At 38.5% G+C, this 72089-nt stretch overlaps 2 protein-coding genes across 4 annotated transcripts; both read right to left on the bottom strand.

Moving 5' to 3' along the window:
* Nucleotides 1–18381: 18381 nt before the first annotated feature.
* Nucleotides 18382–29381, bottom strand: LOC104586542 (cytochrome P450 CYP72A616-like). Of its 3 annotated transcripts, XM_088899854.1 has the most exons (6): nucleotides 28975–29036; nucleotides 27329–27400; nucleotides 21223–21440; nucleotides 20573–20817; nucleotides 19105–19477; nucleotides 18382–18966 (listed from the first exon to the last, which is right to left on the bottom strand). In XM_088899854.1, exons 3-6 carry the CDS (start codon nucleotides 21433–21435, stop codon nucleotides 18544–18546), a joined length of 1254 nt encoding a protein of 417 aa, XP_088755980.1. In that variant the 5' UTR covers nucleotides 21436–21440; nucleotides 27329–27400; nucleotides 28975–29036; the 3' UTR covers nucleotides 18382–18543. The 3 variants fall into 3 exon arrangements, with proteins under 3 accessions (XP_088755980.1, XP_010242111.1, XP_088755981.1); XM_010243809.2 differs by lacking the exon at nucleotides 27329–27400 and having other exon boundaries at nucleotides 28975–29381; XM_088899855.1 differs by lacking the exon at nucleotides 28975–29036 and having other exon boundaries at nucleotides 27329–28495.
* A 7500-nt stretch (nucleotides 29382–36881) lies between these two features.
* Nucleotides 36882–55254, bottom strand: RABA1D (RAB GTPase homolog A1D). The gene is made up of 2 exons (XM_010243810.2): nucleotides 54773–55254; nucleotides 36882–37683 (listed from the first exon to the last, which is right to left on the bottom strand). Exons 1-2 carry the CDS (start codon nucleotides 54991–54993, stop codon nucleotides 37245–37247), a joined length of 660 nt encoding a protein of 219 aa, XP_010242112.1. The 5' UTR covers nucleotides 54994–55254; the 3' UTR covers nucleotides 36882–37244.
* Nucleotides 55255–72089: the final 16835 nt, after the last annotated feature.

Raw genomic sequence — 72089 nt, 5'->3', positions numbered from 1 at the left:
CACACGACAGCTCATCAGGGTGGGTCCACACTTATCTTACCACATCAGCTCTGCTCACCAATTCGCCGCCAATTACACCATTCCTTATCCCTTATCCCTTATCCTTATCTTATCTTATCTTATCTTCTTAAGTAAGAGTTGTGTTACCATTAGGAGTAGGTAATTAGGAGTTTGAGTTTGAGTTGGATTACCCTAGCCTAGCCGAATCCAACAAGGAATTTTCTTCTGTAATCTCTCATTTAAGGAGCTACGAGTTGAAGTAAAGACATTCAGTTTTTCAGTTAAGAAAAGAGTGAGGAGACATTCAGTTTTTCAGTTAAGAAAAGAGTGAGGAGAGTTCGGGTGGTCTCTTGGACAAATCACCCATTCGATTTTCCACGATAGGTTCTGCACACAAGGGAAGGCGCAAGGGAAAGCAGGGCTTTCTCCCCGTGGACCGACCCGTGACGAGATCCTACGCCCGAGCCCATAACATTTTGGTATCAGAGCCAAACATCATGGGCGATATGGAGCAGCTATCATCCAAGGTCCACGAACTGGAACATAGTCTAGCAGAAACCAGCATGGAGGTTCGTGAAGTCAAAGAAGATGTCCGAGAGCTGCGTCGCCTGCTGGAAGCATTCCTCTCCAACAAAGAAAGGAGTTCTGAGGGAATCGCCAACATAAACAATTGCCGTCCGGACTAGGCAAAGGCATCCAGCGAACAACAGATTGCTGCCCCGACAGCCACAGTTATTCCTAACTATAGCCGTTTGGAGTTTCCCTCATACAGCGGCAGCGGCGACCCACTGGGATGGCTGTACTGCTGTGAGCAATTCTTCCATAATCACCGCACGGAAGAGAAGGACAAGGTCAGCCTGGCCGTGTTCCACCTGACCAAAGAAGCGCAGCTCTGGTTCTACCGAGTGGAGCAGGATGAACCAGGTCTTAGTTGGGATCAGTTCAAGTCGTACTGCCTCCTTCGGTTTGGACTCCCATTAACAAGCAACCCCTTGGGGGAACTCATTAACCTCAAGCAGACCGGGACCGTAGTAGAGTATCAGCGGCAGTTCCAGACCCTTCTCGCCAGGGCCTCTTCAGTACGCCCAGACCAGCAGGTGGATATGTTCACAGCTGGTCTAGCCGAACCCCTGAGAGTTGATGTAGAGATGCAGAGCCTGCCTAACCTAGTCACAACAATGAATTTAGCTCGAGCCTTCAAGCGCAAACTACAGATTAGCCGAGGGTCGTCCAGCATGGGATGCCTAGCAGTGGCTTGGGCAAACCTGAAGCCTACTGGAGGAGGGCCTTTGCTGGCAGCCAACAAGGAACCACTCAGAATGGCTCCATATCTAGCAACCAGCCCAGAACGGAAGCCAGAGACAAGCACCAATTCCATATCAGCATCCAGTGTGGGGAGCAGCATCGGTACACCCCCTATTAAGCACTTGTCTAGGGCTGAGATGGAAGAATGCAGGGTGAGGGGGCAATGTTTTAATTGCGATGAACTCTACTCAACAGGGCACAAGTGCAAGAGACTTTTCTGCTTCCTGGGGAAACAAGAGGAAGATGAGGATGAACCCCCTCCATGGGAACCCGATCCAGGAGGGCAAAGCCATTCCACCTATCCAGGATTCCTTTGACGGTGTTTTCGACACCCAATTCGAGCTTGAGGACAAGCTTGTAGTCCAGGAGGGGTGTGATGTTATGGACACACCGCCCGGCAGTGCCGCACAACAGCCCGGCAGCGCACTGCACGCACCGCCTGGCAGCGCGCAGCACGCACCGCCTGGCAGCGCGCAGCACGCACCGCTTGGAAGCACGCAGCACACACCGCACGGCAGCAGCACTAGGCAGCAACACGCACCGCACGGCAGTAGCACGCACCTCACGACAGCAGCACTGCGAGACGTGCGCACCGCCCGGCAACAGCTATAGGGCGGGGCCCACACAACAGCTCATCAGGGTGGGTCCACACTTATCTTACCACATCAGCTCTGCTCACCAACTCGCTGCCAGCTACACCATTCCTTATCCCTTATCCCTTATTCCTTATCCCTTATCCCTTATCCCTTATCCCTTATCCCTTATCCTTATCTTATCTTATCTTCTTAAGTAAGAGTTGTGTTACCATTAGGAGTAGGTAATTAGGAGTTTGAGTTTGAGTTGGATTACCCTAGCCTAGCCGAATCCAAGAAAGAATTTCCTTCTATAATCTCCTATTTAAGGAGTTACGAGTTGAAGTAAAGACATTCAGTTTTCCAGTCAAGAAAAGAGTGAGGAGAGTTCGGGTGGTCTCTTGGACAAATCACCCATTCGATTTTCCACAATAGGTTCTACACGCAAGGGAAGGTGCAAGGGAAAGCAGGGCTTTCTCCCTGTGGACCGACCTGTGACGAGATCCTACGCTCGGGCCCATAACACTGATCGGTTCCGTTTTCCTCCAAAACCGATTTTTCCCTCAAAACCGTTGATTTTGGTCAGCAAACCACTGAACTGGCTGGTTAACCGTTCGAACGGTTTTGACCGTTTTCTAATTTTTTAATTTTTTTTAAATTTTTTTATTGTTTTTGTGAGAACAGGCCGACCATTCGGGTCAAACGATCGGACCGTTCGAACTAGTAACCGGACCCCTGACCGGTTCGGTCACCGATTCGTTTTTAAAAACCATGATTTGTAGCACTATAAATTCATTATATACATAGAGATTAGCACTTTAAACAAATGAATTACATCACATCAACAGCCAATTTCTTAATTCTTTGCAGGTTTACATAATGCATGTTAATGGATTGAATTGAATGTTTGAATGATAGGGCTGTTTACCCTCCCTTTTGAAGGAGATTCAGTTGCCTCTTGGCTTAGATTAATTGAATGTTAGATATATGCTACTTAAACCATCAACTTAATGCCAATCTTCACCACCTTCTGGTCAAAATGTGAAATGAAATGGGGTATCAAGTAACTGTAGAAAATCTTGAAATATATAGATTGTGTTTGCAAATAAAGCTAATGTTGCTAGTGAAATTTTCATATAAAATTATTATTTTGATTTAAGTTAAGACGCATGGTGCATTTGGTTGGTGATTGGCTTCTTTTTCTGCCTGGTTTTGGAACATGAAACCACAATTTGGAATTATTTGACATGGGTTTATGGATTTAGAACCACAAATCTCATTGTGGTTGCAATACTTTTTACCTTTTGTTCTGTAAATGTGCCTGACTGCAATATTTGGATTCTATGGAGAGACAGAAACAATAGAGTCTTCAAAGGTCAATCCAAATCAGAATAGGAAGTAATGAGCAGGCTCACAGGTGATATTTGCAAGCTTAGGCATCAAGATGATGTAGTTATTAGACCACTCAAGCAGGTTAACATGGCTCTTCTGACCAAATGGATTTGGATATTTGCTACTGAAAGAGCTGAACTTTGGCGGTTTCTGATTAAAAACAAATATGGTGAACTAGCTTTTGTGTGGGAATCTGGAAACCCTACTGAACCTTACAACACAGGTCTTGGAAGGAAACCATGCAAAACAGAGATTCCTTTTTCAGCCTATTCTCCTTCAAACCAGGTTCTGGTGAATTTGTGTTTTAATTTCTGGTGTACCCACCAAAACCTTACAACACTGCAGGGGTTGCAGATGCTTCTGGTGTACCCACCTAAACTTTTTCATTTTTTTAGGTATATTTGGTTTCAATTTCTTCTCCATCTTCTCTTCTAAGAGATATATGGTGGTTGCAGACTTGCAGTTGTTTAACTGTTGCATTCGATCCGAAAGCAGCAAAGCTTGGCATAGGGCTATGAGATGCACATTGTTAGGATACTAAATTAGTCTCACCTAAGAAATCATCCCATTAATTAACCCTGTCAATGGTTAGCTTAACAAGTGCATACGTCTCTCTCTCTCTCTGTAATTCTTTCAAACACTAGATGGCTTGCATAAGTTGTTAGGGAGGCATTTCTTGCAGGAATAAACAATTCTCCTGAAAATTGGGGGATGGATATGTGGGGCCTGATTTTTACCACCAACTACTCTGATTTGCCACGTGGCTATCCTGAATTTGCCCATAATGACGATTAGTAGGTGGCACTCTTGTTAAATTAACTTTATATATTAAACTAGTTAAAAAAGTGAAAAAGATGAGAGTTGGTTTAGTGTGTAATTCCCCTGCGTTGCTTGCTTACTAGATTTTTTTTTTTTTAACGAGGCAAAAGGTATTGTGATATGACACACCAGCCAGGTATATGTGAAACTTACATCTAGGAAAGCTAAAAGTTTGGAAATTGGGCCAGTATTATGAGTATATATGGGCATTAATACAGTGTGTCCAAGACGATGGCAATTGAAGGAAATGTTTACACGAGGACCTTGAGTCTGTGCAACGGTTGAAAGTGTCACCAACCGGCAGTTATCAACATATGGGTGTAGTTTTACACCGTTGTTCATCCAAACGCATATAAAAAATACGCCGATGTTTTATACTATTCTTTCAAACGCACAGCAGTGTAAAAGCTGCATCTATCCGATTCATTTTTTACGCTTACATGTCTGATTGGTCTTCTTTTACATTGATGGAGTTTTGTCTTTACACCTTAAATAAATACAGCCTAAGGCTACATTTTTTCCCATATAAATATAAATTTACACTGTTGACTAATGAGGCCCCGGTTCACTGAACGATGCAAAATGGAACCGGTGATATGTTAGGATGATTTACTCTGTTGTCGTTTGATAGTCACTGAACAATGCAAAGGAGGCTTTAATGACTGTTGCAACGGCTGAGAGGAAGTGTGATCGAGCACATTGGAATTTAGCTTGAGACGATGGTGATGAGAAATGAAAAAACAAAAATAAAGAAGTGATGAAACACCATTACCAGTTGATGCTGCTCAATCTAAGGTGGTGCACGAATTGAGGAGAGCAACTAGATAGTTCTCACCAATAGGGTGGGTCGAGCTACAAAAATTCTGGTCCGAACAGAATAGCAGTATGGGTGTCAAAAGTTGGAATCCTTTACCTTGAGCATGGAGTACCTCTTTATAGCCGAAGGTCCATGTCCTGGTCGGATTGGACTTCCGGGGTTGTCGGGATGAGGTTGAACGCCGAGGTATTTGGGATAGAGTCCTATTCCCCAACGGAATTGTCTTCCTTACTCCTCCTTATCCGTAGTCATACTCATCCACATGACGTGTAGTTGATGTGGCTGAGAGGATAAGATGGGGGCCATAGTAATAGCATAGCCCGACCAAGGTCGCGGAGGCCATGTATGCCGCGGAGCTAGCCAAGCTAAGTCGATGTGGCTGGACTGACCGGGCGGCCACATGTCTCTCAGGACCAGCTCAGCCATGACCCGAACACCACTCCCCCAATTCTGAAGTCGATGCATGAAGTGTTTGGCCAAGGTGTAGCGCGGCAGGATGCTTTGTTCCTCGATTGAGGAACTCCAAGTTGAAGTCTGGTCCACTTGATGTTCCTCAGTGTTCACCAAAATGTGAGGTCCACGTAATGTGGGTTGTGGCCGGAGAGTTCTTCAATCGTCAACTATAGAACTCCAAGAATTCTAACTTCGGAATCCAAACACCACTCCCCCAGTTCTGGAGCCAAGGAAGGGGAGTGCTCGGCCGAAGTGTTGTGCGGTCGTGTAGCTCAGTAGGGCATCGAGGTGTCGAGTTGAGCTTCGAGGTCTATGTCTTCCTAGTGGAGCCGAGGAAGGGCTCTTCATTCATCGACTGAAATGCTACATGGTCGCTTAGCTCGGCCGGGTGTCGAGGAAGGGCTTTCTGATTCCTGGTGGAGGTCGAGCTTTGGTGTTGAGGCCACTGTGATGCTCGGCCATGGTGTGCCGAGCTTCGGAGTCGAGGGCTTAGCTCGGCCAGATGCCAAGGAAGGGCTTTCTAATTCTTAGTGGAGGCTGAGCCTCGGTGTTGAGGCCACTGTGATGCTCGGCCATGGTGTGTCAAGCTCCGGAGTTGGGGGCTTAGCTCAGTCGGATGCCGAGGAAGGGCTTTCTGATGCCAGTGGGAGGCCGAGCTTTGGGCGGCAGGGGAGCGGTCAGCCGCGCTAGAGAAGGAGGTGGCCGAGCTGAAGGCCCAGTTGGCTGAGCAGGCAGACGTAGTGCATGGCCTAAGGCAGGAGGCTGCCGAGGAGGCAGTAGATCAGTACAAGGCCTTGGTAGAGCTCCGACAAGAGATGGACCAGTATGCCTCGGCTTCCTTTGAAGCTAGATTTAATGTCTTCCGCAAGAGGGCTCTACGTCATTGCCTAGAGCTGAGCAAGATTGCGTAGACTTGGGAGGCGTATGACTTAGAAACTCCACCTGCTTCAAACAATCTCATTGATGGGGAGGTCGATGGGGACGATGATGGTGAAGATGGTGAGGACAGTTGACAAGGCTACTGATCCCCCTTTCCCCCCGTCGAGGATTGAATGGCCGCGGGGTTCTTTGTTTTTCCTATTCTTGTAATAGCTCGGTATGCCAAGCTTTAACCTACTATACCGATGGCTTAATGAAACTTTTTTGTTTTGAACTTGTGTGCATACATACATCATTCATTTTTTTTTTGGTTCCTCAACCTTACCTTGGCCAAGGTCTAGCGTTGACTGAGATCTTCATTCTTCGACTAGTGGGACCGAAGTATATTCCGAGCTCTCATCTTTGGGATGTTCAGTTTCTAGTCTCGAGAGCTTTTGGGGCACTTCGAGGGCTAGCCATTCCACGGCTAGCTCTAACTGACAGCCGGTTGGGTGAGTGGAGTTTGATGACCGCCCTTAGGCCTTGATGGGCAGGGGCGTTCTTCTCCACCTTAGGCTCGGCCGTCGACAACCGAGTCGAACTACTTGGTCGGCAATGCGTTGTCGAGCTATGCGTCATGGGCTCGGGCTGTTCAAAGATCAGCTGAGTCAGTGAACTGCACTGAGTTATGCATGTGTAGTGCGGCTGTGTAGTGCAGCGGTGTAGCGTGGCTGTATAGCGTGGTTGTGGCTATGTAGCATAGCGGTGTAGCACGGCTGTATAGCGTGGCTATGTAGTGCGGTTGTGTAGCGTGGCGGCATAGCGTGGCTATGTAGTGTGGCTGTATAGCGCGGCGGTGTAGCATGACGGTGTAGCGTGGCTGTGTAGCGCAGCTGTGTAGTGCAGCTGTGTAGCACGGCTTACACAGTGCGTGTGTGTGTGGTGTGCCCTACTGCGGTTGTCGGGCTCACGAGAGCGGGCCATGGAGGCAGACCTTCTTGCTATGTCTTGCTTCTCACGCTCAGACCGTGCTCCCCTCCTTTCCGGCTGATGGGTTTTGGGGTCCTCAGGATGAGGATCATCCTTCATACAAGTTGGGGAGTGAGGGTGGACGGCCCGATTGGGCGGTGCCACGGATCCTAATGTCTGCATCATCTTGAAGATCTTATCGACCTTCTCTTGCATTGCTTGGAACTGCACAGGATCAACCTTGGCTAGAGGCTGTGGAATTTCTTGATGCGAAGGGTTGCAATGCCAAGATTCCCAAGATGAGGATCGACCTGTTGATCGTTCAAGCTAGTTCTTGGGCATCTTGATCGCTTTCTTGATTGCGCGGTGAGGAAGAAAAGATTTTCAGGAAAGGCTTTTTGTGTGTTTCCCACAGATGGCACCAATCTAATGTTGCTCAATCCGAGGTGATGCACGAACTAAGGAGAGCAACCAGATAGTCCTCGCCAACAGGGCAATGCCGAGCTAGATGGATGAGGCCGCGCTTCAAGACCTGTGATCAAGAAAGGAGAAGTCAGAGGCCTGAGGAGTTGTCCTCAAGTAGGTACTCCGACGCTCAAGTTAGTAGGAGATGATGGATGGCTGGGCCGATCTATAAGGATTTTGGTCCGAGTAGAATAGCAGTATGGGTGTTAGAAGTTAGAATCCTTTACCTTGAGAATGGAGTACCTCATCTGTGTGACGTGTAGCTGACGTGGATGAGAGGATAAGATGGGGGGGCCACAATAATAACGTAGCCCGGCCTAGGTCGTGGAAGCCATGTATGCCACGGAGCTGGTCGAGCTAATCCGACATGGCCGGGCTGACTGGGCGGCCACGTGTCTCTCAAGACCAGCTCAGCCATGACCCGAATACCAGATAAAATAATGGTGAGATAAAACTGATGAGATAATACCAGTAATTAGATCAGAAAAAAAAAGGCACAGATCTGAGACCGCGGTAGGCATCCCACCCTCAGATCTAGTACCAAAATCTTGTAAATCAGGCTGCTTTATGGTAGAAGACTCATCATACCTACGTTGTCGAGAGGGAAGACTTGCTATTTGACCGTTGCAACGGCTGGCTGAGAGGAGGTGCAAGCAGGGAGTTTTACATCGATAAAGTATGTAAAACTTACCCAAAAACCAAGTGTTAGCAAAATGGGATCGGAGTACAAAGTTTATCCCGGTTCTCTATTTAACAAATATGGCCTAAAGTTTGTCAATATAAAAACAATGGATTCCAATCTTGGAATTCATATTTGTATCCATCATGCAAGTTCTAAAATCCAAACTCAATCTAATTATATTGTTTTTTCTGTTGTAATAATTATTATTGTTTTCGAAAACAAAGCCAACCATGTTATTGTATACTAAGGGATAATCATAGGGTGTGCCCGTGCCGGTTTTTATAAGGTATCAACAGTATTAAGGCCTGCCCAATCTCGGCCTGGCCCAGCCTGCACCCTAGGCCTGATATTATATGCCCGGGCTTGGTCTCAGGCCCATATGAATTAAAACTTGCATTGCGTGTGGGTTTGATGCGGGTTTGGGCTGAGCTGGCTTTGATAGAAATACGGCTGCCCAAGCCCAGAAATTGGTGCGCCAGGCAAGGCAGAGCAAGTCGGGCCGGATCATAAATGATCATCCCTATTGAACACTCCCTTAAATGGTTCATCTGAATTTAAAATAGTTGGATCATGTCATTGACAACCCTATTCATGATCTTCTAAATATCTAGCACATGGTAAGTTATGAGAAACCCAAACCACGACTAGAGGTTTTGTGTACCCAAGACTCAAACTCTAAGTTAATTTTCATATTCCACTAGAGGCTGACATGTATTGTTGGTATTTTGGCAATAAAATTGGAAAGAGAATGAAAGGTGACGAAACTTGAGTCTTGAGAGATAATAGGAGAGGAGAAATGTGGGAGAAAGAGTAGGAAATGGGTTGAAGTAGTAAAAAAAAAATGATTTAAGCAATGGATATGGCATTAAATTTAACAAAACGATGAAACAGATTCATGTGGCTGACCCCTTGTAGTTGAAATAAAACTTAGATGATGATGACTTTTTTTTTTCTAGTTTTAAGTGTTTTCTAGAATGAAAGCAATTATGAGTCAAGTCTCACTGATAGTTTTAGTTAAATTTAATGCCATAATTCATCATTCTTCAAAACCTCCTCCCCACCCACCACCACCACCACCACACCCACCCACCCCCGAAAAAAAAATTAAGCCCAATGATAGTTTTAGTTTGTATTTTGCAAGGGACCCGAGTGGCATACTCTTAACGATCTGTTCTATCACTCTATGTATGAAAATGGGATAAAGCAGACTATGTTGACCAAATTCCTAATCAACTTTGAAAGGCAAATAAAAGGAATAGTTATTTTCATTCAATTTCAAACCATTTTATCATTTGATGATGTTGGATCTGAGGTGTTCCTAGTTGATGTTACAATCAGATAATCTTGTCAATTCGACGAAGTTGCATTTCAAGATTTGAAACCAAGAAAGTGGTCAAAGGCGCGAGGAGTTATTCCTCGGGTAGGTATTCCGACACTCAAGTTAGTCGAGAATGGTGGGTGGTCGAGCCGAGCAGTTGATAGCAATGCTGGTCTGAACAGAGTAACAGTGTGAGTGCTAGAGAGTCAAAAGTCCTTTACCTTGAGCGGGGATTACCTTTTTTATAGCCGAGGATCCGTGTCCTATTCGGATGAGGCTTCTGGGGTTGTTGGGATGACATTGTCCACCGAGGTCTTTGGGATAAAATCTAATCCCCAGCGGAGCTGTCCTCATCGGTACGACACTCTCCTATCTTGGTTGTGCTTATCAATCTAACATGGTGCCGATGTGGCCAAAGTAATAAAGCGGCCACAGAAGTGACACGTGGCACCGGGGGCAGATCAACCATAACCCAAACACCATTCCCCCAGTTCCGAAGTCGAGGAGTGTAGTGCCCGGCTGTGGTATGGCATGGAAAAAATCTTCGGTTCTCGGTTGAGGAACTCAAACTCGAAATTTGGTTGAGCGTGCTATCTAGGCTAAAGGACTCGGGGTTGAACTGGTTTTCTAGGTGAACTGGCCGGGTCGACGCTCATACTGTTTCCAAGACGGGTTGGCGGGAATGTCATTTTGTCTTCCCAAGGTTACACTCGTGCAAAGGGTGGTGACGTCGTTTCATCTTCCCGAGCTGTTAGAGGGTGGCGTTTGATCTATGTCATTGATCTGGATCACTGGGAGCCCTATAAAAGGGGGTGATGAGCATTTTCACTTTGTCATTTGTAAAGGAAGTGCGTTTAGAGCTCAGTGGTAGGTAGTCTTCGACTCAGTGTTGCTTCAATTCTGCGATCTAAGCTTTGTAAAGTCTGGTAAGATGTCTTCTTTGTCCACTGACTCCTTCCGCTCTTCTTCTGCTTCCTCTTCTTCCCATAGTGAGTCCGAGCCAAGGTTTCTCATCGAGGCTGCCACGCTTGATACTTGTGAGGCTGACAGCTAGGGATCTCAGGCCAAGGAGTTTGAGGCCTTCAATCCTGAGCGGGTCTTTGAGTGGGAGGCCGAGGCCGAACTGTCACATGAGGAGAGAGTCGCCCTTCCTCTGCCGGTTGGTAGCCGATTCGGGACCACCTCGTGTTGTTTGATGCCCGGGGACTTAGCCCAGATCCAAGCCCTATACTGTATACCTAAGGAGTATGAACTTAGGAGCCCAAGTGCTAGTGAGAGACTCACTTTGGCTCGGCTAGGCGAGCTTTGTGTATACGAGCATAGCCTGATGGCTGGGTTGAGGTCTCCCTTGAGTGAGGGAATCATCGAGGTGCTCAGGTGGTACTGGGTAATGCCTATCCACTTAATGTTGAACTCCTTTATGTTTGTGGTCGGCCTTCTTTCTTACCGTTTTGTCCACGGCCTTGAGATCACCCTGTGGATGTTCACCTACTTTCTCCAACTAAAGCATCACCAGTAGGGGTATTACTACTTCTCGGCTCGGCAACGCATTAAGGTGTTGGTTGGGACCCCATCTTCAGTGAAGCGCTAGAAGGGGAAATTCTTCTTTGTGCGTTGTCTTAGAGGCGGCCCTCTACCGGCCGATGTCCAAAAGCCGAGGACTAAGGTGAAGGCATCGAGCATGACCCAGCTCATCGAGGAGGAGAAGGTGTTAATAAGTTGAATCGAGAGGATCAACGTGATGGAGTGCACGTCCTTCTCTATGTTGATCCAAGCTAGGCTAATGAGTGAGATGGTCAGCCTATGTGTCATGCTGGTTTTCTCCAGACTCTCCATTTTCCGAGCTACTTTACTTGGTACTGACTTTCTATTTGTCTTGTGCAGCTGTTGAAATGGCGAGTCGTGACAAGATGATCCATCACATGAGGGCCATGGTAGAGAGGTTGCAGTCTGGAGGGGCCTAGGGGACTCAGCCCCGGGTTGATGAAGTTCAACCGAGGTCTGCGGAACACACTCCCCAACAAAAGAAAAGGTCGAGGCGGGCCGATGAAGAGGTGGTTGTGGTCAATTCAAAGGAGGGTGATCAGGCTGTCCATTCTCTTCCCCTGCGAGAGAACGCGCCAAAGGGCGGCAACCCCTTCGTGTACGTGCCGCAGTGGGATGTTCGGCCTGAGGATAGGCTTGAGACAGAGGGTGTTCCTGAGCAACTAGTCGGGGGCTTGCTGACACCATTCATCAGGCACGAACTCGTCTGATCTTAAAGCAATTCTCTGGAGAGCGCACTCCTACGCCAGGCTATGGCAGTAAGTTTTCTCACTTCTTCGGTCACTTTTGTTTTGACTGATTACTTCCGTTGTGCTAACAGTTGGTCTCTTTTTGCAGAATGCTTGCTTGGCGATCACCGTGGTTAACCGCCTTCCCACAAACGGTGCCCAATCTGATGTTGTTCGATTCGAGGTGTCCCAAACCGAGGCCGCAGTCAGATAATCTTGCCAACTGGACAAGGCCGAGGTGGAAGAACGGAATCGCAGTCCAGGAACTGAAACCAAGAAAGTGGTCAGAGGCCCGAGGAGTTATTTTCCGAGTAGGTACTCCGACGCTCAAGTTGGTCGAGAATGGTGGGTGGTCGGGCTGAGCAGTTGATTGCAATGTTGATCCGAGAAGAGTAACAGTATGGGTGCTAGAGAGTCAAAAGTCATTTACCTTGAGCGGGGGGTTACCTTTTTATAGCCGAGGATCTGTGTTTTGTTCAGATAAGGATTTCGGGGTTGTCAAGATGAGGTTGTCTACCGAGGTCTTCGGGATAAAACCTAATCCCCAACGGAGCTGTTCTCATCCGTATGTTGCTCTCCTATCTTGGTCGCACCTATCCATCCTGACATGGCCGACGTGATAAGGTGGCCGCAGAAGTGACACATATCACCCGAGGGCCAAATCAACCATCACCCAAACACCATTATTGATCAAATGACATGCATCAAAGAAAAAGAACATGGGGGACAAGTATACACCCCTTTTGTTTTCTATGATTTCCAATGAAAAACTTCATGAACTCTTTTTTCAACATACTGATGCATGTGTGAATCATATTTTGTCACATTTCATTTTCTTTTAGAAACTTCCATCTCGTAATAATTTTTTATTTATAAAGGCAAATTTTTGTGGTTCTGTCCATCAATCAATTTATAGGTTGCAGTGATTGCTCAATTAATATAAATTTGTCTAATGATAGATCGGGCTGTCAAGTGTCAATGGATCAAATATCTGTCCAACCCAGCCTAATCTAATATGAGTCCACAAAGGATGGACCAAGTCCAGTCCAATCCTATAAATACTTTGCTCAATTCATTGTTGGAGCATTCAATCTGTTAAAATTGGTTTAATTTAGATTAGGTCCAACCGAAATCTGGTCCATTGCCACCCATACTATCATATTATATCAATGGACTGGATATTGATTCAATTCAACCCAGTCCAAAATAAATCCATTACAGATGGATCACGTCCAATCCAATTAGACCATTAAATCTGGACTGGTCCAATTTAATATACCTTATTAGTCCATCCAATCGGTTCAAATTGATTTTGATTCAGATGGGTTCCAATACAAACCCGGTTCAATGACCCTAATGGTAGAAAAAAGTTTCTATGAGATGGATACATATATGTTTATCAAAATTATGGAATTAATTTTTTAAAAATTCAACCAAGGTGCATTCATTAATATTGGCTGCACATTAGTGAATGTGGATATATGGATCTTACCTTTGTCCTCCTGAATCATCTTCCTCAGAGGCGCCATTAGCCACATGCACTGTGAATCCGGCATGCACCAAGATAGACTTCTTCACAATTGGCTACTTTCCTCTTTGACCCCATCTGCATGTCTTGGCACATGCATGTAGGGGTGGTAACGAGCAGAACTTTTCACAAGTTGCTCGAGTTCGGCTCGGTTATAATTCTTAATTTTTTAAATATCAAATAAAAAAATATTTTTATATATAATTTTTTATTTTTATAAAATATCTTTTTCTCAAGATTAAGCTTGAACGGAGCCAAGTCGATCTAGTGCTTATGAATTTTTTACTCAAGCCAAGCTTGAGCTCAAGTTTCAGACTCGAACCAAACTCAAACCATGTAGAACAGTCTCATGCCGAACTTAAACCTCGTACTATTCGGCTTGGTCCGGCTCGAATCCACCCCTACATACATGTAGTTGGATTTTGGAAGCAAAACTACACAGCAAACTTGGGCCACTCTGGAGGAACTCTAAATATGCACCCAGGGCCAGAAGCCAAGCTGGGGTAGTTGATTTGCACCCCGCAGCAAACTTGGGCCCCACCTCCGTGCATACTTTGTTCTAATCCATGCATTTTTGTTGGCTAATCCTCCAGCTCCAACCACAAAGGGTATCAATGTCTTCCATCGATCATTTACATATCTCTCGTGATGTCATTTTCAACGAATCAATTAATGTTCCCATCCACAATCATCTAGCTCCGGCATCTCCTTCTTTTACAACTATTGGCATGCTACCAGTTCTTCCAGCCGTCCACATCTCTGGCCTCCTCCGGTACTATTTGATGCCTCATCGGAATCATCCTCTCTGACAGTTGTCCCATCAATCTCCGCCTCACAAGAGGCCGCCATATAGCGCATTCCCGCCATGTATTAGTTAGGAACATCTCCCGATAACATATCAAAATCATCACCATCGAAAAATGTCTCCAATACACGGCGGGAATGCACTGTGAAGCGGTTGTGGTTGTGGGGGCGGAGATGTGATATCGAAGGATTGATGGGATACTGATGAGGTCCGGCCGGGGTCTTACAACAGATATGGTAGGTGGTGGAGGCACGGAGGTTTGTCAGTAAAGTTGGCGTAGAAATGATCGTAGAATTGACCAATCCACGTGTGGAGTAATAAATAAGACAAGAAAAATCAAATGCCTGGAAAAAAAAAATTAAAAATTAAATTAATGTATTCCTCTGGCTCCACATGTGGAGGAAAACCAGCAGACTGATAGAGGGGTGTTATTTCTAACCCAAAGTGGAGGATTGCACCCAATACCAATGTGTTTTGCCAAATGCACTAACTGTAGCAAAACTAACTTGGGATAATCTGGTTGACGGAAGATTAGGATTCCTTATTCTACAAAATCCCAACGGGAACATCTCTACAAAAAGATAGACCAGTTGTAGGAAAAAATAGCCTTCACTCTTTTAAATCTTTAAAAAACCAGAAATAATTATACAATATGATAAACCATTTCAACGACCTCCCCGCTCTTCATCTTCCTTACTGTTGCCTCTATCTACACTTAATTGATATAAATCCATATCAATATTTAATAGGACAATGGAGACAACTAAAAATTTTGAAAATTCAAATGTTTTAATAATGTTGTGTGTACAAAGAAATTCATCGTATCAAAGTTTTCAATGGCTTAATATATATCTTATTATTACAATTTTTAATTATAAATTTGCATTCTGATGACCATTTTAATATTATGATATTTTCAACAATTATTCAATTTTTCGTCTTATTTCCTTATTTCAGGACTATAAGAAATAGAGAATGTGAACAACAAGAAAAGGATACCTTTATTTTATTCTATGTTATATGACAATTTATCCTTTTTTTTTCTCAACTATTTTTGTTTTTCCATTGTTTAAACAACTTCCAACACACTTTTGTCTTAACCATTGTATATCCTTTAATTATAACACTATTAATTCTTTAATGCAAAGCATATACACATAAAACGGAAATTATCAAATAATTCTTTTTAATTAGGTACCCTAGTAAAATCAAATGTTGAGAATGAATTATACATAATACGGGGTCATTCACTAGAAAGCCCTCAAATTTGTGTGCTTCTCCCTCAAACAAGTGGCATCTTATTTTCTTAAGAAAGAGCATCTCAAAAGTCGTTATTCATTCCTCAAACATGTGTTTACCCACTCACAAATGGTAGTTACTAAAACAAAAACAAACTCATTTCAAGTGATGCAAGATGCATAAAATTGGGTTTTATGTAAAAAGGCAACTCCTCCATTTAATCTCTTAAATTAAATAACAACTTTATATATAAAAAATCAAATAAAATAAAAACATAGAAAATGGGCGTCAAACAAATTTTATTAGAATACATAAATAAAAAATATAAAAATACTGACCGTACTTATATAGTAAGGTGTCATTTCCTAGTTAATTATCCTGAACTGTGGTTTTCACTTCCTATGTTCACTTTTTAATTTAATTTGTAAATGAAATACAATATCTAAGTCTGTTCTAAATCCAAAGGATAGCATTAATGTTTACAATTTCTACTTAAATTTTACTCTTTAAAGCGGCAAAAAAGGATTACTATGCCATTCAACAGAAAATAGAGACCGGTCTTTTGTTATCATTCTTAGTCTCTCTATCGAGAGGTCTTATTCTCTCTATCTATACTACATTATAAAGCCATTAGCTCCCTTCCATTGCCTCTTCTCTCTCTTCTCCTTAAAGCTCTCTCCTTTCTCCCTTACCCCTTTCTAGTTCTCTCATTCACTCTCTCTTTCCTCTGTTTCCCTACCCAATCCATTCATTAAGCCACGTGCCATGGGAGTTAGTTATCAAGCAAAGAAGGAGAGATTTGGTTATATAATATCTAGCAAAGTGGCAACACTATCCCCCACCTTCCCCTAAATTATCTCTACTTCCTATTTATCCTCTCCCACTTTTGATTTATATCTATCTAAACAAAGTTTGAATTAAAAATTTTAACAATTATTTAAACATTATAGTGAAATTATTTAATAAATTTAAAATATTTATTATAAACACAAAAATAATATTTTTTTTGGATTATTCAATTTAATAACTAAACAATATTTTAAAATTTTAAATGAAAAAATTATTTAAATGTTATTCACATAATAACAATTTAAAGCTAAAAATATTATTTAAATATAAATAAATAAATACTTTACATAAAAATATAAAAAAAATAGCTAAATAATTATATAACATAAAATAAATAAAATTTAAATAACAAATTTTAAATATTTTAAATATTATTTGATATTTTAATATTTACTATAAACACAAGAATAATATTTTTATGGATTATTCAATTTCATAACGAAATAATATTTTGAAAATTTAAATGACAAAATTATTTAGACGTTATTCACATAATAAAAATATAAAACTGAAAAATATTATTAAAAGTCTTAAATATTTTACATATTATTTAAATATTTAAATAACTTAATATTTTAAATAACAAAATACTTAACATAACTAAATTTTAAATAGTTAAAATTACGAAATGATATAACAATTTTAAAAAATTTCTAACAAGTAAAAAAGTAATAAAAATAGATTTCATAACATTTGAATTAATAACATAATGAAATTATATAATAATAGTATAAATTATAATTTTAAAAATTATTAAATTCAATAAATAATTAATATTTTAAAAATATAAATAATGACATTATTTGAATAACTAACCAATATTGTAAATAACTAATTTTTAAATATGCTTAATATAAAAAAAATTAATAACTAAATCATGTTTTGAATATTAATTAAGAAATAGGTTAAATAAGGAAATTATGTAATAACTTTAAAAAACAATATTTATTAATAATAATTTTCAAATATTTATCTATATTTATTATATATTTGTATATACTAAAATTAATATTTAGTGTATTTTCAGTAATTATTTATTGTATTTGTGATAAATATATTTTTAACAATTATGTATGAATCTATTTTTGTTTTATTTTAATATAAAATTTTCAATAATTATTGGAGATTAAAATATTATTATTTATCTTTTATTTTAATATGTTGCACTTATTTGATTAATTGTATTTTTGTTATAATTTACTGATTAACATTTTGCTAGAGATTAAACTATAATTGGATATTGCACTATTTATTGACTAATTTAATAATTTATAGTATTTATTGTATTTTCAAAATTATTGTTTTCATTATATATTTGTTAATTATTTGTTGTATTTTTATTATAAATTTATTTTCAATAATTGTGTATTTTCGCTATAAATTCTCAACAACTATTGGAGATTAAACCAACTTGGTTGGATCGGGAAGTTGGTCACCTGAAACTAGATGATCATGGGCTACGTAGCCTAATGGGTTGGCCTGGCTCAACCCATTCAAAAGCGGGCTTGGACAACATTTTAAGCCCACGGGCTCGGGCTCAGGCTTTAAACATCGGGCCTGATTATTTTTTGGGGCAGGCTCGGGCTTTCCCAAATAAGTCCAACCCAACAATATTATATATAGTAAAAAAATATAATATATAATAATAATACATAAAATATATATTATATAATAATAAAATTAGTAGTGAAAAAGGATCAAACCTTATAATGTAAACTTTCAATATAAGGTTTACGGACAAGGCTGAAATCCCAAACATCTTTTCCAGATGGGAACATCTTTTTTGTGCTCTTGAGATCAGTGAAATTGAAGCTTCATGAAGGTAAGTCATTAATAAGTGCAATTTGTTTATCCTATTGATCTTGAGTTGATTCCATCCTATGCCAATCGAAAAATCAACTGAATGCATGGTTGCCATGCCTATTATTGGCATGTTGGCTTCCTCCAATTAAACAGATTGGTAATTAAGAGATTTTCTTTTATCTAGGCCAATAGAACTTAATCGCCAACTAATTAGATATCCTTTGAGTGGACTACTCATATGGAATTTCTAGATGCATACATGTTAGCAACCAAGAGTTCTAATTATAAGTTCTTACATCAGATTTCAGAGTATCAGTAGTAAATTAATGGAGTCTTAACAGAACCACTCATCTTATTATACTTTTGTACTCCAAGAGATACAGGTAAATTAAAGTATCATAATTTATGTAAAATGATCTGAGCACCATATTGGGGTTGAAGAGTTATAACACCCATGGGAGCGTGAGTGTAGGAGGGTGAGAGCTCAAAGGAGAAGTGCTGTAGAATCATGGCCAGTGCCACCTTTGCTTCTGCCATTGCAAAGTTCTGCCCAATGCAAATCCGAGGACCCCAACCAAATGGGAAGAAGGCTTGAGTTTTTGCTGCTTTAGAAACACCTTCATAGAACCTCTCTGGTTTAAATTCTTCCGCGTCTTCACCCCAAAATTCTCGACTATGATGGATGGAAATTATGGGTATCAACAACTGTATTCCAGGAGGCAAACAGGTTTTTCCTAGTTTTATCTTCTTGTCACTGCATCGAGCACTCAAAAACACTGGAGGATATAATCTAAGAACTTCATACAGGATCATGGGCACCTGCATTGGAGGTTAGAGGAACACAAGTTAAATAAATCAACAAATGAACTCTGTATATATACTAGATTGCATTTTCATTCGATCAATTATCAATTTGATATATAATTAATTAAGCAGGGGCACAAGGAGAGTTCTTACAATTTTCAAGCGATTTAGCTGATCAAAATCTGGTTTGTTTTCTCCAAAGATTTCCAAGACCTCTTCCCTTGCTCTTTTTTGCCACACCTGATGCATACTTAATACAACTATTGTCCACAGAAGCAAATTTGCTGTAGTCTCCTGTCCTGCAAAGTAGAATAGCTTGCATTCCTCCATGAGTTCCTCATTACTCATTGCACCATGTTCTTGAATCTCTTTAAAGTTGGATTCTAGTAGCAACCCCAGTAAGTCATCTTTAGTAGCTTCCCCTAATTTTATGGACAGTTCTCTCTGTTTAATGATTCCCCTCAATAGAGCTTCCACCTCCCTATTTATTTCCTTAATCCTTTTGTTCATTTTTGTTGGTAATAATCTGCATAAAAGAATCATGTGGATTACTTAGCATAACTATCAAACTCTTGCAACTACAACTACGTAAAGGATCTCTTTATCATTTATGAAAAGGAGGAAAATGTCAAATTGTCAATAATCTTCTGGATACTTAAAAGGCAAAATATCTGATACTTCATGGTGCAATCTCATAAGCTAAAAGAGGATATTTAACTCCTAATTAATCAGAATTTTGACACATCTCTTTTGGTCATGGCCATAAATTAGCATACTTACATGCAACAATATGTATCAGTATGCGGGCTTAGATCCTAGGAATGGCAATTTCTACCCTACCCGGTGGGTATTCGCCCAGACACGGGGCAGATTGTTTTGCTTGAAGGATGGGTTTTGGTATTCTGCAACCCGTATGGGTAAAGGGTAAGGTACAGTATTCGGCTAAACCCAATCCTCCCCGATGCACATATTGTTGGAAAGCATATAAGTTTTATGTATTAACTCTTGAATTTCATGATATTTTGAATTTTATGTAAAAGATAATTGATAGTTTGTGTTTTCTACATGGTCCTAATCAAATAAATGGAAATTTTGTTGTTTGTTTGTGTTACTTTACTTATTTGTTGCTTATATATAATAAAAAATAATAGGAAATTATATGCGGGCTATAAATCCAACCTGCCTCTACCCCTGAATGCAAGGAGGGTAGGGTTGGGGAAGGGTTTTTCATTTTTTATGTGCAGGGGAGTAAAATCTAACCTGTTACAGGTTTTAGGGTGGGTATGGGTTAAGAGGTTTAGGGAGACAGTCAGGGTCTAGAATTCACAAAACCCTCCCCAAACACACCCTATTGGATCTCTTACTCACAAACAAGCTGTTCCCACATTCCTACCCATGTATATATAATTACAGTTGCACATTGGGAATATCTCCCTTGACATTCATGGGGAGATGTTCTGAATACACGGCAGTGGTGTTTAATGTCATGGGTGTTGCAGTTAACAATTTATGGGTAGCAAATCCGGAGTGATCAGTAGCTAAAAAGCGGGGGAAAGAGAGAGAGTTTAAAATTAGTGTTTAGAAATAATGTAAAAATCGATCAGTTAGAACCCAACTGGACCTGTAACCTGGGATGAATGTGTATATCAAATCCTGAATAATAATCTTGGCGTGTTCATTTAGAAGTTGAAATATACGCATTCCTTCTTCATAGCTTGTGCCAAATGCTGTCCGGGAAATGATATCTCCAGTAAGATTTTGAACTTCCGGCCACATGTCCAATTCACATGAGCCTTCTGGTTCAACCAATTGGTCCCATTTTCTGATCAATTCATTACAACCAGCTAAAAATGCTGGTAGCATCCTCTGTTACAAAGGGAAAAAAGAAACAAAACATTGTTAGAGTAAAATGAGTATTTATGATACAACAAGTTCATTAAGAGAGGGAAATTCTGGTATTTTTTCCAAGTACATTTCTTACTTCTTCCTCACTGATCAAAAAGAAAATATATGTACTTGTATTAGGATATGATGGTTATTAATAAGCCTCAAGATGGTTGCCTTCAGGTTATGTTCGGATTGATTGAAAATAAGAGACAAACAGAAATTTGAGGTAAAGTTCTTAACAAAGTTTCTGAAATTCCTCAAGAACCTTCCTTTCAACTTCTTGCTTCTCTATTATTTCCTGTCAAAGCCAAACATAGCCTCATGTAATGGGTGGGAAAATAAAAATAAAAGTACAAAATAAAGAACAATATTATAGAAAACAACCTTCAACTTCTCTAGATGGAAGGCAGGGGTAATGATCCTTCTATGTTTTGCCCATTTTTCTCCTTCATAGTTTGCAAGCCCAGGTAATAGTTGCTCAGTGAATGGATTATGTAGTTTCTGAAATTGTTCAATTTTGTTAGATAGGATATCCTTTACTTGCTCTGGATCCATGATATGTAATGTAGGAGTTACCCCATACCATACTACTGACATTTTACCTGCATTTTATAATCAGTAATAAACCAACAACCATAAGAACTTATGAATTAGAGACATATGTGAGAGATTATTTATCTAACATAAACTAAAAGCTTGCATTTTAGAGCCAAGGACCTAAAGAATATGTTATTAAGCCAAATCATGTTACATAGTCCATGCCAGTCAATGAAAGATAATTTAATCTTATAAAAGCAAAAAAAAAAAAATGAGCATAAATCCACATGCGACAAGGACAATCAAATAAGTAATTCTACTGTTTTGATGCATCTTATTTTACAAAAGTACTTATGGTTGAAAGATATATATTAGTCTGTGTGAAAATAGAGATGTATAGTTATAGTTCTCTTTCATAAATGTGTTTGCATGTGATTATACAAGAAAATTCAAAATTAACACTCATTTTTTTAATCTTTTATAAGTTTTGGAATAAAAGATACAAAATAATTGTTTCAATAAGAAATAATTATTAATTGCATATTCACTTAGAAGTTGTATGCATGTACCCTTGATGGCTGAATAAGATAACTGGATTCCTCTCCCATCCCATAGAAGTTAGAGCTTAGAAATTATAATTAGGTATAAATTTTTTAATGAAAATTCAAAAAAATAATAAAATTACATAAAAAGAGAAATTGATGTGTGATGATAGATAATAATTATATTGTAGATCTATAGATGATCCATCATTTCCACAAATCCAATAAAATTTTATGTCAAAATTTTGATTTTATTTTTTATTTATTTTAGAAATAAAAATAAATAGAAATTACCTATTTAAATACCAAAAAACAATTACCATGTCATTGATTCTTGTAAATGATTTTTATCTTAGGAAGTTGGATAAATGAATTTTTTTTCCATCTTAGCCTCTTACAAGCAAGATATATCATATATTCTCTACCCATTAGGTGTACAACCAGTTTTGTACGGTTCTTGTCTGCAATTCCGTAAAGTACATTATGGTTTTTCAGATGTTTCTATTCATTTTTCCTACCCACTCTCTACCTGTCGTGAATTTCAGCCACATTCTCTCAATTCACCGGGTAGAAAAAGTGAGTAGGAAATCCTGTTTGGGCAAGCTTTATTGGCCATGCATATTCACCGACAAGTGGGTAGGAAAGTGAGCAGGAAATCCCATTTGGGCAGACTTTATTGCCCATGCATATTCACCAGCAAGCTCCACCTTTGGGCTCTTTAAAAATCAATATTGACACCATTGTATGTTTGGAGGGCATTTCCGCTGGTCTAATTGTTCAGGACCACAATGGTGATTTTCTATTTGCTAGAGCAATACCTAGGGCTGTTCATAACAAGACCCAAACTGACCAAACCAACCAACCCGGTCTGATCCAACCCGAATTGGCCGGTTTTTCTTCAGTACCAATCGGTTTCGGGTTATAAAAGAACAAAAACCGATGGTTCGGTTCAGTTTTCATGTGTGAAAACCGAAACTAAACCGACCCAAACCGACTTAGATATATAATATATTTCAGATATTATATATATATTTCAACTTTATTGCAGAAATATACATATTATATATAAAATTTCTGATATATAAAATATCAGTTTTAATCCATCAAATCATTTTTAATTTCCAGGCATCTAGCCTTTGCTTTCTTAGACTTGAATCCTTTATTGTTCACACCAAGAGAATTATTCACAAAACCGACCCAAACCGATCAGGTCGGTTTTACTTAGTACTGGGTCGGTTTCCATTTCATTTCTAGGTAAACTGACCATGTCGGGTCGGTTGGAAAAACGCCAATAAACCGACTCAACCCGACCCGTGAACAGCCCAAGCAATACCTTACCCTCCTTATGATCCTGAAATGGGTAAGGCATATGCTTTTCCTTTGCCTCAAAAATGCAGTTTTCTGATGTTATATTTGAAGGTCGTGGATGCTCTCACAATTGTCAAGCTTCAAGCTAGGCGGTGACATCTGATCCCTTGGCTACTATGAATATTGGTGGTCAATTGCAAGAGCTTATTTTCTCATCTTCCTTCCTCCTTAGTTTGATTTGTACATAGTATTTGGGTTATGGTTGAACTAGCCAAGGATGCCATGTGGTAGCCTCTGTGGCTAGCTTATCTTCCAAACCACGTCAGCACCACATGGGATAGATAAATGCAACCAAGGAGTGTCCCGCATGGACGAGGGAGTAAATCCTGTTGGGGAAGAGGAGTCATCCCAAAGACCTCAGCAGGCAACCTCATCCCGACAACCCTAGAAGCCTCATTCGAATAAAACATGGACCTCCAATTATAAATAGGTAATCTTCGCCTAGGGTAAGGGACCTTTGGACTTTGAATACCTTTGCTCTACCTTTCTGGTCGGACCAGCACTATTCTTACTTGCTCAGTCTGACCACCTACCCTTCAAATTGATTGACTTGAGCATCGGAGTACCTACACGGGGAATTGTAGATTCCAGTGCATGACTTCGTCCTTCCACCTCGGCCTCATCCAATTGGCAGGACTATTTGACTGCTTCCTCAATTCGGGACACCTCGGATCGAACAACATCACCTAGAAATGCTAATGTTGTTGCCCATACAGTAGCACGTCATGGACTTGTTCTACATTGTACTCATACTTGGTCTATGACTCCTTCATTCTTAGTACAATTGTAGTAATTTTGAACCGAGTCTTGGAATGCAATTAGCCCTTGGGCTTTTTCTCAAAAAACAATCATGAGATAAACCCTAGTTAACACTAATCATGACTAATTAGGTTCTTTCTTCCCCATTGATGGGGAAATCATTCTTTTTCTATTCTCTTCTTTCATGACGAAGTACTCCAATCCTGAGGTAGGGCTGTTCACGGGTCGGGTTGGGTCGGTTTACAGGGGTTTTCCCAACCGACCCGACTTGGTCGGGTTACATGAGGTGGAAACCGAAACCGACCCACTGATAGGCAAAACCGACCTAGTCGGTTTGAGTCGGATTGGGCCGGTTTAGGTCGGTTTCGGTTTTGCTCCTGTACAAAAATGATAGAGAAACCTAGAACTAGAAGGACACCTAATTCTAATTGTAATTGCCTAATGGGTTGCCTATTTGGTGTAAAAGACTAAAAAAATTAGGATAGATACAATTTAGTTAAGTAAGAACTAGAAGATAGGGTTGTTCTAGTTCTAGTAGAAGACTAGTTAAGTAGGCAACTAGGAACTACCGAACTAGAAAACTAATTGGTTCGGTTTATGAATTTGCCCAACCCGAAACCGACCAGTGCTGATGAAAACCCGACCGACTCAGGTTGGATTGGTTCGGGTTGGTCGGGTTGGGCCTTCTTATGAGCAGCCCTACTATGAGGTGCTAAAACATGCTTTAATTAGCAAGTATGCATGGACACCCTCCTCTCCCTAAGAACAAGGAATTTGCTCTACGCTTGTTCAATTTGATAGGTGAGATGTAGGTGACTTCTTTAGACTCAAACCACATTTTGATTTGTTTTTCTACAAAGGAAGATTTTTTTGAAGATCCGGTTGAAAGAGGTGTTTATGATCAAACCTTTCTGATTACTTTCGATGAAATGGACACCAGACTTGGAGTTAGGTTGGGAGATTTCTATAGTTCTAGTTTGCATCAATTTTCAGAGCGAATTTCTTTGCGGAGAACTTGCTTTGATCAATTTGCAATTAATTCTTTTGGGCCTATTCTGAAATCTAACCTAGCCTCAATCACTCTCTCTCTACACTAAAGCAACAAGGGTTTGGGTTCAGCTGGATCTACTCGAAGACCACCCGCAACATGTGTGGATTGGTTCTGGCAAGAAAAGGTTTTGGCAATCGGTTGTTTAAGAGAAACTACCAGATTATTAAACCCATTGTTTCAAGCTTGGACACAAGAATTTGGACTGCAAGTACAATAAGTTGAAGAAGAAAATAGAAATTACCAAGAAAGAAGATGATAAGAAGGATTAGTCATTGGCCATGCTCATCCAAAGGGCAAGAACACTGTATCGACTAAACATCAAGAATAGACACCACACATATATGTCCTAAAAAAGAACTCAATGAAAGACACTCCCAACATGGATTCCCTCATTGTAGATCCTACTACAGGTCCTAGTTCTAAACAAATTGAATCTCTACCAATAGAATCAATTCATGTTGCTCCCATAATTGAAGGGCAATAGGCCAGTAACAACCCTGTCACAACAATTGTAGAAGAAGCAGAACAAACTATCATTGGGGATGATGGTTATATTAAAAATTGAGAAGTGATTTTGAGACCTAGACCCTAGAAAATTTTGGGAATAAAAACACTCAATGAGATGCTATACTTGGTGACAAGTCAAGTGTTTGTGAAAATGATCAATAATAGCTAGGGAGGACGATCAACGTGAGGTAGTTGATATCAAATATTAATTGGAAGATGTTATGGTTAATGTGCTAGAAAGTTAAAATACTTTATGTTTATTTTTTTGTCTCTTTCTGCAGCATGTAAAAGGTAACTTTAGTTAGGTCTTTTTCACCTTTTTGTAAACCTGGGTTAGTAGTAAAAGTGTACAGAAGAAGTTTCTATTTGGCTTGATCAAGAAGCCATCTTCTTGTATTACTCTTGCAAGAAAACTAGAATGCATAAGAAGAAGATTTCAGCCCTTTTCTTGCTCTGTTTTTACTCTTTACCTTACTTCAATCTTCTACATGTAAATCCTCTATTCTAAAATATTTTCTCCATTTTGCATGCACCCATAGTTAGCTAAAACTACAGCCAATACTAATGTTGTTAATTTCAACACAGTCCAAGTTCCTACTTTTTTATGGAGAAGACTATGATTTTTGGTATTATTAAAATGAAAACCTTGTTTTTGTCTCTAGATTTATGGGATATTATTGTCCTTCGATATGAAGAACCAGAAAATGTAGCAAATCTCATAGCAATTCAACAAAAAGAACTAAAGGACAAGAGAAGTAAGAATGCAAGAGCACTTTCAATGATTCAAAGAGGAGTTAGTAAATCTATTTTCCCAAGGATAATGAACACTAAAAAGGCAAAAGGTAAGGGTTGTTAAACTCCAATCTCTTAGAAGAGATTTCGAAAATATGAAATTGAAGAAAAATGAAAATTTAAATGATTATTTCAGTAGATTTAGGGAGTTGATAAATCATATGAAAGCACATGGTGAAAATTTGATGATATGAAGATTGTTGAGAAGATTTTAATTAGTTTACTTGAAAAGTTAGATCCTATTGTGGCTGTCATTGAAGAAACAAACGATCTCATTGAATTAAGTGTTAACAAGTTGTTGACATCACTAAAATCATATGAGCAAAGATTGCCATGCCACTTAAAAAAATCAATAGTGCATTCCATCTCAAACTCAATGTTAGTTTCAAAGATCATGATAGGACATCGTCAACTCATGAAAATGGAAAATGAAACTCTTATGGATGAGGTAGATATGCAAGAGAAAGAGGAAGAAGTAGAAATTCAAAAGGAAGAGGAGAAGTAATTTCGGCAGAAAAACTAGAGATGAAGGGTCATCACAATGGTTTTCTATTTACAAAAGAAGCAACCATGTTGACAAAGATTGTTGGTATAAAGGAAAATTACAATGTTATTATTTGAAAAAGTTTGTGCATTTACAAGAAGATTGTAGACAGAAAAACAAACAGTAAGAAAATTTTATAAAAGAAAAAGAAAAAGGAAATTTGTTTTATGCATGTCAAAGTGTCACAGAGGAAAATAATGGTGTGGTTCTTGGATAGAAGGTGCAGCAATCATATGGTAGGGCACCCAAATATTTTTCTTGACATGGACACATCATTTAGCTCAAAAGTGAAGTTGGGAAATGGAAAAATTGTCGTAGTAAAGAGAAAAGGCACAATAGATGTTGAAACAAAGAAGGGAACGAAACTTATAAATAATGTGTTATTTGTACCTGAGTTGAATGAGAATCTTCTTAGTGTTGGACAGCTTTTGGAGCATGGTTACTCACTCCATTTTGAAGATCCTGGTTGTATCATTTATGACCATGACAAACATGTGGTGAAAAATGTGAAAATAAAGATAAATAGAAGCTTTCCACTAGTATTTAATTATGCAAGAAAGGTTGCTACGAATGCCAATGAGGTTAATGAGTCATGGCTATGGTATAGAAGATTTGGCCATCTAAATTTTAAGGGACTGAAGTTGATATCACAAAAGGAGATGGTTAAAGGGCTTCCAAACATTGAAGAAAAGCATCAAGTTTGTGAAGGTTATGCGCTTGGAAAGCATCACTAACAACTATTTTCAAAAGGAGTTGCATAAAGAACCAACAAAGTGTTGAAATTAGTTCATACCAATTTATGTGGACTCATGAGGACTCTCTTTCATTCCCAAAACAAGTATTTCATTCTTTTTGTTGATGATTATACTCACATGACTTGGGCTTATTTTATGAGGGAAAAATCTGATGTATTTATTATTTTTAAAAAATTTAAATGTCTTGTTAAGAAATAAAGTGATTGTTACATTAAGAAATTGAAAAGTGGTTGTGGCAAGGAGTACACTTCAAATGAATTTGATAAATTTATGAAAATTAAGGTATGAAAATGCAATTTATAGTTTGTTATACTCCTTAAGAAAATTGAGTATCGGAGAGGAAGAATCAAACTATGATGGAGATTGCTAAATCCATGCTACATGGGAAGAAACTTCCCAAAAGTTTTTGCGTTGAAGTTGCTAACACAATTATGTATTTAATGAACCAATGCCCCACTGTTGCTATTAAAGGAATAATTCCATTGGAAGCTTTGAGTGGAAAGAAACCATCGGTTAGACATTTGAAAGTATTTGGGCAGTTATAAGCGGACAGTTTCTAAAATGAGAGTAAAGGACATATATGCCCTCTTTATGCCCATTGTATGTTTAGACAAGGGGAATAGAAAACATCCAATGAAAATTCCATAAAGAAAGGGCATTCACTCTTTTATAGTTAGTATAGATTAGATAAAGGGGTAATTTTTGTTTTTTCACAAGAGATTTGCCTAGTTTATCAAAAATGAGATATGGAGACATTCCCTAAAATAAATATAAGAGATATATGAAATATATTATCACTGTCATTCATTGAAGATTTTATCTACTCCACCATGTTTGTGTCCAACCAAATTTGTATTTGCTTCTAAGTTCTGCTCCAATTTAGATGTGCAGACAGATGGGGGTATAAGGATATTAGATCCTTTCAATTTAGGCTATGTTTGATTTGAAGGAAAAGATAGGGAAAGGAAGGGAAAGGTAAGGAAGCTTATACAAAATTTGTAAAAGTTTCCTTACATTTTTCTTCCTTTCCCTACTTTTTCCTTCAAACCAAACATAGCCTTAGGGAAATGGGGGATGAAGTTTGATGATAGGAAATTCATAGAATCCAAAAAGAATTCTGACTATCCAGACAAATACCACTGCACTAATTGGAACTTTGAATTTCAAGATCCTAAAGCTTATATGATAATAACCCTTTAGTTTTAGATATAAAATCCTATAAAACTAAACAATAAAAACTAACCGAAAATAAAAAAAAAATGAAATCATTTTAGAACATACCATATTTTTTCATTGTATGATCAGTGAGTGGGACAACACGTTGGGTGATATTATGAGAGAGGCTGATGGGCTTGGATTGTGCTTCCTCCTTCATCTTGCGTTCCTCTTTCAGATTTCCATACAACAACCTGTAAGGAGGGCCCTTGATGCCCTGTTTCTTCAAATATTTCTCCAGCTTCATGGGCCTCCACCATATCAAATACAACACTTTCCAGCATGATACGACCAAGATGAAAATTACTACAATTGCAAAAATGAAGGCTAAATCCCTCATCTTTCTTCCCAACAACAGTCACACAGAGAGAAAGGAGATGGTATTTGGTTTTAAAAGGTTCGAGAGTTTAGGCTTAATGTATATATAGTACAATAGTAGCTCTCTTTATACTCAACTCTCAATGGATTATTAATCAATTAAGTGTTAACAACTTGCCATTGGTTGCATGTGAAGTGATGAAAAATGAATGATTCCCTTGCTGCTGTTTTAAAAGCAAATATATTATTAAAATAAATGACTACTTGTATTATAGAGAAATGACACTTCCCAAAGATGTCCATCCTCTCCATTTGTATCTCCTCCCCCATGGAGTCTAAGGCTCCGTTTGGTTTGTGGGAATGAGGTCTGAAATCAGAATCAGAATAGGTTATTCCGATTCCAACTGTTAGGTTGGATGGAATCAGAATCCCATTCCCATTCTTGGCATTTCCCCATTTGAGGGAATGGCCATTCCCTGCCCCTCCCTTGGGAATAAGATCCCATTCCTTCTGATTTCAATTCTCATTTGCATTCCTGTCTAAACCAAATAGACTATGGGAATGGACAATTCCTATTCTGATTCCCGAGGATATCAACCATAAAGTCAATGGTTCTCATAAATGCACATAAGGTACCATAAAGTCAATGGTTCTCACACATGCATATGTGTCCGAAACATCCCGATATGGGCCTGAAACAGTTTGGATCTGTATCATTAACTCATATTTAATACCAAATCTCTCATTAATGTCGTTTATTTAAGTCTAATTTCTCTTTCATTAATTAAAAAATTACTCCAAGGCAGATTTAAATTTAAATTTGAATTTTAGTGCCTAATTCAAATTCTCTCATTAATTCTTGTAATTAATGATCCCCTATCATTAATTTCATTTTAAACTTCAAATTTTAGCTATAGCAAGATTTGAACCTTAGTCACTTGATTTTAACAAACACAAGTTCACCAATGAGCCACACATATTTGTTTGCTATGATTATATGTATTTTTAATTTTAAGTAAATTTTCATTTTTCTTAATGAGTGACAAGTTTTTATTAATAAATGCTAGAATTAGTTATTAAAATTTATATACAAATAAATATTAAAATTAATTATATTGGTTTTTGAAAATTGACATTCACATTTTATTTTATTTTTTTTACATTTTAGTTATTCCATCATTTTTTAACCATTACTAATTATCTCAATATGTTATTCTTTATATAAACCATTAAATTATGGTTTTTTACATTTAAATGACTTATTCACAATCATACAAAATATGTAAATATAGTTAGTAATATATTTTTTAAGATTTATTTGAATTTTTTACCATATTTATGCGTATCTTAAATTTTTGTCCATATCCATATGTATCCAAAGTTTGTATGAATTATACTTTGCATATGCTGATGGATATCCAAAGTTTGTATAGATATGCTGCCAAATATAGAACCAATACATAGTGACAAAGTTGCTGAGCACCTTGCGTGTCCTATACTTTGAACATTGCATGTGTTCTTTTGCAAAGGAAGCATAGAGGGGTAAAGAGTCTGAGGTGGATGATGGTATTTATATTTTCTAGGTAGGACTGAGAGGGCAAGGGAAATTTTCAACAATATTTATACTTTAAGTAATTATAATTTGATTAAATAATTACTAAAATACTGAAATGATTAAATAATTGTAAAACATAAAGTGATAAAAAGAATAAAAATTAGTAAACAATTAATAAACTAGCTTATAATTACTTAAAGTAAGCACTTGATTAAGCTTAATTAGATAAATTAATTTAATTAACATTAACTAATTTCAATTAGTTAATCTATTTAATTAGGAAACTTGATAAGAATTTCTTTTTGGTAACTAAAAAAATTTAAAAAACTTAACAAGATTGAACGTTGGAAGTCAAACTTCAATAATAAGGGTAAATTTTATTAATTCACAAAGGCTCAATACTGCAAGCCTTCTCTTCTAGACAAGTAGCATCGTATTCTTCAAGAGAGAATCAGAAGAGTGGTTATTTTCCACTCTCATATAGAAGCATTCTCTACCCACTTAAAAGAAAAAAATAATAATAATAAGCATCAATTACCTCCGCCGGTAGTTATTTCCAATAAAAAAATATTAAAAAAGTCATTCAAATGATGTAGGATCCATAAAGTGGGTTATTGTTTAGAATAAACCAGTTTTGGTCTTTTAAATTAAATAACTAATTTATATGGCAAAAAAAAAATCAAATAATGAGTTTCAAACAAAAATTATCGATCAGAATACAATCCTCAACTTAGGCCATGCTTGGGAGTGCTTAAAAATAAGTGTTTATTCAAAATAAGTGTTTATTTGGGCCCAAACCACACCATTAAGCACTTATTGGTGTTTGGAAATAAGCTCGAAATAAGAATTTATCTGGGCCCGGATCACACCATTAAGCACTTATTGGTGTTTGGGAAATAAGCTTGAAATAAGTGCTTATTTTAAAAATAAGGACTTATTTTTTCAGCCCAAATTTCCAACTTTTTTAAGTGCTTATACAATAAGCACTTATTCATTTTTTCTTCCAAAATTATTCATAGTTGAATTTTATAAAAGTACTTTTGTAAAAGTGCATTCATAAAAGTAATTTTTTAAAAGTGCTTTTATAAAAATACTTCTGTAAAAGTCTTTTATTAATGTACTTTCATAAAAGTACTTTTACAAAAGTAAAAGCACTTTTATAAAAATAATTTAATAAAAATACTTTCATAAAAGTACTTTTGTAAAACTTGAAAGAAAATGAAAAATAAAATAGTCACAAATAGTTATGTAAGTGCTTATTGGAGAAAAAGATTACCAAATGACCAATACGAAATAAGTGCTTATAAAAGTGCTTATTTTTTAAAATAAGCACTTAAAAAAGTTGGATGTCAAATGCAAATAAGTGCTTATTCGAATAAGCATTTGTTTTTAAGCACTTATTTTTAATATAAACACTCCTAGACATGGCCTGAGTTTGGGTTCAGTCATCTCTAGTGACCTTTAAGAAAGAACAAGAACATGAGGGCAAGTATACACCCCTTTACATGCCTCCAAAGTTATTGCATTGGATGGCTGAATTGATGATAAACTATGCCAAATCAAGGTTACATCGATAAAGGTGTATCAGGCAGTACCAGTAGCTTTTTTTTTTTCAAATCCAGTTCTGAGGGGTCAGTTTAAGGTTTGTCCATCCTCTAAACTGGTTGAAACCCCAAAACACCCCTTGGAGGGGCGCATCAGGAAGCCTCTGATACGACGATATGTATTGACCAATACGACCCGATATGTATCGATATTTTGAACCTTGTGCCAAATGAGCTAATCCTAATTTGGTTCAAAACTGAATCGATTCCAATAGGTTGTTTAAGACCATGTTTGGGAGGGTTTTATGTTAAAAATAAGTGCTTAAAAACAAGTGCTTATTATTTTCATTTGGCACCCAACTTTTTGAAGTGTTTATTTTTTAAAATAAGCACTTATCCTTATGAAAGTACTTTTATAAAAACACTTTTATGACAGTATTTTTATGAAAGCGCTTTTATAAAAACACTTTTAAGAATGCTTTCATAAAAATACTTTTACGAAAGCTTTTTTACGAAAGTACCTTTATAAAAGCACTTTAATAAAAGCACTTCTATAAAAATACTTTTATAAAAGTACTTTTATGAAAATATTTTTATGAAATTACTTTTATAGAATTCAACTAGGGATAATTTTATAAGTGGTATTTTAAAATTAATCTAGGGATAATTTTGGAAGTAAATAATTCAATAAGTGCTTATTGTATAAGGCTATAAACACTTAAAAAAACTGGAAATTTGGGCTTAAAAAATAAGCTGTTATTTTTAAAATAAACAATTATTTCAGACTTATTTCCTAAACACAATTAAGTGTTTAATGATGTAGTCCCGACCCAAATAAGCACTTATTTTTAAGCACTTCCAAACATGTCCTAAGTCCAATAGAGTTATCCCATAATATATATTTAAGTCTATTTAAAAAACTTAAGATATATTTAAGTCTATTATAAAAATAAATAAATTTCTTTCGGTTTTTCTTTTGTTTTGTATGATTTTCAAATATTGATGCATGTGTCATGCGTGAGCCCTATATTTGTTACGTATCATTTTTCTCTAGAAATAAACATGTAACAAGAACTTCTTCTAGAAGTATCTGACTTAAATAGACAAATTTTTATGGTTCTTCCCATCAATCAATTTTTAGGTTTCAGTCATTGTTCATCTAATATAAACTTGTGTGATACATAGGATTGTCAATGGACGGGTGCAGATGGACCAAATCAAATCCATTGTCTGGACCATTCTGGACCAGTCCAATTCATTGTCTGGACCATTAAACCGTTCAAATTGGTTTAATATAGATTGGGTCTAACCAAGGTTCAAAGTATCGATACGATATGAGTTTCAGTCATATCGTATCAGTACTTAGAAATGGCCGAAACTTTTTTTTTTTAATTTTTTTTCACATTTTGATTTTTTGGGAAGCTTTTAGCATGCTTTTTATTATTAAAAAAATTGGGGGTCCAAAACACCTAGAAACAAGCGTTTCAGACCGTATCTTTTTCAAAAGATACGATACCATACACCCTGTATCGGACATGTCGTATCGATACTTTGAACCATGGGTCCAACCAAAACCTGGTCTATTGACACCCATATTCTTATCTTATGTCAATGAACAGGGAATTGATTTAATCTAATCCAATCCAACATAAATCCTTCACAGATGGACCAGGTCCAATCCAATAAATACTTTGGACCATTAAATGGAGGTCAAATCAGCCCCCCACAACGTCCCATAGCACATCCCCATCATGTATTGGGAACATCTCCCGATGATAATACCAAAAATGATGATTTCATCATCGGGAGATGTTATCAATACAAGGAAATGTGTTGTAGGACGTTGTGGGGGGCTGATTTAACCTCCATCTAACCCATTCAAATTGATTTTCATTCAGACAGGGTCTAACCCAAACCCAATCCATTGGCACTCAGACTCTTAATAGTAGAAAAAAAAGTTTCTATCAGATGGATACAAGTTGATAAAAATTATAGAATTATTCTTTTAAAAGTTCAATTACGTTGTATTCACTAATATTGTCTACACATTAAATCCAAATCTCAACCAATATCTTTAAAATCTGATTATTTTTCATTGATTCACATTTAACTAATTGCTTTTTTTTGCTGCATGGTGCCGGAGATGAACAATATGTTTTGCCTTCTTTTAATTTAGGGGCTATTTACGAATTCCTGTTTTCAGAAACCAGATAAATCCCCAATGAAAAGGACTAGAATGACAAATTTTACATAAATTGAAGACTAGAATAAGCAAGGTTCTATATGAAGTTGTATGTCTAATTGGTAGGGTGTTTGTGGCCTAGTTATCTGACCTGGTTTAAACAATGTCGAACCTGTCAGTGATTTTGAAGACCCCAATATCCTAAGGCTGTCAAAGGGTCAGGAATACCTAACAAAAACTGAACTGACCTGACCAAATCATTATGTGGTTTTGTCTTAATCAATTATTGGGTTGGAATGCACAAAAGATAAATTTTATAGATTGTATATAAGATAATTGTGGTTAAAAAAAATAAAAAAACTTAAGGCTTTGTCTGGTTCACAGTCGTAATCAAAATTGAAACTAAAATTGGAATCAAAGTCCTTCAGAATTAGAATCAGAATAATCTATTCTCAAATCTGTTTGGTTCAAACAAGAATCATAATAGGAATTGGAATCAATTAGAATGGGATTTCATTCTCAAAGGAGGAGGGAATGCCCATTTCCTCAAATGGGGGAATGCCCATGATTCCCTCAACCAAACAGTTGGAACCGGAAGGACCCAATTCCAAACCCCTGTTCCCACGAACCAAACAGGCCCTTATTTTATCAATACAATCATTTTATCAAGGCTACATTATCAAAAACAATGTTTTAGTTGTACGATTGGGTTTAGTCATACATTATCAAAAATAATCATTTTATTAAGGCTACATTATCAAAAATAATGATTTTATTAAGGCTACGTTATCAATATAATCATAGATAAGTATGGATATCAAGTAGAATTGGGTTTAGTCATAGCAGACCCAACCCAATTTGTCCCGATTAATAAATGGGATGGTTCTGACTCGATGTCTGTCATATGAAATCAATTAATAATTAATTCGAGACATGTACAGGACAGCTCTGTCCTGAACCAGACAGATCTACCATATCCTATTAATTGCAATCAGAACTCAGAAGCAAGGTCCCGAAGGAAACGGCATACCATACAATAACAATATGATGGTTCCCACTTCCCAAGGATGATGAATTGGCCGGAGCCTTCCAACAGCAAGGATTCATTAATGATTATCGTGTTTGTGGACCAGTTGGTTCAGTACCTCTTGACTGAAGGTAGAACCTTTCCAACATTGGCATTGTTGTTTGAAGTTCAGATTGGCGCCCCACAGAATGTACTCCATTGGCGTCCACATACACATTCCCTTGTACTTGTCATGAGGAGATGTTCTCAACACACCGCTGGATGAGCTGTAGGGCGCTTGTGGGGTACCAATGAGAATTCTGATCTTTGAAAGCATTTGGATTGGAATATCTTGCCTGGTTGCCTATGGGCTATGGCCTATCCCCACTCCCCTATAGATAATGTACAAAGTATAGAGATTATGTTCACCGGGTAACTTTACCCAATTCCCCATAAAACATTACCCTTCTTTGTGTTTAGAGCTGCCTGCTTTCTGCAATCACAGTCACAGAACACACTGACCAGAAAGGCAGAAACTACATTCAAATTAGAGTCCACCTCCTGAAGCCTAAAAGAAGGATTGATCCACCCAGCAGCCAGTATCTGCATGAAACACAGCCTCTTTGGCTATTCTGTGAGACACCTGATTGGTTTGTCTAGGAAGAAGATATGCAAAATAGCATCTAACAGATTTCCAAGAGTTGGGTTTTTTATTTTATTTTTTTTTTTTGGTAATCCCTTCAAGGTACTAATAAGTAATAACCACCGTAAAGTCCAACCCCACAATCACTTTTATCTGCTCCCACTGGCCCTGCCAAGTCCAGAGCTACCTGAACTTTTTGAGATGATGCCCCTTCTTGCTGCAACAAAAGACCGAGACTCAAACAAAGAATACCGCCCAGAAGAACCCGAGATACAAGAGATAGAAGTTTGGAACCACTATCAGAACCGGACAGGACTCTTAAAGATTGAATCTCAACCTATAGAACTAGAAACTAGGAAAACTGGAAAATGATTTGTCCTCGAGAGTTACATTTTACCGACACTACTTGGCTCGCAGATTGCACAAAAAGGAGAGAAGGGACTGTAGTCTGTAGAGAGAGGAAAAATAAATAGTCTGAAGTTTTCAACAGTCGTTTGGCCATGAGGTACATTAAGTCTGAACTACTTTACATGTAAGACATACAGCCTTGTAGCGCTAATAAATATTAAAAAAAGAAAACGTTTCATCCAGAAGTTAGAATCCCATGAAATTTTCCAAATGGAAGTGAAGATTATCAGCATGATTCTCCGAATTGTTGTTAGTAGCAGATCCGGACTCAACTCTATGCCTACCAAAAATAAAATAAAGGTAAAGCAGGCAAATCATTAATCAATAAAGACAATAGCCATTCTAAATTTAAATCCTTGTAGCCCAAGTGATCCTGTTTCAGATCAAAAGTAGAACAAATGAACCAATAGCCTTTTATAATAGGTCTACTACACAAGAATTTAGCCAAAGCAGATTTCATTCAAATTTGAGCTCCCACCCATGATCTAAATGAACACCCTATTCCTAGTCAACCTCCCCCGCTTGTTCACTATAACAAATAATAAGTTTTAAAGGAGATTCTTTCCTGCTCTCTTCTCCTGGTTGATATTCCTGAAAATGTTACACAAAAGCATGGTTTACACAAATATTGGATGCAGTAACACCCAGTAACATCTATTGAACATTCAGTTTTCCAAGCCTCAAGTCGAGCAGCAACCAACTCTCTTCAATGCAGAGACATCATCTTTGCCGACGTTTATTCTCTCTCCTTTGCTGGGGATGGTTGTTGCAGCTCCCTCATCACCTGTCTCCACTGCTTTCTTGCTCACAATATGGTAGATCTGGGTCAGGACCTCAGCAAATGCATTGTCCACATTGGTCGCCTCCAAAGCAGAGGTCTCCATGAAGTAGAGCGACTCCCTCTCAGCAAAGGCTTTCCCATCCTCAGTAGAGACAGCCACAAGATGGCGTAGGTCAGACTTGTTTCCGATGAGCATGACAACAATGTTGGGATCAGTGTGGTCCCTCAACTCCCTCAACCACCTCTCAACATTCTCAAAAGTGGAATGTCGGGTGACATCATATACAAGCAATGCACCAACAGCTCCTCGGTAGTAAGCACTGGTAATAGCTCGGTACCTGTGAAAAAGGAATAAATCAGAAAACCCACCATGCATGTATCCTAGTTGCCAAGATGCTTAAAGATTCAATCAGAAAACCCACCAACAGCTCTCAATTCCTTTCTCTTTCCCCCACTAACCAGTCGACCCTCCTCTTGTTTTTTAATGTTTTTATTGTCATTTTAGTTCTTAAAAAAAATCAATTTTTATTATTGTACTGTGAACCACTGCATGGGTTGAACGGTTCAGACTCAGAGGTTCAACCATCCTCACTTACTGATTCAACAGTCTCTGGGAAATATCTGGGCAGATAAAAAATGGAACCAGATAGGTGACTGGTTCCCAGGTTGAACGTTCAACCACCCGGATCAACAACGGTTCTAAAACCATGCCACAAATAAGGCATGGCTTCATGCTCTCAGAACCAAGGTGAAATCGGTATACATAAAAGCAACAGGAACTGAAATGGAAGAATACAATCTAAGTGCCTACCTGCAGACGGGTATAAGAACCAATAAGTTTTTAAGGATTTAATGTGTAACAACTAACATGCCAGGAGTTGGAAGTATCAGTCTGAAGAGTTAATAAGTTGCAACAACTCAATGTTCCATCACAAAGTAAGAAGCAATAGTACAGTGGGGGTGAAAGGATGAAAAGCTTCAACTAGTGTCCTAGATAGTTTCCATGAAATCCTTCCACAGAAAAATGTGAAAGAGATGAAACAAAAGAAGAGAATAATACATGTGATAATAACAATTTTGTATCAATTTCAAAGCAAGTGATTCACCCTGCCCTAGTAAGCATCATCAGAGTAACTAGGATGAAACAGTACATAGTGACATCAGTTGCAATGTTGGAAAACTCTAGCAGTGAAGCGAATACTGCATAACTGGATAGGCTAATGAACTTTAATGCAAACAAGTGCAATAAATAATATATAACTTCATCCTAAATAAGTGAGTGTAAATAAATAATGACAGAACTTAGTACCTAACCAAGTATATCTATCATATATACACTAAGAATTTCAGAATGGCTACCCAAGTAATTGACTATGAATTTACTTTTTTCATGGACACCAAAGCTCAGAGATACAGAACTGGAATGCCACTCTAAATTGTGATTCTCCCATAAAATAGACATGAAGTAGTAGTTGCATCCAACCATAGTTTTCAAGGCTGCCTAGGCAATGAGATTTTTAGAATAAGCAGTAATCTTTAACTAGTAATTACCATAATCCTCATTAAGTACGAACCCCATATCAAAAGATAGAAAAACAACATATTTACGGAAAAACAAATAGGGAAGAAAAGAAAACATACAAATCATAAGGGCTGAGCCCTTGTTTTGGTCCTAGGAAGAAGAAGATGACAATGACGAAGAAAAGTCATATTGATTGTTCTTGTGTGTCAAATAGGATAAAATCTTCAAATCATTTCTAACTTGTTAATTTAGGTTTTAAAGTCATAAAGAATTCAAGACTGTCACTGAATTGTTTGTCAATTGAACCCAAACAAATAAGAAAATAAAATAATAAAAAGAAACTAGTATAAGAATAATAATATTATTACAATAAACCCACAATATGAATAATTTAGTCTAATAATAATATCTATTGTACTATCATCAATAACAGAAAATTTAAATATAAAAATATTATGCAGTGTCTTGCATATGAATATGAAGGCATTTGGGTGAGGCAACCCTTAAAGAGTGCCTTATCGCCTAGATGTCACCTTGACAACTATGCATTCAACAAGTACAAAAAATGATGATATTTCACTCCATCCAAATTTCCTGACACAAGTAACATTGACATGAATTCTCAAGCTTGTAAGCCCAACACTTTATATCTAGCAATTCTCTTCCTTTCTCACCAAGTTTCTCCTTGCTTCCATAACAGACTGCTTAGCCTTATCATCAGTGTGCATAAAAGGTGATCAAATCACTAATATAAAAAAGGACATCAATTTGAACCAAGAGAAAATAACCGCTTTAGTAATGCTTTGAAGCCCAAGAGAAAATCATCCTACCTCAGCTGCACCCTGTCTACATCATAATCTAAACTCTTTTCTTGCCATTTGATTGATGTCCCCTCATTCTCTTAGGTTGTCTTTGGATTGGGATAGAAAGTGAAAGAAGCACCAGAAGAAAGACAAGCCCTCTGCTTTTCCACTTAGCCCTTCCTATCTGAACATACCCTTAGTTCACCACCTTTTAACCAAGAGCATTCCCACAATGAGGTTGATTCCATTTTCAACAAACAATATAAAAGCCAGTGTTCCAGGGACATGGAGATAGGAATCAGAATCCACCACATGTCAAGAAGTCTGACGCAGCAAAGACAAAGAAACAAGGACTTATGTCCAACAGACATTTCATCCACTTTGGAGAATCCATGAAACACAGCTAAAAGTTGAATCATCCCAAAATAGCCAAAAAAATCATTCTTTATTTACGTTTCATCAAAATAATTCAGGAATTGGCTGTTGTCAATTCCTAGAATGCCCCCCCCCCCCTTTCTAGAAGCTAATTTCTAACGTTTCCCAAACCAACCTTCTGTTTTCCTTCTATTTTGCTGACATAATGCATGGACCTCTAATGAGAGAAGAAACATAACCCAACCAGGAGCAGTTTCACTGTTTTTAGGTTGAGAAAGCAGTGAAATGAAATTACTCTGAGACCCAGTTTCTTTTCTTTTTCTTTTTTTTAATTAATAACTTTCAATTTTATTAATTATATAAACATAGTATGTACATGTACATACAAAAAGCCTTTTTGAGAGTAGTTTCCACTACCTCTCCCCTTCCTTTTCATTTACAATTGTACCCAAAACATATGATCCCTCCCCACCTCTTGCTTTTGCTAGCTTATCTGCCATACTGTTAGAATCCCTTTGTACCAATCTGATTTTCACTTCCTACATCTCAAGTCTACTACCTGAATTTTTTTATCTCATTTGTAGGACCATAATGCTGCTTCTCTGCTCTGCAACCATCCTGTAACAATCTTGAATCACCTTCTACAATCAATTTCTTTATGTTCATATTCCTTGCCATTATCGTCCCTTCCTTTACAGCCATAATATCAGCCATTAGCAAGTCTCCTGCCCCAATTGGTCATGTAAACAAGAAATAACATGTCCTTTTTCATTTCTGAATACACTTCCCTCTTAGACAGCCCCAGATTCCTCATACTACCATGAAGCCTTTTTTTTTCTGGTGGCATCCATTCTCTATAAGCTGTAGTCTTTTTCAATGATGTCCCCCATGCTTCCTTCCAATTTCTAATAATATCATCTATTGAATAAGATGAAAAGCTATCCAGAGAGACTTTACCCAGTAAGTGGCCCTAGTAGTTATACATTCAGTAATTGCCTCCTTACTTCTCTCCTTCCCTGTAAAGACTCTAGCACTCCTTTCTTCCCAGTTTCTCAAATATGGCAACCAGTTTCTTGGGAAATGCCCCCAATGAAAAATGGTAGTGTTGGCGAGAACCTGCTAATAGACCATAAACCCATAACCCAAACCTGTAATGGAACCATTCTCCATCTCAAAAATGACAAATGATAATTGCATTGATAGTGTACTAAAAGGAGGTAAGAGCTTCCCTCAAAGCTATACGAAAAGGTATACTTTTCACATATTCATATGCACATTGTAAAAACAAAAGGAAATTTCTTTCATATTTCAAAATATGGATCAAAGATTATCTGCATCCATTGATCCCTAAAATGCTTGAAGGTAAATCCTCAAAACTTCTTTAGAACACAAGCCCATTGGCTGATTAGTCTCTCAGCTTTAGCATTAATACTGTCTTTGGATTAAGACAAACAAAATCTGGTTCAAGCAATAGTTTTTTGAATGTCGTAATGTAGTAATGTATAAAAAGTTTTATAAATAGCCCCTATATGGTAACTCTACAACACAGATCCCCCCTTCTCTCCTATCAAAACTAAGTAACAAACTTAAACAAAAAGTGCCTCCCAAGAGAAATAAATCAGGTGGTGCACGATCCTCAACTCCTTCACAACAAACCATGAATAAATTGTAGCCATTTTTCTTCTAATTACCACCTCAATTTCAACTCCCCTGGTACCAAAAAATTCTACTGTTCTGTTCGTTACACACTGTCCAACATAGGAACAATTCTCCAAACTAGCCTTCCCTTTCTATTTAGCCTTTCAATGTGTCACCCACCCCTCAATGACTTCTTGTAGTGTTTTAGGAAAACACCACTTGGTGTTGAGTTTCTACAGAAAATAATCTACCCTCATGCATATTTTGGCAGAAATTACAGTTATATGTTTTGAGGATCCTTTCCTTTTCTGACAGTTGGTCTCTTTTAAGACATTTACCAAAGTAATAACAGCTGACTAGAATACTTTGGCAGAAAATACAGTTATATGATTTGAGGATCCATTCCTTTTCTGACAGTTGGTCTCTTTTTAGGCATTTACCAAATTAAACACTCTATCTAATCCAACTACTAATAACAGCTGACTAGAACAACTAGACATCCAAGTTATGGATTTGAATTTGATATTTTGGTTGCCATCATGACCTCTTCAATTCCGTCAAAGAGTCAGTGGTGACAAATACATCACATCAAGCAACCATAAGAATGTGAATAACTTAATGAAATATAACTTCTTTATGAAGAATTATGATAGATCCCAAGCAGGTAGCCCACCTTCAGATTACCAGGCTCACAACTGTTCAAGAAGCCCAGGCCCGCACAAGTCGTGAAGCCCATGCCTCCAGAAGTGGACAATGCGAAACCTTACAACCCTCCCCTGCATTTTGTTTACAACCGCAGGCCACGTCAGGACCCCCCACATGCATAGCTTGCGGTGATGATGAGTTGATAAGTAAGAAAGCCTATATAAAGCCTATGGGCAGTACAGAATAGACAGAAAATCATAACTTGTTTCTTCTTGCTCTTTCTTTTCTCTCCCTTCTCTTTGAAGTCTGTTTCTTTTCTGGAGGAAGGAGCTTCCTCGAAGAAGCTCTATTGATCGAGAGTCCAATTGGTACCAGAGCCCCTGATCCACCATGCCCACCACTCGCAACCAATCACAAGAAGAAAGAATCAATCAGATGGAAGGTGAACTGAGAGGTATCAAGGACGCCCTGTCTACTGTGGTGTCCCAGCTCGAACGGATGTCATCCCAACCTAACAAGGAGGTGGACTAGGAGGGATCGAGCAAAGGCGCCCTTCAACCGAATGGCACCTTCAACCTTCGCAACCCCAAACTGGTGTTTCCCACGTACTCAAGTGACAATCCTTCCCCCTAGATTTACAACACAGAGCGATACTTCGATTTTCACGAGATTCTGGCCAGCCAGAGAGTACAAATTGACTCCATCCATTTAGATGGAGAAGCTAGTCTCTAGTACCAATGTTATCGCCATTCACACCCACAACTATCCTGGCTAGATTTTGTCGAGGCCCTGCAAATACGATTTGGCCCTTCCAACTTTAAAAATTTTGACGAAGCTTTATCTAGGGTGAAACAGACTAGCTCCGTTCAGGAATATCAAGTTGAGTTCGAACAGCTAGCCATGAGAGTGCATGGATGGCTGGAACATGCTCTCACCGGCAGTTTTATTGGTGGCTTAAGGGAAGACATTAGACTGGAAGTGAAAGCCCTGCAACCCCCTACTGTTTTAGCCGCTGTGAACCTAGCCTGATTGCATGCAAACAAGTTGAACCGGCTTAGGAGAAACCCATAGCCAGGAATTCTTGGACCGGCTCCCAAGCCCTCGACACCCAAAACTGAATTAACACCGATTCAACCAAACACCTCATCGATCCCCACTGTGAGAAAACTCACATGGGCTGAGATGCAAGCCCGACGGGAAAAAGGATTGTGCTATAACTGCAAGGAGAAATTTTCTTCGGGCCATAAGTACAAGGCCAAGCAGATCTTCCTCCTTCAAATTGTTGACAACCCATATGAGAGTGAAGATGTGGATACCAAGCCCATGGTCTTCGATCAAGCAAAGGACTCCGTTGAGGAAAACCCAGAGATTTCACTACATGCCTTAACCAGGCTCCACTCCACTCAAACCATTAGAGTGTATGGTGTACTTAAGGACAGAAAGGTGTCCATCTTAATTGACAATGGCAATTCCCTCAACTTCATCACTTTGGACTTAGCTCGGCAAATGGGCCTGGAGGTTCAGGCTGTTACTCCTTTTGCTGCGAAGGCAGCTAATGGACAGCAAATTCCATGTGATGGGCTATGCAGGGCCGTGGAGGCCATGTGTTCAATGTAGACTTGTATCCCTTGGACTTTAGTGACGCTGACCTAGTTCTGAGAATCCAATGGCTTAAGCTCCTTGGGCCAACAGTATGTGACTGGACCCTCTTGACTATGGGTTCTGGATGAATGGGAAGCAATGCCATTTAAAAGGAATCGGGACAACCAAACCAGCAGCTGATTCAACCCAACATATTCTCAAATACAGCCTTCACTCAAGTGCCGCGACTTTGGTTTATTTGGGTTTGTTAGAAGTAGGGTCCACTATCTCTTGTGGAAACGGAACCCATGCTGTTACGAATGAGGACACCACCTCACAGCAGCTCTTAGCAGCATACCAAGATGTTTTTGGAGAACCAAACAACCTGCCTCCTATGCGTACTCATGATCACTGCATCCCTATTCAGTCGGGGGCCTAACCCACAAATGTCAAACCTTACAGATATACCTAAGATGAATTATTTGATGAATTGAAACATGCAGCTTACTTTTCCAAATTGGACCTAAGATCCAGCTACCACCAGATCCGGATCCACCCAGAGGACATCCACAAAATGGCCTTTCGGACCCATGACAGCCACTATGAATTTGTGGTCATGCCTTTTGGGGTGACTAATGCACCCTCCACTTTTCAAAGCCTCATGAATGACATTTTCCAGCCTCACCTCAAGAGCTTTATCTTGGTGTTCTTTGATGACATCTCGGTTTATAGCAGTGATTGGGCCTCTCATTTAGAACATTTGGAGGTAACCCTTGGTATTCTCTGGCTACATCAGTTATTCGCAAAGCCTTCCAAGTGCATATTCGGCCAAACACAGATTTAGCATTTGGGCCACATGATCTCATAGGGCACTGTAATGACCGATCCTAAGAAAATTGTGGCAATGACTCAATGGACTCGGGCTAAGACCGTTAAGAGTTTGTGAGGTTTTCCAGGCCTCACTGGCTATTACAGAAGGTTCATCAAGGGCTATGCATCCCTAACCGCCCCTCTTACAACTCTGTTGAAGAAAGATGCCTTCACTTGGTCGGAACAAGCAGAAGTGGCATTTGAATCCCTCAAAAAAGTTGTTACTTTACCACCTACCTTGGCATTACCCAACTTTACCAAGCCATTTGTGGTGGAGTGTGATGCGTCGAGCAGAGGAATAGGTGCAGTTCTGATGCAAGAGGGACATCCTATTGCTTATTTTAGTAAGTTCCTGTCAGCCCAGGCCCCATTAAAGTCTACTTGCAACAAGGAGCTGATGGCCTTGGTACTCTCTGTGCACAAAAGGAGAGCTTATTTATTAGGGTGCAAATTCACAGTGAGAACTGATCAGAGGAGTCTCAAACATTTAATGGAACAAAGAATTCTCAATCTGGAACAACAGAAGTGGGCCAGCAAGCTAATGGGCTTTGACTTCACCATTGAGTACAAACCCGGCCCATCCAATACAGTTGCTGACGCTTTATCCAGAAGAGAAGAAATGAACTCTTTGACAGCTTACAAACCTCTCCACCCCTTGCTTGATCACATCAAGGACGAAACTCAACAAGATGGTGAATTGAAACTGATTCGTGAGCAGTTGGGATTAGGAGCAAACCAAGTAATGGGGTACCTAGTGGGTTCAGACTTATTCTAAAAGGGCCGACTAGTGATAGCGCCTAAATCCGTTTATCACACTAAACTTAAGTTTTTTTTTTGATAAATGAGAGTAGTTTTATTAATTCAAAAAATAGCAGTACATTCAGCCTAGGAAGAGGCACGAGGTGTTACCTCCCCCTAGGACTGAGTCATAAACACTAACAAACACAAGCCTGAAACACAGTTACAAAGTGGCCCAAAACAGATCTCCCCTTGACACCCCTTGCTTGGCCAAAGAATCAGCCATTGCATTTGCTGATCTGCTGACCCACTGAAACCTGACTGACATATTCCTTGTTAGCCATTTAACTTTCTTTAACAGATCTCTATAGCCCCAACAAGCTGTCTCTGGACTTGTCAACCAGCCCACTACTACCTTGGAATCCCCTTCTACTATCAAATTATTCACTCCAAGTTGACTGGCCATATATATACCTTGTACCGCTGCTAGTATCTCTGCCCTTACAGAATCACCAACACCCACTGGTCCTGAAATAAAGACAACCTGTTGCTATCTTTGTCTCTCAGAATCACTCCTATTCCAGATGGCCCTGGGTTACCTTGGCAGCTACCATCAAAATGCAGTTTTACCACTCCATCTGGTGGGGATTCCCATTCAGCTTGTGATTTGTTCTTTGTGGAGACTGTAGAAGCCACTGCTGCCCAGTTTCTCCTTAAGTCATCAAAGGAGTAATCTGCCAACAAGTGTGAAGATTTTAGCCACGAGACTGTCCTTGTCATTATGCATTCCTTAATTTCAGCAAGACTTAAGTTGTTTCATTAATCAGTTGAGGGAGGTCATTCCAAAATGATTAGAACTTACGAGCACATGGCAGCCCACTTCTACTAGTGGGGAACGAAGAAGGCGGTGCAGGATTTTGTTGTAGGTTGTTCTGTATGCCAAATTCAGAAGTATTAGGCCCAAACTCTAGCAAGGTTGCTACAGCCCCTACCCAAGTCAAGTGGGAAGTCTGTCATACTGGTTGTTGTGGATAGATTGAGCAAGTACGCGCACTTCGTTGCGCTTTCCCACCCCTACACAGCATCTCAAGTAGCTCAGGCTTATATTCGTGAAGTAGCTAACCTCCACGGTACACCAACAGCCATCATCACAAACCAGGCCCCACTTTTGTAAGCCAATTCTGGGAAGAATACTTTCGGGCACAGGGTACTCAAACTTATCATTCCACCAGCTACCACCCGCAGACTGACGGGCAACCGGAAGTGGTTAACCATTGTTTAGAGACCTACCTCAGATGTTTTGCAAGAAAGAAGCCTATTCAATGGCTGAAATGGCTCCCATGGGCCGAATTTTGGTATAATACCACTTATCATGTCAGGGACCACCCCTTCAAGGTCTTGTATGGAAGAGACCCACCCTCAATGTTACCCTACGAGAAGGGCACTTCAGCAGTTGCAGAGGTTGAACAGCAGCTTGAAGCCAGAGATGAAACACTAAGATCACTCAAGGCCACTTACTCAAGGCCCAGAATTACATGAAGATGCAGTATGATAAGAAACATCGCGAGGTGGAATACCAAGTAGGGGACTTAGTCTACTTGAAACTGCAACTTTACAGACAGTCGTCACTGGCAAAAAGAGCTTGGCAGAAGTTCTCACCCCGCTTCTTTGGTCTCTTTCGCATTTTAAGTAGAATGGGAGCAGTGGCTTACAAATTGAACCTGCCGAATACCGCCCAACTCCACCCAGTATTTCATGTCTCGCTCCTCAAACCATGTTGGACAGATGCAGCTTTGGTGAAGCCACTCTTGCCTGAGTTTACTAGTGAAGGACAGAAGATTGTTGAGCCCAATGTCATCACAGGTATCCACTGGATAAAAAGGGGTCGCAAAGTGGTGAAACGGGCCCTTGTTCAGTGGACAACCCTACCCCCAGAAGATGCCACTTGGGAAGATCTCAGTCGGTTCCAAGAACAGTTTCCCCATCTTGACCTTGAGGCCAAGGTCATTCTTAAGGGTGGGGGAGATGATAGATCCCAGGCGGGTAGCCCACCTTCAGATTACCAGGCTCACACTGTTTAGGAAGCCCAGGCCCGCACAGGTCATAAAGCCATGCAGCACCAGAAGTGGTCCATGCGAAACCTTACAACCCTCCCGTGTTTTTACAACCACAAGCCACGTCAGGACCCCCCATATGCATAGCTCGTGGTGATGATGAGCTGATAAATAAGAAAGCCTATATAAGGCCTATGGGCAGTACAGAACAAACAGAAAATCATAACTAACTTGTTTCTTCTCCCTCTCTCTTCTTCCTCTCTTTTCTCTCTCCCTTCTCTCTAAAGCCTATTTCTTTTCTGGAGGAAGGAGCTACCTCAAAGAAGCTCTGTTGATCAAGAGTCCATCAAATTACAACTAGTTCAGAACTCTGAAAAACTACAATTGGATTTGTTACACTACTTGTCAAGGTTGAAGCAGCAAAATCACCAACCTGATCAACTGCACATCAAATCAATTTTGGTTGCCAGTTTGCCACCATATGCCATCTGCATGATCACCAGGCACAAGTGACCCCCCCCCCCCCCAACAAAAAGAACTATGCAACCAAGGGCAAGGATTTCCCAAGCAACAAAACATTGTTGATGTGGTTTTTGTCACCATCACCAGAAAGGAAGAAAGTACAATCCAAGAGGAGGAGAACAAAAATTATGAAAAAGAGATGGTAAACAAATAATGTACTACTATTGATAAAAAAACAAATAATGTACTAGTTTCACTCATCTTTCTTCGTGTAACAAAACAAAAGCCAAACTATGAGCACACCAAGGTACAACACAATTACCTTTTGAAAAGCAAAAGAAAAAAGTTTATTCAAACATCTAATTTCAACATGACACCACCAAATGGTAAACAAATAATGTACTACTATTGATAAAAAAAACAAATAATGTACTACTTTCACTCATCTTTCTTCGTGTAACAAAACAAAAGCCAAACAATGAGCACACCAAGGTACAACACAATTACCTTTTGAAAAGCAAAAGAAAAAAGTTTATTCAAACATCTAATTTCAACATGACACCACCAAATGGTAAACAAATAATGTACTACTATTGATAAAAAAAACAAATAATGTACTACTTTCACTCATCTTTCTTCGTGTAACAAAACAAAAGCCAAACTATGAGCACACCAAGGTACAACACAATTACCTTTTGAAAAGCAAAAGAAAAAAGTTTATTCAAACATCTAATTTCAACATGACACCACCAAAATGCTTCCTAACAAAACCTCTCAAGACTACTATGTTGAACACCACTACTCACAACACATCAACTAATTTAAGTAATAAGATGCTACCCCCTTTATATAAAGAAAAGTGTTCATTTTTAATAAAAAAGAAACTAGCCTAGTTTAGCACACCCTAGGACCAAAGTTACAAAATCAAACAGGACCAGGCACTTGAACTGGTGACCCAGTAACCTCTCCAGGATTCAGTTAAATGACAGTTTTCACAGTTTGAATGGGCTAACTGCCCAATTAACCAGTAAAACCATGACCCAATGAGCATTCTTGTTTTATGTCCAGTCTGAGTCCCAAAGGACCCAAACTAAGTACAACTCGAAAAAGATAAGCTTAACTTAATTAGATTTTGATTATCTTAGTCCAATACCACCACCAGCCCTACCCCTCCAGTTCATGTGATAAAGTTTCCAATGACTTTAACACTCCTCAATTTTGACACTCTGTTCATAATGTTGAGTTACCATCAGAATTTAGAAAAATAAAAAGTGATCCATTCCTTTGCTCCACACAAATAAAAAATAAATGATGACAACCTTTTATACATTTTTTGGTACGAGATCATGATGCATGTCAACTTACTTCATACAAGTGTGAAAAACTGAATTCTTTGTCAGTTAACCACAATCATATCATTATTGCAGTATACCCCAATAATATAATCTCCTTGCTGTATGATGCTCATCATCAACTGAACAAGTCACTATCACTCCTGCAGCACTACTAGTCTACTACTAAAGGTGCTTCTTTGCACTTTGGCTCAGTCATCGAAAATAATATTATTAATTGTACCTTGATGAATCAAGAGACTGCTCCCATACAGGATTTCTATAGTGCACTTACAGAAGTGGCAACATAAAAGATAATATAGTAGATCAGGTAGCCATCAACTAGTCATAAGGAATAACAAAGTTTAGTCATAGAAAGGGTTCAGACCTATGAATTGAAGAAGTTTGTATGAATCAAAAAAAAATTGAACAAGTTGTTAGGAAAAGGCCCAATCAGGGGGTGTTCTGTACACGGGCACCAGTACATGTAAAAGAGTTATGAGTTAATAGGAATGAAACTTCCCCCCAACAAACACCCCACGTGCCGGTCTACCCAAAGCTCAATAATTGTTCATTTTGACAAATGAATGGTAGCAGTTCATTTTTCAGTAGCAGCATGGTTCTCCTTCAAACTAGGCTATATGCTTATAAGAGATAATAATGATGCTCAGAACAATAAATATTACTCCTTTTTTTTATCAATAACAATAAATATTACTCTTGGCCTATAAAAGTAATTTGCATAGCCCAACCTCAGGTCATAATTTTGCTTGTTGGCTCTCACAAGATGCCAGTTACAAGGATGCCTATCTCAGTAACCAAAACGAAGAAAATTAAAACACACAACTGAGACAAAAAAAAGGCTGCAGCAAACAGTGATTACAGAAAACAAACATAAAGAAGAATGCCACTTCAGTGCAGAAGAATAGAAATTAAAGCATAAACCTATGCATCATGATGCAGAATGCAACTTACGAGATACCCCATTCTGGGTTCGATCCCCAGTGAAGTCACCAATATGTTGGGGTCAGATCCTGATGTTGGCTATGTGGCAAGATCTAAGAAGCTGGTTGGGACCAAAACTTGGGAGAGGGTGGTCTCGCCTGGTCCGCCTACAGCAAAGAACTCGCTCCTATCAACCCTGTCTGCATAACCATGTTTTGGTTTGGCCTTCACCCCGGGAGAGACCTGATTCCCTTTAGGACGAGATTTCCTTCCTTACCAACCTCCTTTTCTGCTCTTAATTTCCTTCTCAACTACCAACTCCTTGTTGCTTTTAATGACTCCCTCAAGAGGTATTTATAGCTGCCCCAACCTTCTCTCTCTTTAGTCTTTTCGCACACGATGGAAGAGGAGGGTCAATCTAATGTTCTCATTACACCTACCCCTCTCCTAGGGCCTCTTTGCATACCGAGTTTTACCCAAATCATCCCCTTTAATCTCACACGACACCTTGGTTTAGCCATTAATGGGTCTCATCCTAGTGTGGTCATGTTACGTTAATTTCAGGCCATAAATGCACGCCACCAACTCCACGTCAGTCATTAAATGTGACCTAACGGGCGAGGTTAGCCCTTCACCATTAATGCATTGTCAGTAAACTACTACGAGCCATGCTTGTCGTCTTGTCACCTACCACATGCCCCTTTTACAACCCTTGGATGGCCAATCGCGAGCCAGTCCTAACAGCTAGGCCGCCTCGAGGAGCCAAGGGTGGTGTAGCTGTCACCTCACCTTTCACTCATTAGGCCTTTCTAGAAGCCATTCTTTTGGAACTATCTTTCGTGTGCTACTTTGATAGGATTTTGTCTTCGCCTCCTTGAGTGGCCTGGATCTGAGGCTTCGCACGGGCTCTCATTAAAGCCCACCTCTTCAAACGACAAGCCTACAACTGCAATGACCTTGTGGAAGTCATTAACCCACGCCTACATTTGGTTGTTTGGGGAGGTTAGCCTATGCCAAAATTGACTATCTAAGGGTGGTTAGCCCGTGCCAGAATTAACCATCTATGAGTGGTTAGCCCGTGCCAGAATTGACCATCTATGGGTGGTTAGCCCATGCCAAAATTAACCATCTATGGGTGGTTAGCCCGTGCCAGAATTGACCATCTATGGGTGGTTAGCCCGTACTGCATCTACTACATCTCATCCATGTTTGTTGAAGGAACCTCCTCCTCATCTAAGAAATCTCCAGCATGGTGGACAACAGGGTGAATTTGTCAGGTTGGGATGGGTTGGTTGATTGGGAATGCGTGCAAGGGCTCCTGGCCGGAGGGGCCTCAGAATCAAAGTCCCCGTAACTTTGAGGACAAGTGCAGGAAGTCAACTATAAGGCCTCAACGGCTTTAGCATCAGGGACAGTGGGAGATGACCATGTTTTGCCAAGGTCAACAATGGCCTGAAGAACTGGAAGCCACAAAGAAAAACACTAGTAAGATGAAGCTCAACATCTTCAGAGGCAGTAGAGCAAGGACACTTGGTTGCTAACCAGTGCTTTAAAAGGCGTACCTAGGGGGATTTTAGGGTATGCACCTCACCTAGGTCCTAGGCGCAGCCCTTTCAAAAGGCGCACGCCTGGTGTGCCTAGGCATGCGCTTTGCGCCACATCCTAGGTGTGCACCTTTTGAAAATTTCACGCCTTTTTTGCCTTCTCTGAACCTATCAAAGCTCCAAGAACCCCCTATTTGCCAATGTTGTTCATTCATTCATCCTAATAAAATATCTCCTTAAAAAGCAATTAAAATTATAAAATCATTATTTTGTGTTAGAACTAAGAATTTAAGACCCTAACATGGACTTGTTTGGGTTTGCCTCGAGGGGCATGGCATAATGGCGGCTCATAGAATCAAGGATGTAATATGTTTTACATAACATTAGCTACTTGAAGTAATGCAATTGAGGAAAAAAGAAAGAGATTGTGGGTTTTACATGCTTGGCAATGTTTTATATGTTTGATTTTATTTTTGAATTTTCATTTCAATATGCTTTACATGATATGTTTAGGTATTTTAATTTTAGATAATAGGTTTTTTAAAACATTTATTTTAAAATTTAAGTTTATATTTTTTATTAATCTTATGGTTTTTTTATTTTTTGGCATTTTTGAATTTTTTGACTTTTTTACTTTTTAGCAACTTTTTTGTATTTTTGTGCCTTGCTTCAAAAAGGTGCACACCTAGCGCCTCAGGCACAAATTGGCCCCTACGCCTTTTTTGCACCTTGCATTTTTAAAACATTATTTCTAACACACTTGCAAAACTACCAAGCAAGCACATGGGAACCCTCATCCACCTTGGGTCCCATATTTATAACCAGCTAAACGTTGAGAAGCACAGTAAGGCATTAATGCAACCGGCACCTATGAAGGACGCCTCAACAAGACACAACCGCTCACCTAACTTAGGCTTGAGCTAACCACCAATAGATGGTCAATTTGGGCGTGGGCTAACCACCCATAGATGGCCAATTCAAGCATGAACTAAACACTCATAGATGGTCAATTCTGGCACAGGCTAACCACCCATAGATGGTCAATTCTGGCATGGGCTTAACCACCCCAAACAGCCAAATGTAGGCATGGGTTAACCACTTCCAGAAGGTCATTGTGATTGTAAGCTTGTCATTTGAAGAGGTGGGCTTTAATGAGAGCCCGCACGAAGTCTCGGATCCAGGCCACCCGAGGACAAAATCCTATCAAAGTAGCACGCAAAAGACAATTACAAAAGAATGACTTCTAGAAAGACCTAATGAGTGAAAGGTGAGGTGACAGCTACGCTACCCTCGGCCGCTCGAGGTGGCCTAGCTGTCAGGGGACTAATGTTGTGACTGGCTCATGATCAACCATCCAAGGGCTATAAAGGGGGCACGTGGCAGGTGACAAGACGACAAGCAAGGCTCGAATCAGCTTACTAACAGTGCATTAATGGTGAAGGGCCAACCTTGCCCGACACGCAAATTAGGTGACAAGACTGAAAGGCAGACCGTCGTCCCCTCGCAAAGGTTTGGCAAGTTAGGTAGACCTCTAGTCACACTATGTCAGGCCACATTTAATGACTAACGCAGAGTTGGTGGTTTGGCATTTATGGCCCAAAATTAACGTAGCGTGACCGCACTAGGACAAGACCCATTAATGGCTAAACCAAGGTAGCATGTGTGAGATTAAAGGAGATGATTTGGGTAAAAACTAGGTATGCGAAGAGGCCCTAGGAGAGGGGTAGGTGTAATAAGAACACTAGATCAACCCTCCCCCTCCACCGTGTGCAAAAAGACAAAATGGAGGGAACGTTGGGACAGCTATAAATACCTTTCAAGGGAGTCATTAAAGGCAACAAGGAGGTGGTAGTTGAGAAGGAAATTAAGAGCAAAAAAGAAGGCTGGTATTCGGTAAGGAAGAAATCTCATCCTAAAGGGAATCAGGTCTCTCCCGGGGTGAAGGCCAAACCAAAACCTGGTTTTGCGGACAGGGTTGACAGCAGCGAGTTCTCTGTTGTAGACGGGCCAGGCCAGACCACCCTCTCCCAAGTTCTGGTTCCAAGTCTCAACCGGCCTCTTAGATCCTGCCACGTAGCCAACATCAAGATCCGACCCCAACAATAGGAAAGTACGCATAGTCATCCAGCAATCTATAGTTTCTATATCACCTTCCTAACAATCAGTTCCAGAGCTCCATGAAGCAATATGACCATGGAAAGAAGCTAACATAAAACAGCCAAAACTGTTTACAACCTAGACAGTAAACCAATATGAAAATCTGTGCCAAATGCTTGGCACCAGAAAAAAATTTATACTTCAAAACACATATACCATTAGTCTATCACTTTGGTACATGAAACCCAGATTCTTCAGATCTGGATCTTCATCATGCACCAGATGAATAAATTCCACACAAAATGCCACAGAAAAGTCTTTACGAAGCAACTCTCACCCAAAACAGAGTAAGCCATCATAAGCAGCTATCTTTGATCAAGATCTACTGCTAGACAAGATAAATCAAATCGTAATCGACCTAATCCTAAAGAGGAGCCAATCACGAGAACAAATAAAATAATTAATAGAGCCTAATAGTGGAAAACGATACGCCACCCCGGATTTGCATTCAGATACAGATCAAAATGACAAGTGAGAATACCACTCGGAACCAATATAGTAAAAAGCACTCCACTTGAATACCTTCAGATCTCTAACAATTAAACTGATTTCTGAAACCTACTTAAACCTCCTACTTTACTAAACCCAATAAGCAGCGCAAAAGAAAACAGACACTCCATGACGGGAAGAATCAAGGCAAAATGCGTGAAGCATACCAATCAAAGAAAATGTGTGAAGCTCACGAATACACACACTCTCCAAAAAGAAAATATGAACAACCCAGATCACAAAAAACAGAGTTCCTGATAAAAAAAGCATCACCTTTCTTGTCCCGCCGTGTCCCAAATCTGAGCTTTGATGATTTTCCCATCGACGTTCAAGCTCCTAGTAGCAAACTCTACCCCGATCGTAGACTTGGATTCAAGACTGAACTCATTTCTCGTGAACCTCGAAAGCAAATTCGACTTCCCAACACCCGAATCTCCAATCAGAACCACCTTGAACAAGTAATCATAGTCGTCCTCAGCTCTATAAGCAGCCATCACTGTTTCTCTGCAAATCTTACACAACCTTGCAGAGAAGGAAAAAGGAGAAAAATAAAACCTTCTCCCTGACTTTTGTTTCCCAGAAAACAGAAAAACAGTGTGAGATTTCTGAGAGAAGAGATTTGGGTTTGCAGTTTCCTTTTCTCTTTTCTTTCCGAGAGGGGGAAAGCGTGGGAGATTGCTGGTGTGGGCTTGGCTGGATTCCAGAGCAAAACGAAAGCAAAAGCGATGTGCTTTTGAAGCCAACAACGAAAATGTTGTTGTTGTTCGAGTGAGTGGGAAAAGGAAAAACACAAAATGACTGTAGTATCCTTGAAGGGTTGATCTCATTCTCACGGGTGGAAACCAGTCATCCTGTGGGGTATTTTGGTCATTTTGAGCATTGATGGTTGGAATCGGGAAAGTAACTCTCACCGTCTGGCGAGACACGACATGAATCTCGAGATTTGGAGATTTCGGTGATAAGCTGTCATAAATGATAAATGTTGTTCAAATTCAACTATTCAAGAATGAAAGAAGTAACGTTGGTCCACGGCAGTCGGCAATTGGCTTTTCACAATCCCCGTCATCCGAAAGAAATTCTCTTTCCTTCATTTATTAATCATTTTCGTTCTACCTACGGTACGGTCGGAGATGTTTTCAAACCCGATCCGGTTGTAACTGGATTATATTGACCCGATCCAAGTGCCCAAACTCCAAAATCAGAACCAAACCACAAATCACATCACTTTTAAGTGCAGACCGAACCAACATCCCTATATGTGCTAAGTATCAATTAGGGATGTGAGGATGTCAACGGGACATGCTCGGTTTGGGTTTGCCTCAATTCCTCCAACATTCCAACCCGATTTAATGATATGTAATTTCTGAACCCAATCCGAGCATATAGGGTTCAATCTAATGCCAACCCACCCCCGACCAACATCCTTTTAATTGTATTTTGTATAACACATTTTGAAAACTTAAAACCATTAATTTAAGTTGGAAATTGATTTATGGGTCCTAACAAGGTTTTTAAAAATCGAATCAGACAATAAATCGGTCAGAGGTCTGGTTCTTGGGTCAAATGGTTCGATCGTTTGAACCGAATGAATAGACGGCCCATTCTGGCAAAAAATTAATAAAAAAATAAAAATTGGCCAAACCATTGAATGGTTCGACCACTTGGGTTAGCATTTTACTAACCAAATCAACGGTTTTAGGGAAAATAATGATTCTGGGGTAAAACATATCAGTTCCTGGTTTTTTCGGTCCAACTGTCTGGTCCAGTCCGGTTTTAAAAACCATGGGTTCTAAAATGTCATTTTATACATTATTAAAACCTTTTATAACACATTTTCAAAACTTAAAACCATTAATTTAAGTTGGAAATTGCATTGTAGGTTCTAAGATGTCAACTTCTCCATCATTGAAAGAAGAAAAACCAAAATAGGCATGAAAAAAATCCTAAACTTTTAAGGTTATGAAGTTAGAAACCAACAAATCACAAAATACCTAGGGTATAGGGTATGAAGACTTGATGGGGTGGATCAGTCAAAACCCGAACCAGAATCAAAGCCCCAACCTGATCCTATACCTAAATAGACCTAACCCTAATAGGATCGCATCAAGCCGGATTTACTGTTCAACCCGACCCATTGACATAGTCTCAACTGTTATGGGTTGTCGACCGTTATGAATTGGTATGTAGATGGTCTTTTTAGTTTTTACAATACAATATATGGATCCAATCTGGTGGCCTGCAACCTCATAGGATCCGATTGGATTACCATCTAACATTTAGTGAAGATGGAGCCTATTTGAGTTGGCATCTGACTTGGCATGTGCAAGGATTACATCATTTTTGTCAGATGGGTGGTGATTTGTTTAAGCCTAGCTATCACGGGCAAGGTTCAAAGTATCGGCGGATATGTATCATACCGGGAGCTTTCCGATATGCCCCTATAGAGGGTGTATTGGGGTTTTGATCGATTCAGGGGTGGATGGGACCTTAAACCAGACCCTCTAATCGGATTTGAAAAAAAAAAACTATTGATACTGCTTGATCCGGTTCAAGGGTGGACGAACCTTAACCCAGACCCTTTGAACCAGATTTGAAAAAAAAACACTAAAAAAACTATCAATACTACTCGATACGCCTCTATCAGCGTATCAGGCGTATCGATATTTTGAACCTTGATCACAGATTTATTTACATTTTAAAAATGGTGTTTACATCTTATATCCTAATTAATTTGACACCGTATTTTATTTTGAGGTTTTTACTGTTCAGTCCATTCCCACAAATCTAAACTCCATTGTATAGTTGGGGTAGGTGTCAACTCGGAATTGAAGCCAATGCGCAAGGTGTAATGGTGTTTAGGTGGAGGTATTTAAAATTTTGAATTACTGTATGTCTACAGTGGAACTCAGAATTCTGAAGTATAGTGCAGTCTACTTATCTCATTTATTTTTCACTATATTGTTTTATTTATTAGATTGTGAGGCATAAACCATGGGGAGTAGTAGGCGGGTCATCTTGAATTTATAGGAAATCATGCCATCAGTCTTTTGTATCAAGTATATGGGGTCGGTTACATAATTATATTTCACCATTCCCTTCCATGAAAGATTAACATATAAAATACAATTATACTACTCATAATGCATCAAATCCCATTAAAACTTCAAAATTAAGTATGTTTGGGTGAGAGTAGTATTAAGATACCTTTTGGAAAGTGTTGATGCTACATTCCTATGAAAAATAACAAAATAATGTTAGACATATAAAAAAATTAATTAGAATATACTATCATTTTAACAGTTATATTTTTTTGGTTTCAAGTCTTTCAATCAGTCTCATGGCTTTTGTCTATCAGTCAAGTACATATCAATTGGTATCGTGGCTTTTGGGGTGTATATAACAATTTGTATTAGAGCTTACCCCATTTGTTAGAAAGGCTATTGAACAAAGTGAAAGTTGTTGCAAAAATGGCTACTTAGAATTGAGCGACAGCCACCACAAAAGGGACTATTGGAGCAGAGCGAGCAGCCAAAGGAAAAGGGCTACTTGTCTCCATAGTGATGAGAGAGTTGTTAAAATGGACACCTATATTGCTGGATTGATAGAGACCAGCATTGGCTGGTCCAAATATGTCTGAAGTGTCTCCCCAACTTGATGTCAACATAGTGATAATATACCTCTAATATCATTTGTGTGGGGTCCAAACATGTCATGTATTGAAGTGTCTCCTAAGTCCTAACCAACCAATGGAGAACTCAAGTCTGTATCATCATCATCATCCCTGTATGTACATGGCAAAAATAGGATATGTAGAAGATACCATTTTATGGATATAAGTCTAATTGGATTAAAATCAGTACTATCCTGCCCCCGATATTGAACCCCAAACGCAATCAGAAGGTGACATCAAGTTGGGTAGGAGACCGGTTGGTTGGTTGGTTGGTTGAGATTTTCATTTTATTTGAATCAAATTGGGTTTGGTTCATGATTAAATGGAACACTGACTAATATAAGATACTAAAAGCCTTTATGTTGGGTTTGTGTTTTGAATTAAGGAAGGAAATTAAATTTGATTTTGTGACTAAAATATGTAATGTAACATTGTCCAAAATTGAAGTTTATTAAGCCAAAATTTTGAAGGAAAAGCTATCTTGTCTAAGCAATATGCTTATGCTTTGATGTAGTAGAACCCTAAAATACGAGGGTGCACAAAACTGCATGCATTAACAACAAGAAAAATAAAAATAAAGGTTGGGTTTTGGGGTGGGAATAAAATTATTAGAGAGAGGAGAAATGATTTTCTTAGAAAGAAAAATAAATAGGAAGAGAGAAGTTTTTTCTTTTTTTTTTTTTAATTTAAATTTGAACCAATTAAAAAGTAGAGTGCAACTTGGGTGGGGGTTTTTGTGAAAATTTGAACGGACCCAGCAAGAAGGGCCAAACCCGAATCAATGTAAAATGGTTACCTAGGACAACCCGAGTTAGGAGAGAGGTGGACTGTAGTGATCAGTTATGTGTTACAAAAAGGATAAAAGCGAAAAACTAAAAAAAAAAAATAGAACCAATATATACCTAATGCAAATTATATATAACCAAATAGATATACATTTTCCAATTTTTTTTTTTTATAAATAGAAAGGGGCTACACAATACGGATACCACGTTCCCAGACATCAGTAGAATTTAATTTAGGTTCCTATCTCCTTAGAACTCAAGGATAGAGGGACGAGCCTGTAGAACAAATCCTGTTCAAAACAGACCATTTTTTTTCAACACATGCCTCTCTTCACTAATACTACAATATATTTGTTATATTTACATATAAACATGTCGGATTTAGGTTATATAGGTGAGGTTTGTCCAAAGCCTTGGCCTTAACCTAAGCCGAACTTAAAATTGGGTTCATGTTTTTCAACCCAATCCAATCCGACTTTAATTTTAGATTGAGTTTCAACTATGATAGAATAAATTGGATCCCCATTTAATGGTCTTGATTGTTTATGATTGATTTTTATTTTTCTGTTTTTTGAGCCTAGTGTTGGGTTAGGATGAGAGGGTAAGGTTGTGTGCTCTGTTGTTGGGTTTTGGGGAAGACAGGCTCCGTCTTCCCCTGTTTTGATTTACCTCCCGTTAATAATGTTAATAAAATTTTTAGGTGGCCGCGCCTCTACCTGGAGTATTTATGTTAATAAAACATAGGGGTATTTATGTTTTAAAAAAAAAATCTCAAATTTTAACTAGTGTGTTGAAAATCATAAGAAAATTTTATTTTTCTAGAAATTTCTTTTGTTTTTCAACTCTACAATTATAAAAAAAAGGGGAAAAATCTCGATCAGTACCCTGTACTTTAGGTCTAGTGCCATTTTGGTCCCCAAACTTTAAAATGCAATTTAAGACCCAAAATTTCAAAACATGACAATCCAATACCTGTTGTTAACTAGCTGTTAAGTGGCATTTGAAAAGGGCACAAATGTCCTTCGAGTGTCATTTAATTTTCTTTAACAACCATCCAAACATTAACAAAAAATTACCAGTCTCAAATCCTATTCAAGAAAGTTGGGGTCACCAGAATGCCCACTCAAATGTGACCCCAACTTTCTTGAATGGAAAAGGCAAAGATTTGGGATTGTTAATTTTTTGTCAACGTTTAGATGGTTGATAAAGAAAATTAGATGACACTCGAAGGGCATTTGTGTATTTTTCAAATGCCACTTAATGGTTGGTTAACAACTAATTAACTAGGGTTGTTCACGGGTTGGGTTGGATCGGTTTACTGAGGTTTTTCCATCCGACCCGACCTGGTCGGGTTACCTGAGATGGAAACCGAAACCGATCCAGTGTTAAGCAAAACCGACCTGGTCGATTTGAGTCGGGTTGGGTCGGTTTCGGCTCTAAGCTCATCCATGCCCCCCATGGCCGCCTAGTTTTCTGGAAATATATTAAAAACTGAAATATGTATTTTAGAAATATATATATATATATAAACAAAAATATACATACAAATATATTGGAATATATATTTTCAGATATTTTAGTTTTTAGTTAAGTAGGAACTAAGTCGGTTCGGGTTGGGTCGGTTTCGGTTTTCACACAAGAAAACCGAAACCGACCGAAGCATCGGTTTATGAATTTGTACAACCCGAAACCGACCGGTGCTAATAAAAACCCGACAGACTCGGGTTGGGTCGGTCCGGGTTGGTCAGTTTGGTCGGGTTGGGCCTTCTTATGAACAGCCCTATAGTTAACGACAGGTGCTAGATTATCACGTTTTAAAGGTTTGAGCACTAAATTGTCACATTTTAAAGTTCAGGGACCAAAGTGGCACTAGGCCCAAAGTACAAGGTACTAAGCGGGAATTATCCCTCCAAAAAAGAGTAAAATTCTCAAGATTTTTAAAAGACAATAATGATGTGTTCTTTAAATATATGGGCTATTTTTCTTATATTATTTATCATTTAAAAAAGAAGAAAAAAAAGTGCACCCAGAAGGGCAGGCTCTCCATGTAGTGAATGCCTATAGGCTTGCACATGTACCATATCATCGCTAACCCACTAACAAGGTCTAGCTACCTCTATGGAGGCTAAAGCCACTTCTACAAAGCTTAGGTCCAACAATAAAATCAAATCCACATTTTAGATTAGAGCGTGAACAAAAAAAACTTAATATATTTTAGGCACAAAATGACTTTATAAAATAGTTATATATTATCTTTTGACATTTTTAAGCCTATTAATAAATTAAAACAAATTTTATAAGCATATGCTTTCGACCTATGAGATTTGGATGAAAAGGGCACGAAACTACCATAGTAATGGAATAATAGATTTATAAAGGCAAAACAAAAACAAAGATGATGTATATAATCAAGCTCCATTCTATGGACCCTTCAGTCCACCTTCCAATGAAAATTTGCCACGCCATCTAAAAAAAGATTGAGAGTTAACAATAGTTAAGACAAATCCTACTTCCTTTTTTCATGATGGCTCTTTTGGGTTTTCCCAACTAATGAGGTAAATCTAGAAGAAGAAGAAGAGAGGGATGGAGCGGGTGGGTTCTGAGGTAGAATTGCAAAAAAAATAGGGAATTAAAGAAGAAGAAGAAGAAGAAGAAGAGAGAGAGAGTGTGTGAGAGAGAGAAGACATCTTTGTTCAAACATCACTATAATCGGAGGAAATCATCTTCCATTCAAGTGAAGAAATGGATTATTCAATACTACCCTAACCAGATTGTGTTAGGTAATCTCTTTCAGGCCTTGTTGAGCCTAGTTTCATCTGTGATGGGACCTTGGCTGTGTATAGGAGATTTTAACTTTGCTCTAAGTTATGATAAACTTGGTGGCATGGAAATTAAACAATGAGAGCTTCAACGGAATAATCATTTAATAAATGTGTTGCGTCTAGAGTGCATTAAAAGCTTTGGCCCAAAATTTACTTCGTGGAAGAGATCTAGCTTAGCTTGGTCAAACAATCTTTCAAAAATTCTAGATTCAAACCCTCTCCATGGTAAATGTAGAAGGCCCTTTAGATATGAGGAAATGTGGAGTTCACATGAAGGTTGTGAGAAAGTAGTAGAGGAAGTCTAGAGGAAGGAGACTGTAAGATCTAGACAAGTCCCTCTATGAAAGAAATGCAATTGAAGAATGATCTAAAAAAGTGAATAAATCGGAATTTGGGCAGCTTAGTAAAAGGATAGAGGAAGCTCAAGTTGAGCTTCACATGGCCTTGAAAGTAAATGACAACACTTCAATAGAAAATATAAAAAAGTGTGAGGACAATTTAGACACTTGGCTAAAAAGAGAGGAGGTGTTATAGGCACAGAAGTCAAGGTACAATTGGCTTAGTAGGGGGATAGAAATACTAGGTTCTTTCATCATGTCACAATGGGTAGAAGATTGGGAAATAGAATATAAGGATTAAAAACTGTATGGGTAATTGGGAAGAGAATCAAGGAAAAATAGAGTAGGTTTTTGTTGGGCGTAGGTCTAGCCCATATGAGGGGCCCACCCCACTTTTTCATGCTTCCAAAAGGAGCCGTATTGTGGAATCCAAAAAGGTTCCCACCTTTTTCGATTTGGTATGCTCTCATTCGTAACCACCGTAGTAAGACATAAATGAGGAAAAACAAAAAGAGAACTAAGGGTTTTCTAGGTTTTGAGTTTTATGAAGAAGAGAAGAAAGAGCTGGTTCCTATTCCATTCAAAGCCAAGTTCGGATGTGTTTTCAAGCCCATTCTTGATGAGATTAAGTGCTGGAGTTAAGAATCTCACTCTAGTTCAGATTTGTTGATTCTTCCTTCTTCTACTTCTCAGTTCAGATTTACAACAACTTGGTGAGATCTAAACCTCTATTTTTGTTGTATCCACCTTACATTCAGTGATGTTAATGTGGTACTTGTGAGCTAAGGATTATTTCTTTGATGTTTGTAAGCCTCTAGCTGCAACTAGAGAAGACTGTTGTACCCATTAATTTCCGAATTAATGGAAGACTTTTACAGACCATAGGTCCAATGGTTTTTCCTTGATTTTTGGGTTTTTCACGTAAAAATTCAAGTGTTCTATTGTGTGGTGGCTGCTATTTGCATTTTTTCTGTTATTTGGCTGAATTGTTTATTTGTTATCATTGTTGTTGACGAACCCATTTTGACACGCAAACTTAGGGAAAAGTTTCTTGTTGTCCTAGGATTGTTTTTCACATTCATTTTTACTACTGTAGTGTATCTTTCCCCTCGGTTTTTAAAGACTATTTCAACTATCTCTTAACCTCTTCAAATCCCCAAGACCTGGACCAATCCCTTGAGTGGCTTAATAGGGTTATTGAAAATGATGATTTGGAAACTCTAAAAAGAGAAGTATCTGATGAAGAAATAATAGAGGCGCTTTTCCAAATGAACCCTAGTAAAGCCCTTAGACCTGATGATTTTCCAAATCACTTTTTTTTTTTTAAATTTTGGAAGATAGTTGGGGAGATGTAAAAGCTTCAATGAAGTAGTTATTCTTTGAGGGTAGGATTCTAAAGGATTTAAACCTGACTGTTATAGCCTTCATTCCAAAGGTTGACCATCCTAAAGATTTGAGTCAATTTATAGCCCACATTCTAGGTTGTGATTGAGATGAAAGAAGCTGCGATTTTCATGTGCTAGGTTACAATGGGACTAAACTAGGTGCAACTTCAACAAGTAAGGGAGGTTTATCAGGTTGAGCACCACTAAAACACGATTTAGAAGCAAGTTGGGTAACTCTATCGTGCCTAGCCACACTAGGATATGATTTTGAATTGCATTCCCACAACTTTTACTCTTACCAACGCAAAACAAATAGGCTCGAAACTAAGCCTAAACAACACCCGGTAAAGGTCCTAAAGTCCCTAGTGGAGTTGCTAGTTGTGAGCTCTAGAAAGCTCATGGCCTGCTCAAAGAAATGGAGTCGCCACCCATTTTTTAGAGGAAATAGGCCCTCATTTTTAAATTTGGAAATCGATTTACTTGCTTTGATAGTAACTTCATTTTTTGCCAAGAAAAGCACCTAACCGAGAGACTTTGAATCTAAAGGATTGGTAGAGCGAAGGTGTTAGAAACTCATATTTCCAAGCTGATGCAACATCCCAATACTGGAGTTGGCTAGGCTCTACATCTAACAAAACATTAATAAAAAGAATAGCTCATAGCTCCAAAAATCAGGCGAAAATACTTGCAAACTTACCCATAATTTATTTGAAGTGATGTTATTAGATCTTAGGTATTGATTTCCCTAAGACCCTCACACTCTTCCTCTTTTTCTCAATTTGGATGAAATTGGGAATCCAAGTTTCCCATGGTTTTTGGACCTCAAGCAACCTAGAATTAAGCTGAAAATAAAGATTTACAAATTCAAACTTAGAAAAAATGATGGAATGAGAGACTTGCCTCTCGTGTACAACATTGACGGAAGTTTTCCAGCAAGGGGAACAAGTTCAAAGAAGTTTGAATGAGATACTAGATGGATGGTGCACATTTTGGTTTTAAATCTTGTAGTTGAAAACAGAGAGGATTTGAAGTTTGATCTTCAAGGACTTTGGGATTTCAAGTAAAATGAAGACACTATAGAGGTTGGGGAAAGTGTTTTTTTTTTCTCATATTCTTCTCTTTTAGATCTCTCTCTCTTTCTAGTTTCCTCTCTTTCCCTCCCTTGAGTCGAGTTGGATCAATATTTATAGAGAAGGGAAGGGGGTGGGGGGAGTTCTGAAATTCATCCAATCACAAGGCTTGGGCTTCAAAAAAGCTTTTACAAGAGAACGAGCAAGGATTTTTCAAAGAGAGTGGTGATTAGTTAAGTTTTCCTCTTTGGTGAAAGGTTGTCTTCGATTTGGAGGTGGTTTTCATAGGTTTATTGTGTCCAATGGGATCTTGGGGCATGCCGGATGTTGCAGTCTCATATTTGGGTCTAACGATGACAAAAAATGTTTAATAAACTTTTAAAAGTGGTTTTGTCTTTTCTTAGTTTTAAGTGGGGGTATCTTTGGGTTTTTGGACTTTTTGGATTTATTAGGTTCAATTTCATTGGTCCATGTCTTTGAACATGTCAAGAATGAGTATGACATCAGCCATCACCCTTTTGAGGTTTCAGGTTGGGACAAATGAGGTGGTGATTCAATCTGGCACGTCAAAATGACATCTTTCTAGTTTAACGGTCAAACAGGTGAATCAGGTAGTGAAATTTGACATGCTAGGGGTTTTTTGGGGTCTTTAAACACAGTGATGAGGTTTGATTGGTCTAATAGGTCCGAGATGATGGATATCTATGGCTAACAAGTTCAAATCAATGAGGTTTACTGAAATAAAATCTTTATTTGATGAAGGGTTAAACGGGGGAATTTTAAACTGAAATTTAACAGGTAGGCATTTTTGAATGTCTTGAATCTAATGGAAAATGGTGGATCTTTGATCAGAGGTTTATATTGATAGATTTGGTTTGGAACAATGGTTTATCTACTAATAAGACATTTTGAAATGGAATCTCACTTTTTTAATAGTCAAATGGAGGAATTTGGTCGTGAAATTTGATGTTCTAGGGTTTTTTGGGTTTCCAAATACAATGATGAGGTTTGATTAGTCGAATGAAGTTGAGAAGATGGATGATAAGCTTTAATCAATAAGATTTGCTAAAATAGAATCTAAGCATGATGGTGGATCAAACAGGGGAGTTTTAGAATGAAATTTGGCGGATGGGCACGAATTAAGGTGAGGAGTCAAGTGAATGGTTCTGATCTAAAAGAGAAATGGTTAATCTAGGTTTTCTAAATCAGGATCATTGGAATGGAATTTTGGCACTTTCAAGGTTGATTGTTATAGACTTGCGATGCTATTCTTTACTTGATTGTATCTTAGTGATCTTAGGATAATGGATATGTTGGATTAGGGCCATGAGAAAGGAAGTTAGCGTGATGACTGGTGAGTGTGTGACTAATTTATAGTTTTCTAAGTCTATATGCCATATTCGATTAGGCATCGACGTTGATCTTGATGTTTTCATTTATCTTGTAGATTGTGTTAAAAAAGGGATTTTTGGCTTTGTAAAGTCTCAATTTGATATATTTGTGGTTCTAATTTTTGGGGTCTGAGTATAGTACAAAGAGATATGGTGAAAGGATCGAGCAAAAATTGGGTGCTGGCTTTGTCAAAAGGTGTGTGCTAGGCTATAGGTTCATGTAGGGAGATTTCAATTTGGGATGACCTTTGGGTTTTGGGAATTCCATCCTTCAGAATAATAGGACCAAGACCAATAAGCTTAACTGCCTCAAAAGTCTGTGATTTATTCAGTCCAAATACTATGGATTGGGATGTTCACTTAGTGACTATTTCTTTTATACCTTCAATTCCTAGAAAATTTTAGCAATCAAGGTTCCCCATTTTGAGTAAGAGGACAAGCTAGTGTGGACCTTGGATAGGAAAGGCCATTTTAATGTCTAGTATACTTATTTTTCTGCAAAAGAAAAAAACAATTAAATGTAGGTATGACTCAAGCTTAGAGTGACAAAAAGTTATGGACTATTATCTAGAACTTAAAAGCTTTCTCAAAGATAAAACTTTTTCTTTGGAAAGCTTGTTTGAATGCAATAGTTGTTAAGCAAAGTCTAGTTAAAAAAAATAATTTTTTTTAAGGACTTGTGTTCAATTTATATTCAACATCAAGAGTCAGTCCTTCATGCTCTTTACACTTGTGATTCTGTCTATAGATGCTAGTTTGGGAGTCCGTTGGGACTAGTGTTCCCTCCTATGATTGGTCACCTTGATTTTACGACTTGGCTCGAAGGCTAGTTCACTAAGTGTTCTTCTATTAAAGAAAGAAAGGAGGATTTACTCTTGTATTCAGCTATAATGCTGTGGAATATTTGGCTAATGATAAATGACATTGTTTTCAATGGTTTTAATGCAAATCCTTTTAATGTTATCGACAGGTACAGAATCAGATGTAGGATCTTCAAAGTCTGGTAGTTTCATCATCACCAACACTGCCCGTTCTAAGGTTGGTAATGACTCCCCAAGCCATTGGTCCCCCCCAAACCTAGAATTGGATGAAGATCAATGTGGATTGAGCTTTTGTTGGGGAAGGAAAGGCTGCTTTTGGTTTAATTATCCGTGATTGTGAGGGTTGTTTTGTTGCTTCCTAGGGTGGTCCTAGTTCTGCTTTATCCCCACTTCAAGATAAAACTATTGCAATTTTTGAAGGCCTGAAATCTTTGAAGCTATCAAATGTAATCCTAGAAAGTGATAACAAATTAATCATCTCTTGGTTGTCTTCTTCTCATTGTGGTTGTGCGTCTGAAGTGCAGTTCCTAATCTTGGATTGTCTAGAATTGATTAAAGATTATCTTGTCTCTTTCTCTTTTGTGAACAAATCCCTCAACAAGACTGCTCACCTTATTGCCCATGGGGATTTATTTTTTTCTTTTGAATGGCTAGATGAATCCCCTTTATGGATTTCTGACTATGTCTTGGATGACTATAGTTTTAAGTAGTGTTTATCTTGTTTTAAGTTAGTAGCTGTAGTTTGTTTTTGTCATGTTTGCTTTGTGTTTGTTCTCTGTTCTATTTCTGGAATGGAATTAATCTTCTATTCCCCCCCCCCAAAAAAAAAACAAATTGTGTTAATTGTTGTTAAGTTTCCCAAAGTCATTTAGGATTATGTGGCTAGTTTTTATTGGAAGGTCTATGTAAAAGGTAGACCATAGGGTCCATAGAATGCAAATTCCACCTAATCATCTTTCCTTTTATACCAAATAAACATTTAACAAAGACTAACCTAATAAGAACAAAAATACCCACATTATTTATCATATATACTCAAGGAACAACAATTAAAAGTAAAAAGAAGCTCCACCTAAAGCATAATTTAAGAAAGCACTATTAAATTAAATTGGCATAAATAATTGAACTAGCTATTGTGAACTACTTATAACAAGCTCCACTCATTATCAAAATCTTTGCTTGCACAGTGAAGGTGGATGGCTCATTTGCCTTTTTGTTATTAATTTTTTTATTCATAAGCAAGGATTTATCATTCTTTCTACATTCCAAAGGTTCAACTTGTTTGTATGTAGTGCAAATGAATAATAGTGTAAATGGGTTGAGTACAAATTCTAGTTTACTTTAATTTTACTTTTTTTATTTTTTATTTTGGAAGAAGTAAAATTATGTTATTCCCACTTTATATGGGAAAAAATAAAAGAAAGAGAAATATTGTTCTTTTTGGGAAAACAAAAAATAGGAAAGTAAAATGATATGGTTCCCACTTATATGAGAGAATGAAGATAGGAGAAAGGTCGTACAAATCTTGTACTAGTTGTTGATTTTTTGAATGTAAATTTGCATTGCCGATGAATTCTAGGACAGGTAGTACCCACTTCCAAGTTGAATTGCAAAAGCTCCATAACTCCATAACGAGCGTGTTTGGTACCGTGGGCGTTTCCTCAAAAAAACGGTGCCACATCTGGCTAGGAATAAACGTTTTTTTGCACTTGAACTACTATTTGGTTCAGGTATTTATAAAAAAAACACCATTAAACGTAAATGCCTTGAGTTTGAGTTTGGGGAAAAGTGCCTCGATTTATATGCATATAGACGTTTGGGGAAGCTGCAAATTCTCGCTTCCCCTAAGGGTCTGTTTGATTGCTGAGAAAATTGGACTGAGAAAGGATGGGATGAGAAAAGGAAAATTTATTTTCTCAGTTAGTTAATATGTGTTTGTTTGCTGAGAAAATCCACTTTCTAGTGTTTGTTTTGCAAGAAATTTTTTTTGAGCTGATTGTCGCCAACAATCAGAGACAGAACTTCGGATTGTCGCCAGCAAGATTGGATCCAGAAATCCGAAATTGCTAGAGATTTCAATTGTCTTGAGATAGCCGACAACCAATGAGACACGAAATTAACCGTCGTGAGGTAGAGATCGTCGGATTTGTCGTCACCCGTCATCGTCGGGTGTCCCTCGAAATGGTTTTTCAACGCCAATGGACTACCTAGAGACAGAACAGGAAAAAAATAAAAAGCCAAATGAAATGATGGAATCAATTGACATGTACAAAGGGGAAAAATCATGTAATGTTGTAGCAGCCTAGCAGGAGAAAAGATAGGCATATGTCTAATTTCAATTTATGAGAAATAGAGATGAAAAAGAAAGAAATGTTGACTAAATGTTTCTTTCAAGGAGAAGATCACCTAGTTGCATCATATACTATCCTAGAGTACCAACGGTAAATGAAATTAAGGAGAACTTTGTCAAAAAGCAGGCAATCCACCACAAAGGAAATGTGTATAATAGTCCATGTTTTACAAATTAAAATGAATCAATTATATGATCCAAGATCACAAATACCAAGTAGGAAAAAGTGAACAAAATTTACATACTTTGTTCCTTAAAAAATCCTTCTTGTTCTTTTTTCTTTTGCTTACTTTGTTAAAAGCTCAATATAAAACTCATTCTTCATTGAAAATAGAAAAAAGTTGGAGTTAAATCAAATTTCACAAGGAAAAGTATAAAGAACAAAGTAGAATGATTTTTTAAGCCATCATCACCTACAACATTAATGAAAAACAAGAATAACTGATTAATGAATCTGAAAACTGAGCTCCTATATTTTCACGAAAGAAATAAAATTTTCTATAAGAACTTTACTATGAAAAAATTCTAGATGAACTAAATTGATGAAAACTTATCATCATTAGGCACAATGCAGCATTGCAAAAAAATGGTTGGTCTTGATATCAACTGGGAGAGGACCAACATAATAATAAAATAAAATTTCCTACTTACACGTATTTTAAACCACATACAGATAAATATCCTTAAATGAAAGTAAATAAACAGAACATACTCCTGATTTGTTAATGTTGAAAATCAAATAACCTTTAGACAATGAGGATTATTAACTCTAAATGAGAAGGAAGTAATTAATTCTTCAAAGTTAATAATGAGAAAGCAATATTCTATTTGCAACAGAACAAACATAAGATAACAGATCGCCAACAGTAAGGAGAGAATGCTTGAAGAACATAAACAACATCAACGACATTTTAGCCTTTTCTTTATGGTAGAACAATGACCTGAACCAAGTGTGGACCAGCTAACTTCAAAAATGTAGCATTTGTCTGTGCTGCACATGCACGAGTCAATTAAGTATGACAATGTAGATCCATGAAGCTCAAGTAAATGGAATTTGAAATTTCAAGAAAAATATCAACATAACTGAAAGCAAATTCTATTATAAATACAAGAACCCAACAAAAGAATTGCTAGAACCATCTTTCCAAAAAAGCCAAGACCCATACATTTGACCCACAATGTCATGAAATAGCATACTATAATTGCTATTCCCAGGAACTTCAGTCTAAAGACTATGAGAAGATGTATTTTTGACAAAGTAACGACATTGGCATCATAAAGGGACTGATAGTTTGATGATAGAACTGCTATACAACCATAGATGTTAGATCCTATACCTTATGTTATTTTTAAGGATTTTACCATGTATTTGCATTGGAGTGTTGGGATATATTTATCTGGATACTAGTGTGAACTGCCCCCATTGAGTTGGGATATATTTATCTGGATACTATTGCGAACTGGCCCCATTTTCATGTATTAACAGGGAATTTGCCATATTCTTTTTATTTGATTCACTAGATCAAATTGTATTGCTACCAATTTTCATCAATCCAGTATCTGGTTCTTCATTCGTTTTAAAACTTTTAGCAAGATGAAGTGAAAGTGTGACTCAAGGTTTCTGTTTACCCAATTATCACATCATAGGTCAATATGAAAATCTTAAATAGGAGACCTTGGCCATTATAGGCACATCGAATAGAAACCAAAACAACAATGAGGAGAAATGCCACCAAAACTGGATCTAATTTACGAAGCAAGCCCAAAAGAAAAATGCTTATGTAGAGATAGAAAGTCACCTCAACAATGTTACCGACTAGGTAGGGGAGTTGTTTGTTGAGTTTGATCTTCTCCTTGACAGATTCTAACTCCAGATTCGTTCTCTATAACTCTTCCTTCGGTAATCAAATAACATAAAGATAAAATCAGCAAGGAAAAAAACCCTTAAATCCCTGGAAACCAAAACCAGGAGGTAATTAGAAAACTTCCCCACTTTGAGGACTCGAATTTCGTTGTCGAAAAGACGAGATGCCCTAACGATGTTGTCCAACGACATGGAAGCTAGTTGGTCATCTTCGAAACCGCTGTCTTCGACCATTGCAGCAACCATTGAGAAAATAGATGATAGAAGGGAGGCCTCGGGGTTGCAAAGAGAAAGAGAGGAGTCCAAACTTCCAAAGAGTCGAAGTGCTGATAACAGGAGTGGGGGTTCAATACAGAGGCGACGCTTTCGGTGGCGACGCTCAACAGCAACCTCCTTCGCTAAGGAGTAGGCGAATGAGTGAACAGAGAGGAGGTTATGGTTGGGATGCTGGAGGAGGATGTGGTGATGATCGGTGGTGGTGGTGGCGGTGGTGAAAGTGCTAATAACAGGAAAAAGATGGTTAGTGGTGGAGAGAGAGAGAGAGAGAGAGGAGATTATCGACTATTGCTCTAACAAAGCCCGAATAATTTTCTTAACATTTTCTTTTCTCACCGGGGTCGCACTGTTTTGGTGCGACCCCGTTCACTTAATTTTGGGATCCCGTGTCCCTCTTGTTTCTCATCCCAAAACACTGTTTACCAATAAACAAACACAAGAAAAGAAGAATAATTCGGGAATATTCCCTTTTCTCATTCCTTTCTCAGCAATCAAACAAACCCTAACGGTCTGGCATTTCACGAAACGCCAATCTTACTTAGTGCTGATGTGTTAGCAGAGTTGGCATGATCCAGTGTATCACAGCCACCCAAAATACAAGAAAAAAGTTACTTGTAGCACCGAGGCAACCATTCGCACACAACAATAGGAGGAGACATCGTCTTTTCTATAGGAGGCATCCCGATCGGAAAAACACCAGTCGTCGTCGTGCCGTTTGACGCCGGTAAGCCAGTCCATTTGATAAGCCCATACGTTCATTATCTTTTTTTGGAGGAAAAGGGGCCAATAACTCTCCTTTTTTTTGCAGGTATAACCCT

This window comes from Nelumbo nucifera, chromosome 3, assembly GCF_055504915.1.
Source record: "Nelumbo nucifera cultivar China Antique chromosome 3, China Antique-T2T, whole genome shotgun sequence".
Classification (NCBI taxonomy): Eukaryota; Viridiplantae; Streptophyta; class Magnoliopsida; order Proteales; family Nelumbonaceae; genus Nelumbo; species Nelumbo nucifera.
This window is presented reverse-complemented; position numbering and strand designations above follow the sequence as displayed.

What these genes read in the sequence shown, in the direction of transcription:
- RABA1D (XM_010243810.2), bottom strand. Translation starts at nt 54,993, where the DNA reads ATGGCTGCTTATAGAGCTGAGGACGACTATGATTACTTGTTCAAGGTG. An exon ending in GACACGGCGGGACAAGAAAG is followed by an intron (nt 37,684 to 54,772) that starts GTGATGCTTTTT and finishes CCTTTTTCACAG; the next exon opens with GTACCGAGCTATTACCAGTG.
- LOC104586542 (XM_010243809.2), bottom strand. Translation starts at nt 29,248, where the DNA reads ATGAGGGATTTAGCCTTCATTTTTGCAATTGTAGTAATTTTCATCTTG. An exon ending in TCATACAATGAAAAAATATG is followed by an intron (nt 21,441 to 28,974) that starts GTATGTTCTAAA and finishes TATAAAATGCAG; the next exon opens with GTAAAATGTCAGTAGTATGG. An exon ending in AGCTAAATCGCTTGAAAATT is followed by an intron (nt 18,967 to 19,104) that starts GTAAGAACTCTC and finishes CCTCCAATGCAG; the next exon opens with GTGCCCATGATCCTGTATGA.